The sequence below is a fragment of the Malaya genurostris genome, chromosome 2, assembly GCF_030247185.1.
Source record: "Malaya genurostris strain Urasoe2022 chromosome 2, Malgen_1.1, whole genome shotgun sequence".
In the NCBI taxonomy this organism is placed as follows: domain Eukaryota; kingdom Metazoa; phylum Arthropoda; class Insecta; order Diptera; family Culicidae; genus Malaya; species Malaya genurostris.
In genome coordinates this window covers 95,149-167,237 of record NC_080571.1, presented here as the reverse complement: position 1 = coordinate 167,237, position 72,089 = coordinate 95,149, and the positions used below count along the sequence as shown (strand labels likewise).

General features: G+C 37.1%; 4 protein-coding genes and 1 long non-coding RNA gene across 5 annotated transcripts in view; 2 read left to right on the top strand and 3 right to left on the bottom strand.

The window, feature by feature from the left end:
* Positions 1-11,850, bottom strand: part of LOC131431811 (1-phosphatidylinositol 4,5-bisphosphate phosphodiesterase epsilon-1-like) — an 87,285-nt gene extending 75,435 nt beyond the window's left edge. Inside the window, 1 exon segment of the mRNA XM_058597709.1 lies at positions 11,603-11,850. The gene's annotated coding sequence lies outside the window, so the exon portion shown is untranslated.
* Positions 11,851-38,050: 26,200 nt separating this feature from the next.
* On the bottom strand, positions 38,051-48,001 carry LOC131431548 (probable trafficking protein particle complex subunit 2). Its single transcript, XM_058597331.1, has 2 exons — positions 47,817-48,001; positions 38,051-38,478 (listed from the first exon to the last, which is right to left on the bottom strand). The coding sequence occupies exons 1-2, from the start codon at positions 47,904-47,906 to the stop codon at positions 38,146-38,148; spliced, it is 423 nt and encodes a 140-aa protein (XP_058453314.1). The 5' UTR covers positions 47,907-48,001; the 3' UTR covers positions 38,051-38,145.
* Positions 48,002-51,352: 3,351 nt separating this feature from the next.
* On the top strand, positions 51,353-51,941 carry LOC131427496 (uncharacterized). The gene is made up of 3 exons (XR_009229279.1): positions 51,353-51,430; positions 51,482-51,790; positions 51,873-51,941. It is a non-coding gene; the product is annotated as an uncharacterized LOC131427496 (long non-coding RNA).
* A 5,037-nt stretch (positions 51,942-56,978) lies between these two features.
* On the top strand, positions 56,979-59,631 carry LOC131429932 (eukaryotic translation initiation factor 2A). The gene is made up of 3 exons (XM_058594464.1): positions 56,979-57,073; positions 57,302-57,954; positions 58,012-59,631. Exons 1-3 carry the CDS (start codon positions 57,043-57,045, stop codon positions 59,203-59,205), a joined length of 1,878 nt encoding a protein of 625 aa, XP_058450447.1. The 5' UTR covers positions 56,979-57,042; the 3' UTR covers positions 59,206-59,631.
* An 8,741-nt stretch (positions 59,632-68,372) lies between these two features.
* Positions 68,373-69,299, bottom strand: LOC131428817 (small integral membrane protein 8). The gene is made up of 2 exons (XM_058592857.1): positions 69,120-69,299; positions 68,373-68,563 (listed from the first exon to the last, which is right to left on the bottom strand). The coding sequence occupies exons 1-2, from the start codon at positions 69,237-69,239 to the stop codon at positions 68,408-68,410; spliced, it is 276 nt and encodes a 91-aa protein (XP_058448840.1). The 5' UTR covers positions 69,240-69,299; the 3' UTR covers positions 68,373-68,407.
* Positions 69,300-72,089: the final 2,790 nt, after the last annotated feature.

The window sequence follows — 72,089 nt, the reverse complement described above, 5'->3', positions numbered from 1 at the left end:
TTCGATATTCATTTGGTAATTTTCAACAAAATCTTCCCTATGTTGCCTTGAGACTCTTGGGTAAAATTTTCAACAAGTGTTTTTCATTAGCTTACTTCCCAAAATGATGGAAAAACGCTAAAGTAATTCCTATCCTGAAACCTGATCAAAATCCAGCAGAAACATCAAGTTATCGACCAATTAGCTTACTTTCTTCTATTAGTAAACTTTTTGAAAGAATTATTTTGTTGAGAATGATGTCTCATATAAATGATAATTCAATTTTTTTACCAGAGCAGTTTGGATTTCGTCATGAACATTCAACTACTCATCAACTTGTCAGAGTAACGAACATGATAAAATCAAATAAATCTTTTGGGTTATCCACTGGAGTTGCTCTTCTAGACATAGAAAAAGCATTCGACAGTGTTTGGCACAAAGGTTTAATAGCAAAAACGTTTGATTTCCAGTTACCTATTTATTTTATTAAAATGATTCAAAATTATTAAATTTATCGTACTCTTCAGGTTAGCTATCAGAATTGTAAATCTGAATTGCTACCCGTACGAGCCGGTGATCCGTAGGGTTCGAGCGTAGCTCCAATCTTGTATAATATTTTCACTTCTGATCTTCCAAATCTACCCGTTGGTTGTCAGAAATCGCTATTCTGTGGCGACACAAGTCTGTTAGCCACAGGTAGAAATCTAAGAGTGATCTGCAGTCGCCTACAAAGAAGTTTAAATATTTTCAGTGATTATCTGTCAAAATGGAAAATTAAACCAAATGCAACAAAAACGCAATTAATGATTTTTCCTCATAAGCCAAGAGCATCTTTTCCTAAACCAAACAATTATCACATTCTCAAATTGAATGGCTTAGAATTGACATTGTCTGATCAAGCTAAATACTTAGGTTTAACGTATGACAAAAACTCACTTTCAAGGATCACATTGAAGGAATCCAGGCAAAGCGTAATAAATATATTAAATGTTTATATCCTCTTATAAACAGAAATTCTAAGCTCTGTCTAAAAACAAATTGTTAATTTATAAACGAATTTTCAGACCAGCCATGCTTTATGCAGTACCGATTTGGTCAAGTTGTTGTTCCAAGAGGAAGAAAACGCTTTAAAGGATTCAGAATAAAATTCTGAAAATGATTTTGAAGCGTCCTCCCTGGTTTAGTACAAATGAGTTACACAGACTCAAAAATATAGAACCAATAGATGTAATGTCACATAATATTATAAGCAAATTCCGACAAAAATCGATGCAATCTTCAATTGAATCGATTCGCTCTCTGTATTAGTTAGTAAGTTAGTATATAAGTTCCTTTTCCCCATTACACAATACAAGTAGGTTTAAAATTTTCCCTACACAAAAATCTCAGCTAATGATGTCTTCATGGTAATAACCAAATCATGTATATAATAGCACTGAAAAGTCACCACTTGTGGCTGAACACCTAATTTAAATCTAAATAAATTAATTTTAACTAATATTCCAATAAATAGTTATTTTTAAAAAAAGCTAGTTTGCAGCGAATCGATACAGATCAAATATGAACTTTGGTTTTTGAACGATGAACAAGCATGCCATTTACAATAGATAACAGTAACATCGATTTGAAAACGCATCGACGATGAAAAATACACGCTCATTAAAGAACCGGTTCCCTTTTGGAAATGGGGGATTTTACTCATAAATGAATAGAAATAGATTTGAATTAATTGTGTTCATTTTTAATAATTACTCGCACAGAAATTACATGTATCCGATGCATTAGTTTAAACTTATAACCTCAGGCACATTGGTTGTACAGGGTGATTTTTTAAGAGCTTGAGAACTTTTTTAAACAATAAAACGCATAAAATTTGCAAAATCTCATCGGTTCTTTATTTTAAACGTTAGATTGGTACATGACATTTACCTTTTGAAGATAATTTCATTTAAATGTTGACCGCGGCTGCGTCTTAGGTGGTCCATTCGGAAAGTCCGCTTTTTTATCGACAAATTTTGTTCAGCGATGAGGCTCATTTCTGGTTGAATGGCTACGTAAATAAGCAAAATTGCCGCATTTGGAGTGAAGAGCAACCAGAAGCCGTTCAAGAACTGCCCATGCATCCCGAAAAATGCACTGTTTGGTGTGGTTTGTACGCTGGTGGAATCATTGGACCGTATTTTTTCAAAGATGCTGTTGGACGCAACGTTACAGTGAATGGCGATCGCTATCGTTCGATGCTAACAAACTTTTTGTTGCCAAAAATGGAAGAACTGAACTTGGTTGACATGTGGTTTCAACAAGATGGCGCTACATGCCACACAGCTCGCGATTCTATGGCCATTTTGAGGGAAAACTTCGGAGAACAATTCATCTCAAGAAATGGACCGGTAAGTTGGCCACCAAGATCATGCGATTTGACGCCTTTAGACTATTTTTTGTGGGGCTACGTCAAGTCTAAAGTCTACAGAAATAAGCCAGTAACTATTCCAGCTTTGGAAGACAACATTTCCGAAGAAATTCGGGCTATTCCGGCCGAAATGCTCGAAAAAGTTGCCCAAAATTGGACTTTCCGAATGGACCACCTAAGACGCAGCCGCGGTCAACATTTAAATGAAATTATCTTCAAAAAATAAATGTCATGTACCAATCTAACGTTTAAAATAAAGAACCGATGAGATTTTGCAAATTTTATGCGTTTTATTGTTTAAAAAAGTTCTCAAGCTCTTAAAAAATCACCCTGTATAAAGACGAATTCAACCTGCATATGTGTTATATTGAACTTTAGCTTGTTTTGTTATCAGAAAAATGTTGCTATATTTAATCAATTATATCTAGTGATATTATCTATATGGTTTTGGTTGCACCAAAACACAAAGAACTTAAAATTTGTTGTTTGATAATTTCTGTTATCTAGTTACTTGTTCACTAATACCGTTTGTATCCTCTCTCAAATTTGTAAACAAATTTGAAACTTTCCCGCTCTCTTAATCTCATAAGTATAGAAAACTTTCAGCGGTCGATAATATATAAAGCCAATGTATCGATATTAGAAGCACTTATATAAAACTCAAAGCATTTTCATGTATTATTCGCACAGTTACTGACTATCGATTCCACAAACTACATGCAGCGTAGTACTACTGTTTCACGGTATCCATTATTTGACAAATGACTTCATTTGCCACCAGCTGTTCAAATTTATCACTATACTACTAAGAACATCAATAGATCCACTAATTAATTCCCAGTATATCTCGTTCATAGTTTGATTCCATAATGATAATTGTATAATGATGAAGAACATGAAAAAAAGTCCGTCGAATTTCCATTGTTCTCATTACATCCAAACATTTTGTAAGATAAAAATAATGTTTCACGCCCCAATCGAAAATGAGTCCAACGAACCACTACCGTATCCACCAATGATAAAGAAAGAACTGTGAAGTGAAAATTTCGTGATTTTCACTCAATTCGATATACGAATACGAATTTACTTCGTGTTCCACTCACCAATACATTAACGCCGTTGGGAGGATCATGCATTTTTCAAGGTAACCACCCTGCTTTATTATTCCTAAATACACAAATCCATTCTACAGAAAATGTTTAGTTACCTCAATTTGAATTAATGATTTATAGCCAAATTTTGGTTAATTTGACAATAATCCATAACTATAATCTAAGCGGCTCATACCATTTCCCTATTAATGGAAAAATGTTTTTACAAGGATACACAAAAATGAGTTTGAGATAGATCGGAAAGCATGAGAATAGATTGATTGATTGAATGATTAATGAGGACATGTTGCTACCCAGCTTTCCTTAAAATCACGTTGAACAGTGAAATTTAATCACATATGATAGCTTGTTTATCCATATGAAACTAGATCTTTCCACAGGTCTATAGTATATTTTCGATTGTGTTATTCGCATAAATAATGTTCAATATCACATCATTAAGTTCACAAAATTATTAATTCATGTATCACACCCTAATCGACACATTACCTCTGCTCTGAGCAACGACAAAGAAAGAACTGTGTTGTGAAAATTCCGTGAGTAGGTGAAATTCACTCAATGTTCCATACCTGCAAATTTTTCAGTCTCGTGTTGCACTCACCAATACAATCATAACGAAATGTTCATTCAGTTTTCATACGGCAACAACTCCGTAATAATAATCGTGAATATTCAAACACAGTTCTAGGAAATCGAATGTACTAACTTCCAACTATGAAAACTTGTTAGCTACATGAAATTTTTATAATCTCGATGCTGACTGTCGTTGCTTTCTTCTGTTGTTATATATATATATATATATATATATATATATATATATATATATATATATATATATATATATATATATATATATATATATATATATATATATATATATATATATATATATATATATATATATATATATATATATATATATATATATATATATATATTACCTTATCGAATCTTACCAGTCGAATCGAAATCCCAAGTTCTGCGTACCTGGTCTGTTTCTTTCTTAACTATCCATGTTAAATCTTTACTCATTTCATAATTTAACTGGCGATGTAAGGTGAAGCGGTGAATTTAAGAATATGGGATGAAACGATCACGGACCGTAAATTCCCCTACTTCCTTTCAAAGCAGGTTCCTGATGACAATGCTTTCCATTGAGGTGGTGCTGTTGTTCTCAATATGTTAAACTACGTTCATACAATTTTAATGCGCACAGTAGGGCTATTGTACCAATAGTCATATCATTAGTAGAGTGGCCATAATATTTTGCCAATAACTCGACTTTCAATCAATGAATTGTGATATAAACGGACATCATTCGGCTCTAAGACGCAATACCGCAGAAAAATAGTTCGAAACTTGTTCAATACTGCTGTTATAGCGACACGAAAACTCGAAGCGGCTGCAAAGAGACTCACTCTAACTAATGGTTTTCATATATGAGATGGCTACTGGAGCTGGGATTTTTTTTTATATTATTGTCTTCGACTAGAGATGAACTATCGCACAAGCTATTACTTTATAACTACACACTTATGCTAATTCAAAAATATTATTTTCAATTTGAATTTCTGCACAAATTGAAATCAAATAAATGATACGCGCTATTGAAACAATGACAACAAATACCCATTGGATTGTTCTGGCCGTAGTGTTTGCGATGAAGTGAGCGACGATAAAATTCCGTTCTTCGCTATGGTCTACCCGGAACGCTAAAATAATTAATTAAAATTATTGTACCGTTATCCTATATGATTATGGAAATAAATTCCTGTCTGTAACTGAAAATTTTCGATGCTAGGTAGATTAATACAAAATTCGTTTGGCGCGCAATGAGCTATTTTGCTGGAATTTCTTCTGAACCTGCTTGATCCATGTGCTCTACTATTTCGAACTTCATGCTCAATTAAGTATGGACACCAAATAAACAGCAAGCGTTTTCTAAGTCATTTTCGATGTGTAAATTGTGTTCAATGCCGCCAAGTCAAATTATAAAAAATTGGTGCACACAATATACGAAATTTTACTAATAAATGATTATATATCAGAGGAGCTACAAATGTATACTTAATCCATGGATGCGATTTTCACAACTTTAAATTTGCCTAATTCTCAAGGTAATAAAAACTCACGTAGAATCGATAGAATACTTAATAAATCTCCTTCTTGGGTTGGCCAGTTAGTAGAATTTGAATTCAATAAGCCATTACACTTTCACTAAGTGTAATACTTACAATACGGATACGCATTTTGAACAACTTTTACAGTATTCTTTAGTTCATGGAAACAAACTTAAGAAACTGTGATAGAGACTACATATAGTGTTTGAGAATTGGACAATGGACAATAGAATTCAATAGTGACAGCAAAAAATTGAGATTGGTTATAACGATAATCCCCAAACACTGCGATTGGTTTAAGATAACCCCAAACCGGCATGGTGAATTCTTGAAAAAAATATGCATAGGGCTGCTATCAATGTTTGGAAGGTTAGGTTTAATATAAGGAAGACAAAATAGCACTGATCAAACGATCAGAAAATTATTACTTCAAAAAAATGATATTCGATATAAATATTTTAGAAGAACGTAGACTAAACTTAACAGAAAACAAAAATATCATATCACAAATCAACTTCCACATCCATCGGTTATTCTAACAATTTTCATGACTATATTTGAGTAAAACTAAATGATAGATTGTTTGAGCATTGTAAAATTAGCTATAGACATTGCATTTCGATGCAAAGAAAAAAGTGTTCTGCAAATAGCAGAAACTTCACGTCTGCTTAGTGGTTCAAATTGAACTATCGAGTTTTGCATTAAGCAGTTTAATTTGAACTACTACGCACTGATGAGTCAAAGACGAAACGTAAACATATCAAAGTCGGTTATGTGCCCTAGCACAAAATTTGGCTAACCTCTGAATAAAAGTGTTTGAGATGTATAAAATTAGCTCAAACAAAATACTGAGTTTAATTCATAAAGGCAATCAATTTCGAGTGTAATGCTAATAGCTATGATACTCCTGCAGTCTTAACGTGGTTCATAATGGGAACTCTTGATTACGAGAAATGTGTGTGTGTGTGTGTGTGTGTGTGTGTGTGTGTGTGATGGCTGAACCGATTTTCACAAACTTTGATTCAAATGACACGACTTATGGCCCTTTACAAAGTTCTTCAACTTCATTTGATTCCGACTTCCGGTTTCGGAATTACAAGGAAATATGTGCAAATTTATGAAAACATGCGCACTCAATTTTCTCGGAAATTTCTTAACCAATTTTCACAAACTAAGAAGCAAACAAAGGTCTTGCAATTCTTTAGAATGTTCCTTAAAAGTTGGTCCAGATCCGACTTCCAGTTGTGGTATTACAGTGCGATTAGTGAATATTTTCAATTTTATGAGTAGTTTTTCACAAGCAATGGCGAAACGAGGTGCATATTTTTATAAAACTTACTGCTAAATTCATCTAGTTGGCAGATCTGGTTAGTTAGTGAATATATAAAACTATTTTGGGACTACTAGTCCCCGGTTTCCGCTTCCGAAAGCACCGAAAATAGTGAAGACAAGCTCCAAAAAACAGAACTCACTTTGATTTCTCAGCAACGGTCAAACCGATTTGCACGAATCATGATTTGAAATAAAGCTCTTATTGTTTTTAAATATACTGTGCAATTTCATCCAGATCCGACTTTCGGTTCCGAAATTATAGGGCGATGAGTCTCAAAACATTCATATCGTTATTCAAAATGACGATGCAAAACCGTTCACAGCGTGCTTGGTTCAATTTCTTAAAGCGTGCATGCCACATTTAAGTATACATTTTTCTGTTGTAAAAAATGTAAATGATGTAAATATGTAAATCTTTTATTCAATTTGTACCTACTTTTTAGTGTTATTACAAAATCATGATTACGATGCTTTTCTATAGAAGTACACTTATTGCCTTTCTCATATAGAAAGTTTAAACAATCGCTTGAAAAATTGACTAGTGAAAATTGGCCCGGAGGGCTACCCGATCAGATGCACATAACTAAATCATAACACAAGTATATCAACAGTTGATATGTATAACAATTTGTGTTATTTTGAGATATTTAACAAATAAAAACAGTTCAAAGTTAAAACTTATGATAACAATATAATAACAAAATCAGTTCTGATGTTTTATTTTCATTTGCAAGACTCAAGACTTGATAAAGTTCATTAATTGAAAAAATGAGTTCTTCCGTTGCTTCATATCGAAATATAATGGTAAGAATTTCAAAGAACTAAAATAAGAAACTAGATCACTAAATAAATTATTCATTTAATAAAAAAAATCGTTCAACAATTTTGGATTGAAACGATGCTAAAAGTTGGCTATGATATAGTTTTTCTGTGTTAAATTTTCTATCTAATTTATTACAATTATTGTTATAAATTTCTGCTTTCGAACTTCTGTAGTTATATCAAACTCTATAAATTGTGGTACAAACGTTTCAAAATATGTTACGATTTTGTTCGCACGACACTCGTTTTTGTTATGATTTTTGTTATTTTAACAGCTTACCAGCCAAAAATATTTCAAAATTTGTTACAAAACATTTCTGAAATAAATTACCCCAGTTGTTATAATTCTGTTATTACCATCTGATCGGGTAAGTGTTCTATATCATTCGACACATGTAAAACACATGAAGATGCAAAAAAGGGTAATATTCTTCGACTTCGGCTATACTGGTTCCAACTTCCCTGTTCCAGAAGTACCGGATATAGTGGTCAAAAACTCTAAAACGAAACTCACTCAATTTTCTCGAAGATGATTTGACCGATTTCCACAAACAGGCCCAAATAGGGTAGAGTGTGTTTAATCATTCAGTGCGACGATGCAAAATAAACAAAAATTCTCATTGACTTGACATAACTGTTTACAAATTGAAAAGGTTATGTTAATTTATATCCAAAGAGAGTTTCTTATTTTAAAATTTCAAGATTTAAAAACAAAAAAATACTTCGCAGAATCTTGTAGTGATATTTTTGGAAATATGAGTAAAATGAGAAAGGCATCATGACACCACTAGGTGGATTAAAAAAGGTTTTTACATTTCGTCTTCGACTCATCAGTGTATTAGCATATTGTGCAGTGCAATGTTTGACAGCATACTGACCGCTAACAGATTGTAACAATTCAAATGTTTTGGTATCTAACCAAATCATCAGTGTGCAAATATTTTTACGTTTCGTCCTTATCAGTATATTAGTAGATTATGTTGATGTCAGCAGTATATGTTAAAAAATCGATGGTACGTTCGCGAGTCAAGAAGCTCAAAAATTTTGTAAAAACAGATTATGTGACCAAAATCAAACCTCCGGACCACGTTCGGACTGTCCGGACCTCAGAGCATGTTCGATTCGTACTTGTGAACAGTCCCGCGCGTTCGGGTAAGAGACGTGTGACTGCTCTTCAATTTTCTCGTCGAATTGTCAAGGAAGATTAGTTTTTTTTATACCGTTCTTTTAGACCCGACTTTAACCTAGTTGCGGTCGTTCGCCGGGCTCGATTAGTCATTTCTTAATATAAGAAATGACAGAATGGCAGAAATGGACAGTAATTCATTTCGTTGCTTTTGCCGAACATTCAGTGGAGGTTATGCCAAAGAGGAAGTGAACTTTTTGCTGATGATTCCGGTAATAACTGACGCTTGTCGAATTTGAGATTACCGAGACTCTCAGCAATTTGATCGTTTGCCAAGATGATTACAGAGTACACTTTTTGTACTCATTTTGCGGAAATTCAGCCAAAAGAAATAAGCATGGGTATTTTCAAATGGATTATTACCTAACTGTTTTACGGGTATTACTTGATTGGATATTACTATAATTGAATTTCGATATTATATTTTATATTTCTGATACATTTTTTGTTTTCTGTTTTTTATATTCATGTAGTAGTCAACAGATACCGGAAAGGAGCTCACATCGATTACTCTGATATGGCTTAACCGATTTGTACAAGCTTTAAATCTTGAAAAGCTTTCGATCTCATTGGTTGCTGTTAAGTTTTACGAATGTCTTTCTTTTGTTTCCGGAATTACATAGCGATGATTTTAAAACGTTAAGCTGTTGAAAGACAGTAAAGAAAACTACACGGGTAAAAATCCATTGCCGGTACCATGATTAATAATCATGAAATCATGAACCATGTCTATCATGAACAATAAGTCATGATTTCATGAGCAAAATGATTGATATCATGAACAATAACACATCTTTCATGAATATTTTTATGATATCAATCATTTTGCTTATGAAATTTTATGAGAAGGCATGGTTCATGATTTCATGATTAAAAAATTATGGTACCGGTAATAGATTTTTATCCGTGTAGTCCCAAAACTAATCAAATTTATAGATCCTGTGAACAAACTCACTTTGGTTGATCTACAGCTTCCGGTTCTTGAAACTCCAAATTGGAACTCACATCGATTTCTCTCATTCTTTTTATGAGAAAAAGCAAATTAAAACACATAGAGAATTAAAACAGATTTTTCCGAATATGTTTAAGATTCTGATGTACGTATATCAGGATTATAAGTATAATTTTATTAATGTTATTTGAATCTGTCTTCGTAAGAGACGATAATTACCATTATTACAGACTAGTAAATTGAGCAGCTTCTTTTTTGACGAAACAATACTTAACTTAAGCTATTTCCTAATTTGTATTAAAAAATTAGCTCGATTTGGCTGAGATTAGTTTACTCGCCTACCCAAACAGTAAGCTCTTAAATTGATAAATATTTTGTATAAATAAGAAATACATTCTTGAACAGAGGTATAATTCGAAAATTGGCAGCCCGTATTGTTTTATAATTACCATACCAATGCCATATTGTTCTAAGGTCGTACTTCGAGTTTTGAGATTTTTACTTTTCACCAATCGACGACATTATGTGCATTTAATATGTTCTATGCTATTAATTTATATCTTATTTCATTTATAAAAACTGTGTTGTTTTTTCTACATAAGTATTCCTCTATGCTTAAATTACTAAAACAACTGTATAAAATTGAAAGAGCAATTTTCTGTCATTGGCATGTCAAGTGAAAGTTAAAATGTAAGTTAAGGTGTAAGTAAGAACGGTAATACGGACCACAATCTTGAGCGGATTTTTTTCTACATAGTGTAAAAGCTAAAATTATATATGCTAGGTAATCACCACCGGTTAGAGATTCAGTAAGTATTGTGGCCCGGGTTGGTGGTCCAATGCATAGGGCGCTGGTCTTACAAGCCAGTTGTCGTATGTTCGAGCCCCGACCTGGAAGGATTCTTAGTGTCAGTAGGATCTATAGTACTAGCCATGCAATGATTCTGTACACTAAGAATCGGCTGCGAAGTCTGTTGAAACAGAAAGGCCAAATTCCACGGAAGGAATGTAATGCCAGGACTTTGCTTTTTTTTTTGTCGAACGCAAGGTTTCTAAACAATCCAGGAGTAATCAAAATAAAAATTTATATCATTTTTCTTCAAATCGCAGATATGTACAAAATACAAATCTTCATTTTCCACCTTTATTAAGTCACAGTAAGCAGCATGATTTCATTGAAATAACTATTTTCGAAATAGTTCGTTCATACATTACAACACATTATATTCCTCCTTTTCGATATAGTCCAACATCTCGTAGCATACGTTACTGTACAAAAAATAAGACTTCAAATAAATAACAGTAAACGCTGACTATTGTACTTTTGATAAGACAGCAGGTACGGCGTTTCCCTCCAACACACCAAAATTGTTTGAGTACAATTGAAAAAAAAAAAAACTAATCCTTTATATCAATTGATGTATTAAGAAAACCTTGTTACTAGTCAGTAGAGTTTCATAAATCAAGCATCGGTCTTTTTATAAATCTCTATTATTTTTTTTATAATATCTAGTCATTCAACTTATTTGGTGGAACACAGCTATGTAAAAAAGGAGTTTAATGGATTTAAGTTTTTCTCCCCTGTACTCACTTCATATAAAAGTAGCATTGAAGCGAATGATTAATGTATCAGCGAAAATCACTCACAGTAATATATTTGAGAATGAATTATTTTCGTATTTCACTCACCAATACATCTACATCGTAGTAAGATTCATTCAATTTTGTTCAAGGAAAGCCTGTTACATTATCCTAAAACTAGAAAAAATTTTGGGAGTAAAATTCACGATGAGTATCCACTAAATCTGTTTATTGTCATCAATTGTAAACTTATCAAAACACTCCGATATTTTTAAATAAACTTTTTTTCTGAAAATATTGTCCAATTCACTATGACGACACGTGCAAAATGACAGTTTCTCGCCATCGACATCCTCTTTTCTAGGAAGCATCTCTTATCAATGTTCGGAAGATATTACCGAGGGGAAGTTCTCGGAAAATATTATAAAGGGGTTATTGCTCCCTCTTTTTTGAATACTGGTGCACAGTGATTCATTTTGGTATCAATCGAAAAACATCACATTATCATAGAATGGTCGAAATGTATCTATATTCAGAAATTGAATGATTTATTCTATTTCAGCCTTAAACTCTTTCATAGCAGGCCTGTTTCAATTAACATGCATAATAATACGCCTTGATCTGTCAATAATTGAAATACATACATAACTATAAAGACTGACTGCGTGCTAACATGTTAAGCTGCATCTGAAGTGTAAATGCAAGTAAATCTGAATTGGTATCTAACTATAAACCGATGTTATGTTTGTTTGAATTAAACATTTATTACTGTGATGATTATTGTAAGCATATAAGGTTTTTGGATACGAATTCATCACATGCTTTCAATAATCAATATGTAATATAAAAATCGACGTGCCAATTTTCCGATTATCATGACAAGCAAATTTTGTCCATAAATGTTTACACTATCCGGTATCAATACAATTTTCCTTAGACAGAAACCTGCGCACGCACGCCTCCACATAGAAACGGAAGGTCTGTTTCGACTGTCAGTAAGGGGAAAATACTCGTCAGGCGCGATCGATTGAGTTACTCGAATCGGGAACTCTACCGAATTGTACAACCCATACATTAAATTATCATTTTCGTAGTAGAATTCGATTAGTTAGCGCTATCAACCATCCTATTGTAGCGTCATATATGCACAAACATACAAAACATATATATATATATATATATATATATATATATATATATATATATATATATATATATATATATATATATATATATATATATATATATATATATATATATATATATATATATATATATATATATATATATATATATATTGTTGCTGTCAGACTGAAAGCGATGCGGCAAAAGTGAATCGCATCAAAACGCTTCGCACTGCCTCGCAAATCGTGTTCTCTCTGACAGCAGCCTAAGGCTGTAAACAGAGTGGAAGCCGGAAACCGGAAGCTGAGCTGAGCTGAACTTGGCTCTGACCAAAGCTGAAAATGTACTTCCAGCAAAACAAAGGGACCTTGTCAAAGAGAAAGCTGAACAGATTTATCACTTGCAACATCAGGTCCCTTTGATTTGCTGCAAGTCTGTTTTCCGCTTGTGAAGAACAGGCCCGTACCCAGGATTTCGTTTTGGGAGGGGCCCAAAGATAAAAAAAAAATAATGTTACTGAAGATTGCTTATGTACCTAATTTTCGGAGTGCCTTTTACGGGTGTTTTTAACAGACACTTTAAACTTTTCCACTTGAACTGTTATTGTATTACATTTCTTTACGTTAACTGTCTTGTTATTTCTGTAACAAATGTCTGAGATCTTCTAAATAATAATCACCAGCTCAGTTCAGCTTCTCGCGCTCATTATGTGCAACCTAAACCGATTTTTCTAATGTTCAGATATGTTATGTTTGTATTTAAATAAATGGACAATTTTTCATGGGTTTACCTTCACCCGCACTGACAAATCTATCCATGCAGCATCAATCATATTTCGTTTTTGCTTGATACCAAACCTGATCCAGTTTTCACTCAAACTTCTGTCAAACCGTTTGTTTGAAGCCAGTTTCAACGTTGTTGAACTGAAAATCGAGCCAGTTTCGAACCTGGTTTTGCCTTTCTCATATAGAAAGGTTATGCAATCACTGTGAAAACCGACTTTGGAACCGAGGTCTGGAGGGCCGAGTGTCATATACCATTCGACTCAGTTCGTCGAGTACGCAAAATGTCTGTGTGTGTATGTGTGTGTATGTGCGTATGTGTGTATGTAACGTTTTTTGCATTAACTTTTCTCGGAGATGGCTGAACCGATTTTCACAAACTTAGATTCAAATGAAAGGTCTTGTGATCCCATACAAAATTCCTGAATATTATTTGGATCCGACTTCCGGTTCCGGAGTTATGGGGTAAAATGTGCAAAAAATTGTGAAAATAAGTGCACTAACTTTTCTCAGAAACTTAAATTCAAATGAAAGGTCTTGAGGTTCCGCAAAAGTGTTTGTTTGATGAAACTACCCTGGGTCAGTTTCAGTTTTCTCAAGCAAAAACAGTGAGGGAACTCCTTTCAGAAGTGTGCGCGTTCAAAGAACGGCAACCCTCCACGCCGAAAACGGACACCATACGGCACTTTGTGGACGGCAGATACTCCCGTTCCGGCATCTACACTATATTGACACTATTAGACAACAATCAGAGCATCGAAAGAAAGCTCGGTTCCGGTAGGCCGACGACCCTGAGCGACAGAAAGCTCCAAAGGAAGCTAAAATGGAAGGCCAAGGGTAAATGGCTACATCGTTGCGTGCGCTTGGCCGGAAGGTCAGTGGAACCGGCCAAACAGTGATGAAGTAACTAGCGAACATGCGGAAGTCACATCCACTGATTCGTGACGTGGCGATGGGGATGGACGACAATACCTATCTCACCCTGGATGGCAATGACTGGCAGGGCACTTCGTATCTTACTTCCCCCACGAGGGATGTGAGCTCCGAGGTGAATTTCATTTCACACACCAAGCTCCCCAAGAATGTGCTGCTATAGCTGACAATCAACGAGAAGTGGATGTCAAAGTCGCAGTTCTTCCGATCTGGACTAGCCGTTAACGGGGAAATTTATAGTACGAAATGGCTTCTCAGGATACGACCGAATGCTGCCTGATGAGCTTCAAATCCGCGGCTTCGATATCGTAGCACTGCAGGAACGGGACAGAAGGTGTGGAAAAGTGGGCATCGAGCTGTGGCACAACCAGCGTTCTAAGAACGGGATTTGTAGTGTTGGGCAAGATGCGCCAGCGCGTGATTGGGTGGCAGCCAATCAGTGATAGGATGTGCGTATTGAAGATCAAATGCTGTTTATTCAATTACAGCATCATCAACGTGCACTGCCCACATGAGACGAGAGGCTCACGTAGAGGCTTCACGCCACAGGCCGAAATATGCAGAGATACCAGTGGTAACCTTCTCACGAACGAAAGTGAGGTGATCGATGGGTGGAAGCAGTACTAGACAAGCATCTGAATGGCAGCAGTACTATGACGAGCATCTGAATGACCAGTTACCAGGCGAGCTGCTCAAACATGGAGGAGAGGCACTGGCTAGAGCGCTGCACTCAATGATTTCTGAAATTTGGGAGGAGGAGATTCTACCGCAGGAATGGATGGATGAAGTGGTATGTCCCGTCTACAAAAGGGCGATAAGCTAGATTGTTGCGATTACCGCGCAATCACATTGCTGAACACCGCCTACAAGGTACTCTCCCAAACCCTTTGCCGTCGTCTATCACCAATAGCTAAGGAATTCGTAGGGCCGTACCAAGCGGGATTTACTGGAGCCCGCGCCACTACGGAACACATATTCGCGATAAGACAGGTAGTGCAGAAGTGTCGTGAATACAACGTGCCCACGCATCACCTATTCATTGACTTCTTCTTAATCTGGGACGCTCTCGAGTCCCTTTGAATCTCGGAGAGGGCTTCGGCAAGGTGATGGACTCTCTTGTATCTTGTTAAATATTGCCTTGGAAGGTGTGATTCGAAGAGCGAGAATCGACACGAGAGGCACGATCTTCCGAAAGTCCGTACAACTTTTTGGCTTCGCTGACGATATTGATATTGTGACACGTAACCTTGAGAAGATGACGTAAACCTACATCGGACTGAAAGCTGAAGCTAGGCGTATCGGACTGGCCATAAATGCGTCAAAAACAAAATACATGAGAGGAAGAGGCTCTAGAGAAAAAACACTACGACTCCCACCACGACCAGCAGAGAATTTCAGAGACGTATTTTGGCAGGGAATCGTGCGTACTTTGGACTCAGAAAAACCCTTCAATCGAGAAAAGTACGCCACCGCACGAAATTGACCGTCTACAAAACGCTCATTAATCCGGTTCTTCTCTATGGCCACGAGACCCGACTATGTTGGCAGAGGATCAACGCGCCCTCAGTGTTTTCGAAAGAAAGATACTTAGGACCATCTATGGCGGAGTACAGATGGAAGACGGAACGTGGAGACGGCGTATGAATCACGAATTGTAACAGCTGCTAGATGAACCACTCATCGTACGGACAGCCAAAATCGGACGTCTACGATGGGCTGGGCATGTCATAAGAATGTCAGACGACGAGAAGCGTAGTGAGCAAGGTGGATCCGTGCCTTGAGTGACTGGCGACGAGCAGCCATGGACCGAGTTATGTGGAGACGTATGCTTGATACAGCAAAGGACACCCCAGGACTATAGCTGTTAGACCGGACCGCCTGCCATAAGGGCGAAGACGCGGTGTTCAGACAGGATCTGGCGTCGGCCCACTACTCAAAGCGATCGTTGGAGGAGATGGAGCGTCTGAATATCAATGTGGTACCCAAATCGGCGAATCTGTTCAGCGTCCCCCAGCTGCGTCCCATCGAAATTTCTGGGCCAACCTGAACCTTAAGACCTACTCTAATAATTTTGTCGCGAAAAGTAAGGAGGAATTGATAAATAAAACGAAAAAAAAACTTTTTTTTTCGTCCGCCATGGCGAATGTTCAGGTTAACTGCTGGAAAGTCGTTCGCAAGAGCGTAGAATTTTTTTTGCAAGTTTTTACCTTATTTGCTTGTTTTGAAATCTCTAAATTTGTCACGAAGTGCGGTGTTTACAACTGTGCACTGAACGATAGCCGTTCTTTATGGAAATTCACTGGAACCATCGAAAATTCCACTTCCATTTTCCTTTGCAATTGTGAGCAGAATTAATCCTTGGCTACCATTGGATCATTGATCTAATTCGAATGTTAAATGATTTACACATCTGGTTCCAGAGAAATTATGATAAAAGTGACATATCCGACAAACCACACTTTTTTTCTTAACAATCAATTTTCTCGGACATAGCTAAACCGGATTTTCTTAGTCTCTTTGTAATCATTTTCGCGAGGTAAAAGCTGAAATAGGATAATGATAAACTACAATATCAACAAACTGAATCAAACGATATAATACATTACATGTTCATAGAGTAGCGGATTAAATTGCAAGAAAAGTGTTTCGTTTAAAAAACATGCTTAAGTTCCGATCATTTTCCATTATGAAGCGGTATGTTCACTCTGCTTTGATCATGATCAAACGATTCTATTGAAGCGTAATACGTGGTGTGAATGAATGCATAATTTGCAGATAGAGCGTAAATTATCACATTTACCGGTCGACTGTGCTGCTCACCAGAAACCATTCTTTGCAGTTCTTGGTTTAGATACTTGCTGGCGGATTACGGAGTATATAAAACAGTAGGTTATGATTCAAGAAATTCAGCACTTTTTCTTTTTCGCCTCCTTTTTCTGAGGTTCGATTTGAATCTGGCTAACAAAATAGCGCATATTCAGATTCAGTTTAGGAATGCAACAATGTTGCACTAAATTAAACCTTCCTAGTGTTCTGTAGTATATACCTACATCAAATAAAGAAAAATACATTCCAGATATTTATTAGCATATATTCATACAATTATTTACGTAGGGTTTATAAACTCTATGTTCTAACTTTCATTAGACAAATGTGGTGAATTTGTATTTGAATTGTTCATATACCTTGAGGGTGACTCGGTTAAATTCTACACGTATGTTAAAACACGTGGATCAACTTTATTTAGAAGTAGCAATGGCTACGATTTGGTTCATATACTAATATAACAGCTAATCGGTGCACTCAACGACCTGGAATAATCGCTTTTCCATGCGGTTCGTGCGAAGGTATCTTTTCATGCATGATAAGTAATGGAACGATGGGGATAACCAATAATCACTTTTATAATCGATGTATAAAAAAGACACCTCTTGTAAGCGACTGGGCAGTACTTCTTTGATGATTTTAAATGTGCTAATGAAAACCTATCAAAGGGATAAATATACATGGAACACATGAAACTGTTATCATCCGTTGCATTTGGGTCAGTTACGGTTCTGTTCTTTTCATTTCATGTGTGAACTGTTGCAGAATACCATGCATCGTTAATGTCATAGAGGCAAAATCCGTATAAGAGAGAAAAAAGCTGCAACAAAACATTCGGATAAAGTGCACTAGTTCGAAAAGAAATTGGTGAAGTGTCATCGTAATAGATTGCTCCGCAGACGCAACGTTTTTTAGAACTTTTTGGTGATATTGAAGACAATTCAAAAACTTGTATAAAAACGTAAGTTTACACTGAATAAACCCGCTATGCATAGAAAATCTTCGATAAAAGCAATTGATGCGTAATGCGTTGTTCAGTTAGTTATTTGCCGCATTGTTTAGTTAGTTATTTGCCGAAAAAATTCGAACTGATTTCTCAGATATTGCTTGGCTAATATTCACGAACTTTTATTCAAATGAAACTTGTTATAATCCCGTATGACATTTTGTAAATTTGAAATCGTCATTAGAAGTATCAATTGTTGCAGAACAATCTTCTCCTCTTGCTCAGAACTGTTTCATTTTCAAGGTCTTGGTAGTAGGTTTTTATTCAAACTTGGCATTACTGGTTTTCGATTTTCAGTTCCGGAAGCAGCGGTTAAAAATTCCAAAATAGAACTTGAGATGACTAGGCCGATTTTTTCTAAATGTAGAATGGATTCAAATGAAAGGTTTCATCCGAATCAAACATCTGGTACCACAATTGTTTCTTCATTGTCTTCGATTCGAGTTGAAGAACTTGTCCATTTTGCAGAGTCGGTAGGTTGATGAGGGCAACACGTTTTTCGTAACATGGCAATTGAAAACGATTCAGCCAAGACTTGTGTGAACATGAGCCTGAACTGTCATTATTAGGTATTCAAATAAATGACTGTCAGTGTCGTAGTGAGGGTGAAGCGATCAACTTGGGCACCAACATTCAGGGGGTGCCAAAACATTATGGAATTGGTAAACATTTGTTGCACGATTAGGTTATTATAAACTAAATTGCTCACAATCTTTTTTGGGAAAACTATTTAAATTAGATTAAGTTTAAGATTAGTATTGTACGGTTACATAAATCCGATGAGATGCCACCGTAATCATAATCATTTATGTACATGAAAGTGCAACTCTATAGCCTTTTGGAATACAGAACTGCCGTTTACCGACGACCGTAACAATTATCTTTCGTGACGATTCTCTGTTGGTTGGTAGTGCTGATGCTGGTGTCTACTATCGTGAAATGAGACTAGGTAGTCGAATTTACTTACTCTATGCGATTCTGTGTGGGGTGTCGCGTCGATTACTTCAGCAGATTTTCTGTGTAAGCGAATTTATTTTTGTTCCTACAGTCAGGCAGCTTTAAAGGCACTCAGCTCGAATGATTCACGGTCGAATCTTATGATCGCATGTCGAACTCAAATCGAAGACTTCTGCATTTCAAATACTGTTTACTTCTTATGGGTAATCAGCCCTTCCGGTATTACTGGAAATTAATGGGCTGATGACAAATCTTTTAAACATGTTCACAGACAAAAGCATTTTTATCAGATTCGAGTCTGAAAATGTCAAAATGTCTACTGCACTTTTCCCGTCATCATTCTGATCAGAGCTCGTTGAATATTGTTCGTGTGTTTGTATGAATGCGATTACTGTACTTCATAGCATCTGATATGTAATTGTCCCGCATTGACGCAACTACGTATCCGGGTTTTTTATTCTGCATACATGGTTCAATCTGTGAATGAAGATCTTATATTAGTGGATATTGTATCGTTTCTCACCCAATGTGGTAAGGAGCTATAGTCACAGGGATTCATCATTCTTAAGGACTCTCCGCATTTGGCCGATCCGACCGATCCGAGCTCTCCGGCATCAACCTTTTTCTGCTTCGGCTACGGGCAGCGATGTCAACCCTACGGATTTCTGTCATTTCTACGGATCTAGGGATGAATCATATGAAATCTACGGATTTAGTATTGTTTTACCAGAAATCTCCAGATCTAACATTATATCTCTATGCATCAGTGGAAAATAATTAAATGTTGTTATATCATCTCCATTTTTTTTGCTTGTCTGATTAGAATAGTAATAATGCATCTATTAGCCACCGATCAGTCATTCTTGGAAGCCTGCCTTTGTAGATTGGAGCATAAAGCTGTTCAATTTATGTAAAAGTACGAGTATAAGTGCACTTGAAAATAAATCTGCGGATTTGACCTCAAGGCAAAGTGGCATCACTGGCTATGGCTGATTCATATCTTTGGCAACGATATTTCTTTCATAAAATTCATATCTTTAGCAACGATATTTCTTACCGAGTTTTTCACATCGTAACGACGGCCCGTACAGAAAGAGCGTAAATGAGAGAGCAAGAGCGAAAGAATTATACATCCCTTTTACATTTAATTTTCATATTTTTGTTTTTTATTCATTCGCAAGCTGAACAAGAACCGTTTGTTGAATTGGTTTCGATTCATCTCATGGTGACGATTTTTTTCTAATAATGAGTGATAAACAACGCATATGACTTTAGATTGAATAATTAAAGTATTTTTTTATTTCTTTGTATTTTCATGTATTGATTATGTAACTGACAGATAAATTTGAAATTATTTTCAAATCAATTAAAAGTTTTAAAAATAGCCGCGTAATCTTTTTACGTTATAATTTTGAACGTTAATAACTCAGTTATTTGTTGATAGATTGATATAATTTAATAACCAATCGATTCGGAAACTTTTAACTTAAACATGTATGGCAAAGTCGTTTCAGTATTTCAATAGCATTCAATGGTTAGAATTGACCTATGTTTTCATCCACCAATCCCAGCTGACCAAATTGACGTCATTTTCTTGTTCGGCATTGGAGGCTTTGCGTCATGTTGTTGCTTGACTGTGAATAAAACAAGTAGCTCGTCCGGTGATGACTAGATTGTATATGCGTTCGCTCGTTGGATTGATATGTATATATAATTTAACTACCAATCGTTTCGAAAACATTCAACTTAAACTTATGCGATAACGTCATTTAAGTATTTCAATTGCATTGGATTGAATTGACCTATGTTTTCACGAGCCAATGACTCAGTGAATGATATCAAACTCTCGTCCGATTTGCGCAGTGTGAACTATAGCACAAAAGCAGACCCTGTCAGCTTAAAGCGAAATCAATCTTCAGTTCAGCAACGCCATCGCACAGCATCACATTCAACATATCATGTCAATTGTATGGGTGCGCAGTGCAGCTATTTTGGCGCGCACGAATGTGACATTTCCCTCCCCTACTTCTATGTACGAGATTCGATGCGGACTCGCCTGAGGGCGCCATGTTCGCAAAAAAGGATGTTGCTAATGATTTGTTCGGGAAATGTGAGAGCTGGATATCTTGTTAATATGATGTCTTTATAGCAGGCCAACTTAGAATTATCGGCGATAGATTTTTCGAACCTAATTTGAAGCGCTTGTATCTCTGTGATTTATTGATAAATTTTCCTCATTCAACTTGATTCTAAAAAGTTTAAAAATGTTTTAGACTAACAATGGAAACAACATTTTTTTTGCAACATTTTTTTTATTCATCAACATAATCACCTTTTAGGGTGATACAATGGTTCCAAGTTTTTTTTCGATAAACTGCTTTCTGAATCATCGACTCGTTGCTGTTTTTGTTCCATCGAATGCAATCGCGGCACCCACTTGGAAAAAAAACCTTTTTCATGCTCAATTTTTCATGAAGGATAGTAAATACACTTCCATATGATATCTGTGGCATCTCAGCAATCTCACGGAGCTTCTCTTTACGATCTTTCATAATAATTTTTGTCACTTCACTCACATTTTCCGGTGTAACGGCTTCCACAGGTCTACCCGAGCGTTCCGCGTCATTTGTGTCGGTACGACCACGTTTAAACTCGGCGAACCACCGACAAATCGTTGCTTTTGATGGACAAGAGTCCGGATAACATTTTTCAATCCATTGTTTCGCTTGCACGGTGTTTTACCCATTAAAAAACAATGTTTTATCAAAACACGAAACTCGGTTTTTTCCATTTTTTAAACAAACTACAAAACGACTTTATTCCAACCTCGATAGCTCAGCTGTTTCTGGTCGGATCAACTTAAAATTTTGACACGTTTCAAGCAAAGGTTAGTACTCTAGAAAGACGTGGTTACTGGTTTACTACGAGCGCCATCTCTGCTTTAGTCTCGGGACTTATTGATCCATGTGTTAATTATTATTATTATATCGTTTATTTATACCCGGTTTTTCATGTGTTAATTTGTCAACGGGTAGTTTGTATACTGAAATCTCCATTTACATACGAACAACACGGTGGCGCGCAAATAAATTCAGTATAAAGTTGTGTTATGATGATAATCATAGATAATTCTTTATCATTAAATATGGCTAAATACAAAGAACTATCTCTCAGCATAATCCCTCAAACCCTATTATTAAACCAAACAATAATCGTGTGACCCAATTGAGTAGTTAGAAATTGATAATATTATGGTCTAATCTTGCTTCCAAGAATCTTATAGAAGGGATGCAGACTAAGTGTAGCAAAAATAATCCAATGCAAATCGTTATGCAGTATCGATTTGAACAAATGTTGTCCCACCAGGAATAAAACCCTTCAAAAAATTCGGAACTTAGTACAAATAAGTTTACATATATAGAATTATCAGATGTAATAAAATACAGTATTAGAGATAAACTCAAGACAACCTGATCTGCGATCATTTAAATCCTTACTAAACTCGGGTTACCGTCAGTTTCAGTTAAATTATCATTTACATCAAAACAACAAGTATTTTATCACTACATACGTTGTAACAATGAAAATGTTCGTTCATGTATTAATAAAATCAAGTTACAATATAAACAAAATTGAGGAATTTGGTTACGTATGTGTTGGTTCCTGAAAAATAGTGAAAATCAATTGAAGTTACAAAATATGTTCTACAGACTGTGTCACATATTTTCTTCCTTGTATTGCTGCCATTCTATTTTCCGACACTTTCCGAAGATTATCGACGCTTTTTAACGAAGGATTATTAAAATTACACTATTACTGAGTTTATTGGTTGACGGTTATTCAAATTGTTCACATTCAAATTTTTCGATCAAAATATTTAAAATCTTCTCTAATAGCTGTTTATAAAATGATTAAGTTTGTACGTTCTCTGTCTTGAAAATTATTATGATATATAATCGTTTCATTTGTCCAGATTTATATCTTGAGGTTGTTCGTATCCAAAGTTAGTCTTTTAAGTAACTTTGAAATCATCATAATTGACTTTCATTTAAAGGATATTTTCCAAAAATTTTCAAATGTAAAAATTTGTTAAAAAAAAACAAAAAAACTTCAGGTCAAAAAACTTGTATAGAATACTAGACTAGAGTTATATTTATATTGGGTTTGAATAAATTAACTTTTGACACCAATGTGGTTTGATTGTATGGTACGAACGTAGCTTAACATATTGTTGACAACAACGCCACCAAAACAAAATGTGTCGGTTTCATGAACCAGATTCCATAGCAAGGAGGTGATCTTGCCCAGCACTATAAAACCAGTTCCCAGCTCGTTCGTTGTGTCAGGTCATATTCTGTGTTTTGTTTTCAACGAGTACACAGTTAAACCTTTAATACATACGAGTGAATTGGAGAAGATGTCGCTTAAAGCGACCGATTGTGAGAGAGACAGTTCGGGACGGTCCGTGAAGCGGAAGTTATGCAACTTTGGGACCAAGCTGCTTTACAACTCACAGCACGAGTATGATCTGGTAATGAAACATCTCCAGGAAACGAAAGCTGAATTTTTCACTCATGACAAGCCGAATGAAAAACCATACAAAGTTGTGCTGAGGGGACTTCCTTTAGTCAGCGAAGAGACACTGGGCCGTATGAATAAAATGTAGTAAAGTCTTTTGTTTGTAGTATCTTCTCAAAAACAAAGTCCACAGAGTAAAACGCGTTTGATATGAATAAAAAAAAAAGTTCGAACATGTAGTTAATGCGTAGCGTGTAGCAACCTCTGGAGCTACCTACCGAAAAATTGTAGTAAATACTACATGTTCGAACGTTGTTGTGTAGTAAAATCTCTGCTTTTGACAGTAACGTGATCCACATGTAGCATTTACTACCGAAATTCAAGCATGCTACGTTTTATTCATACGGCCCGCTGATGGACACCTTATCAAAACTTGAAAAAACCGGCTCTGGCAATTCATCGAATGAAACGTCGAGAAGAGGATAAACGCACGTACAGAGACGCATTGTACCTAGGTCACTTCAAGAGAGGTCGTACCGCGTTGAAGCAGCTTAAGGAACTGAAGGCCATAGATCATGTCATCGTGAAATGGGAACCCTACCGCAACAAACGCAGAGATCTAACTCACTGCATGAAATGTCTACACTTCGGGAATGGTGCTCGAAATTGCCACATGATTAGGCGTTGCAACCGCTGCGGATCGAATCATGCTACTAACGAGTGCGCCATGGATGGAGAATCTACCCCCCCCTGTGCAAACTGTGCTGGGCCCCATGAAGCAACCGAACGAGCTTGCCCGAAACGTGCTGAGTTCCTGAAAATAAGGAAACAAGCTACACCTCAGCGATAACCATTGAAAAAGAAGGTTCCACCTGTACCGCCATTGGACCCAGTGAATTTCCCCAGGCTGAATAATCTACCGAATCCAATATTCCCGCCACCTGGTTTCAAAACTACTGATAATGGCCCAACTGTAAACTGTACTCCGCTAACAGATCGGCTGAAAAGTTCGTATCGTTTCTATGAGAGGGCGCCACTAGAATTAAATCCATACCATTTTCAGCTAGTACCAACCTTCAAAAGATACGTGTATAAATTTGACAGCTGTCTGATTATTAGTTTGTGAGATATTGCGTTTTGAGTGAAGCTACTTTTGTTATTGTGAAAAAAAGGAATTTCGTGTGTTGATGAAACACTACTTTGTGATGAAAAAAGTGCCGCGGATACCAAAAAATGGCTTGATGAGTGTTATCCAGACTCTGCACCGGGCGAAGCAACAATTCGTAAGTGGTTTGCAAAATTTCGTACTGGTCATATGAGCACCGAAGACGATGAACGCAGTGGACGTCCAAAAGAGGCTGTTACCGATGAAAACGTGAAAAAAATCCACAAAATGATTTTCAATGACCGTAAAGTGAAGTTGATCGAGATAGCTGACACCCTAAAGATATCAAAGAAACGTGTTGGACATATTATTCACGAATATTTGGATATGAGAAAGCTTTGTGCAAAATGGGTGCCGCGTGAGCTCACAATCGTTCAAAAACAACAACGAATTGATGATTCTGAGCAGTGTTTGGAGCTGTTATATCGAAATAAAACCGATTTTTTCGTCGATATATAACAATGGACGAAACATGGCTCCATCACTTCACTCCGGAGTCCAATCGACAGTCAGCTGAGTGGACTGCACGCGATGAACCGAACCCAAAGCGTGGAAAGACTCAATAATCGGCCGGTAAGGTTATGGCGTCTGTATTTTGGGATTCGCATGGTAAAGTTTTCATCGACTACCTTGAAAAGGGAAAAACCGTCAACAGTGACTATTATATAGCGTTATTAGAGCGTTTGAAGGACGAAATTAAAAAAAAAACGGCCTTATTTGAAGAAGAAAAAAGTTTTGTTTCATCAAGACAATGCACCGTGTCACAAGTCGATGAAAACCATGCTGAAATTGAACGAATTGGGCTTCGAATTGCTCCCTCATCCACCACATTCTCCAGATTTGGCCCCCAGTTACTTTTTCCTGTTCTCAGAACTCAAGAGAATGCTCGTTGGTAAAAAATTTAGAAACAATGAAGAGGTAATCGCTGAAACTGAGGCCTATTTTGAGGCAAAGGACAAATCGTACTACAAAAATGGTATCGAAAAGTTGGAAGATCGCTATAATCGCTGTGTCGCCTCGAAAATGGAGCAGATTCAAATGCTCGGTTCGTTTATTATCCAATACGGTGTGTGAAACATTAAAAGTGATGAATTGGAATGCCTGCTCAGTGCGTCCAAAGCAAGTTGAACTATCGGACTTCGTAAGAACACAGCACGTCGATGTGTGTGTTATCACGGAAGCACATTTGTCACCGAAGATGTCCTTCTCAATACCGAACTACGTCATCATTCGCCTGGATCGAACCCACTCTAGGGGCGGTAGTGTTGCGATTGCAATCAGAAGCGGTGTGAAGTTTGCTGTACTTCTGAGCTTTGGAACGAAATTCATCGAGTCACTAGTAGTTGAATTTGATACGACGATCGGAAGGATTCATCGCAGCAAATTCAATTTGGGGAAATTCCAGAAATAATCGGAATGGAGCAGTGCTGAACGACGACTTTCAAAACGGCTACTACACTATCCTGAGTCCGGATAGTTCAACGTATGTTGCCAGATCAGGGACCTGCTCCATCATCGACCTGTTTATCACCAATCTTGCTGAGAACATCTCTCATCCTGTCATCATTGAAGATCTCTCGATCCGACCATTATCCTGATGTGGTGGAAATTGGGTCCGGTGTTGAAACTCAGCAACGTACTCGACGTGATTAACATCATGTGATTAATTACGATCGCCATCCAGAATCAGCAGAGAACATCGACAGACAACTAAATGAAGTTGAACGTGCCAGAGCTCGTGAACTAAGCATAAGAGAAATACCAATATTCCGTAAATCTATCACCATTGATTCTACCACTAAAACATTAATTAGGTTAAGACATATTTATCGAAGACAGTATCAGAGAACAGGACTCAGGGAAAAGAAAACTTCAGCTAATAATCTAACTAATATCATTAGGCAAAGAATTAACGATATCAAAAACAGGGAATTCTCAAACCATATCAATAAGCTAGATAATTATTCTAAACCTTTCTGGAATTTGTCTAAACCTCTTAGAATCAAGACGAAACCGATACCACGTCTTCGCCTGGATGACTGTTTTTTCATAACACCGGTTGAAAAAGCTACTGCTTTAGGTCAACATATTGTTAGTTCCCAGCGTCTCGGTCAAGACATGGTCAGTCCTCATGAAACTACCGGCAGCCACTGTCGAAACTGTTAATACAATGCCTTTCACAAGAATCCTAGAATCACAGAAGAAGAACTGAAAAAATCCATCAAAAGGTCAAACAATTTGAAAGTTTCGGGTGCTGACTCCATTTTAAACATAGAGCTCAAACACCTTAGCGTTAGATTTTTCCAACATCTTGCATCTATTTTCAACCAATGTTTGGTCCTTAGCTACTTCCCCTCTAGTTGGAAAGTGGCCAAAGTGATCCCAATAAAAAAAAAACCTGGAAAGGGTCCCACCTGTCCGAAGAGCTATCGTTCGATCAGTCTCTTATCTTCACTGTCCAAAATGTTCGAAAAAACAATCCTGTCCCGTTTGTTAGATTTTGCAGACACCAATAACACTTTTCCGGAAGAACAATTTGGGTTCAGAAGAGGTCGTTCTACTATTCACCAGTTGATCAGAGTCAATAACACTCTCTCAAGAAATAAAGCTGTTTCGAAAACATCTGGCATGATTTTGTTAGACGTTGAAAAAGCGTTTGACAATGTCTGGCACGATGGCATAATTCATAAAATGCATCATCTCAACTTCCCAACCTATCTAGTCAAAATAGTAAAAAACTATCTGTCAAACAGAAGTTTCGAAGTCTTTGTTAACAACTTATCATCAGATAAATTTCATGTTCCCTCAAGGTAGTATCCTTGACCCAATATTATTCAATATTTTCACGTCAGATTTTTCGGCACTTCCGGGCGATGGCGTACTTTCGCTGTTTGCCGATGACACCTCCGTCATCTACAAAGACCGCGTAATTCGTTTTTTTTTTTTTTTGTTTCAAATTATAGAGGTTTTAACATTAATGTCATTCGCCTCTTCGGGCCAGAAAAACTTTCTGACCCTATGTGCGGGGTTGGGAATCGAACCCAGGCGGGCTGCGTGAAAGGCATCGACTTACCCATCACGCTATTGTAACCATATGTTACACTGTTTAATTGTTGGCTCCACCACAATACAAATGTAGCGAACACTCACACGCTCGAGTTCCCAAATTCCTTAACCCAACTCAGATCACTACCGTTACCGTGTGAGTGATAGCCTTCCACGTCCATTCTTATGTCTGAGACGGATGGGTCACTCACCACGGAAAGTGTTGCATGTGCTCGACCAGGATGTTTCATCACAACGGTTTGAACATTATGTTGCGTGATATGCTCCCTATGGCTGTTGGAGCTAGGAAAAAGGCTACCAATATTTGAAAACGTAACTGTCAGTTCGGTTGGTATCGAGATAATGGTGACATTTGTCTCAATGCTACCTGAACTTAGTTGACTCGGTAAAGGGCCTGAAACGTTCTTTCGCATGTGAACACTTGAAGAAGTAAGAAGTGCGCGCGGTTTTCTGGTTTCGCTAGTATTATATTTTCTTAATGGTGGAGTGGTGTTCAGTACTAATTATGTTTTATTTCTATAGATAACAGTAGAGAATTAAAAGTTAAATAGTTAATAGTAAAAGAATACAAAGTGTTAGTACGGTTAGTTAATAATTGAAAACATTTGTCAGTAATTATAAAAAAATGTTATATATTTTGTACAGTGTTAAAAATAGTTGATTAAAATACGGAAAACACATTCACACAGATTAAAAACGTTATAAAAGGTAAATTTATAAAATAAAATATGGGTAATGAATTGGTGTTAGGTTAAGTTCCCCATGCGCTTAATGCTAATGACTGTTGGGTAGGTCCCCAGCGGGCCTTTTATTCTTGGGCTTCGGACTTCGTTCGGAGTGTGTTTTCACAGGCCAAAAAGTACCGGATCCAGTAGCGACGAGTTATCCAGAAAACCACTGAAGCGGAAAAGTAATGAACGAAGGGGTTCACTGCGACAAGTAGCACGAGACCACTAGTGCATGGTCGTCATTGTCATCTACGACGCCATTACCATCTCTCACCGCCATAGCATTCCGGACGTCATCACCATCTCAGACGCCATTGCTATATCTGGCGCCATTGTCACCGTTGATGCTATTACGCTCTATGGCGTTAACGTATCCAGGTTGCGAGTGACGCCGATAAAAACCTACTACCACGCTGGAATCATGACCGGCTAGATCGGGAGAACCGGACCTACACCAACAAAAACCCATCAAAAGCGCAAGTAGTTAGAGTATTAAGTGACGTCACTAGCCATAAGTTAAATGTACAGGGAAGGGTACTGAATAAATTATAATAATGTCGAATGTGAAAAATTAGCTTAGTTTCTATAAAATGAACAGATTTAGTACAGACACTCTTCTTTATATCGTTTTCCGGACTCTAAAGGAGTCGTCAGCCCTCGTCTTCGAGTGTTCTCCAGAAGGAGAATTTCTGGTTCCGCTTTTTAGAAATTTCATATTCTAATATTTTATCAACCTTTTGGTTGTCCATCTTGGTTTTCAACAGTCATAGGTGTTTCGGTTTCCTACAGTTCCCGTTCAAGAGTGAGTACCGTGGTGAGTAAATGCAATGCTCAAACAAGTAGTAGTGATTGTAAACATAATTTCCCCTCTAACCACCCACTGAGCAAGTCGAGGGGCTACAAATTGGCGCCCAACATTAAAAATCCACAATACAGTTTTTTTTTCTTAAAATCCCTACGGAGGGAGTATTAAACAGCACGCTGTTAATTAAAATTTGCTTCGTCCTCTGAACGAAAGCTACTAACATTTCGAATATGGAGATTGAATTTGACATGCAATACAAACATTTGCTCGTCCATCACCTGGATAGGGATGAAATCGCGTATGAGCTCGCGATCCGCGGAATCGATTTTACAGAAACGGAAACGCGCGCGGCCCTTGCGAGACACTTGAAGGAGAAATTAAAATCGGGAAATGACCTTGATATTGATTACAATCGTCTTGATTTGACGGTAGATTCTGAAATTCAGATTATCGATACGAAAGTTAAGGAAATTAAAGATTACCTTATTCACCCCAAAAATTATGATGGCAATCGCGAAAGTTTAAAAACGCGATTGGTGCACTACTTTGCACGGGCAAAGCGGGCATCGGAGAATACGGATAACGAGGATGATTTAACAGATTTAGATACGTTAGTGGCATGTATTCGCGGCGCGTATAATATGCATTTTTCTTTATTCTCGACCCTTGGGCAGCAAGAGTTAGTAAACCAAATGAATGAATCGATGACGAATTTGTCAATCGATCCGAAAGACTTGATCGGCGGTCAAAAGTCTACAGGTTCGTCTAGTCAAGACGATAATGATGAGTTCGTTACGCCAGGAAAACATTTAAAACGAAATTTAAAATCAGTTTATAAATTACCCACTGAAGGGAATATGCCTTCAAACAGTTGGCTTCCGTTTATGATGCATCCAGGTGCATACCCTTGGTGGTTTGGTCCCCAACAAATGCCTAATGGGTTGGTTCGAAAAATGCTTCATTTTGGGAAAAAAGATAAGGTGTCCAGTCAAGTAGACCTGGGGAGTGATCCTAAGGATAAAAATAGGAAGAATTTAGGAAAAAATAAAAAGAAGAATGTGTCACAAATTTCGCAACAATCGTCGTCGGAAATTGACTCCGGTAGCTCGTCAGACGAGACACACAAATCTCGTAAATCGAATAGGAATTTAGAATATCGTCGTCAGAACTATCGGTCGAGAAAATCTGAAAAAAGTAGACCAGTTTCGGATTGGCGTTTAAAATACGACGGTTCGGATGATGGACAGTTATTGATGAAGTTTTTACGGGAAGTAGAGTTTTACGCGAAATCGGAAAACATGTCCACCAGAGAATTGTTCCGGTCAGCGATTCATCTGTTTAGTGGACCGGCGAAAACATGGTATATGACGGGTTTCGAAAATGAAGATTTTGCGACTTGGGATGAGCTTAAGGAGGAACTCAAGAAAGAATTTTTGAGTCCTGACCATGATCATACAAATGAAATACGGGCGATCGCGAGAAAGCAGGGTCCCCGCGAAAAATTTCAAGATTATTTTCTGGATATACAGAAAATTTTCAATTCTCTTACCAAGCCGATGACTGAACGAAAAAAGTTCGAAATCGTGTTCCGTAATATGCGCGCGGAGTATAAAGGCCATGCGGTATCGTCGGAAATTGATAATTTGGCCGATTTAAAGAAATTTGGTCGAAAGTTAGATGCCACGTATTGGTATAAATACCAATCACATGCAGCGGAGAACATTCCGCGAGGAAAACAAGTAAACGAAATCGAAACCGGCGCGAAACCGAAACAGAAAGTTGAACCCGAGAACGAACAGTTCAAATCACGTAATTTTTATAACACCAAATCGCGCGCGAATGTCTCAGATGAAGAATCGAAACATGCGAAAAATTCTAAATCGAATCCTCCAAAGGATCAGTCACGGGGATTACAAATACTGGTGGACACTTATCAAGTTCCCAAAGATGGCTTTTGTTTTAACTGTCGCCTCAAGGGCCACCATGCTCGTGAGTGCGTGCGACCACGACATAAATATTGTCTAAAATGTGGTTTTCATGAGGTAGATACCGAATCATGTCCTTACTGCGAAAAAAACGCAAACAAGACTGTCCCCGAGGGCAGGCCAGTCAACTCGTAAAGTCCCTGTCGAAAATGGATTGTGGGGAAAGATTGCAAACCATTGGACTTAATAAAGTTTGTGATCCCGATTACATCCATTCCTCCAACTACGAAATTAATGAATCGATTATACACCTTGAAAATGACGAAAGACCATTCGTCAAAACAACCGTCTTAGGGATGCCACTAGTAGGTCTGCTAGATAGTGGGGCTCACTTGAGCATCCTAGGTATGGGATCGAAAAAACTAATAAAAACGTGCAATTTAAAAGTATTTCCAACCGATGTTAATCTCAAAACTGCCAATGGCGAAGGACTGCCAGTATGTGGGGTAGTATATCTTCCTATCACCTTTAATAATATTACCAAAATCGTCGAAGCGCTCGTAGTTCCCTCTCTAAAGAGGCGACTTCTCCTTGAGATGAATTTCTGGAAAATTTTTGAAATTCGCCCAACCATAGGTCATGCAAAAGTTGAAGAAATCGATCTTAGTGAAAAACCCAAGACAGTCTCTAACGAATTCGGCTTTGACACCGATGATGTTGGAATAAAATTGTCTGTAGATCAGGTACAGAAACTAGAATCAATTAAAAACAAATTTAAATCTGCTGACGACATCCTAGACACGACACACTTGATTAGCCATCGCATAGAGTTATCCGAAGAAGCGAAAAAACTTTCACCCGCACGAGTCAATCCGTTTCCAACTTCGCCGAGAAGACAGGAACAAATCAATGCAGAATTGGACCGAATGCTGCAAAGTAACATTATAGAAAAGTCCTACAGTGACTGGGCTTTACGCCTGGTTCCGGTAGACAAAACTGATGGTTCTGTACGTCTGTGTCTTGACGCGCGAAAGCTTAACGAACGCACGGTCAGGGATTGCTACCCACTCCCACACGCTGACCGCATACTGAGTAGACTCGGCGAAGCAAAATTCATTAGTACTATTGATCTCTCTCAGGCATTTTTACAAGTTCCTTTGCATCCAAGGTCTCGTAAATATACGGCGTTTTCGGTTTTAGGACGGGGTTTATTTCAGTTTACGCGAATGCCTTTTGGTCTCATAAATAGCCCTGCAACACTATCGAGACTAATGGATCGAGTGTTAGGCGGGGGTGAATTAGAACCCAGCGTATTTGTATACCTAGATGACATCATTGTGGTTTCAAATACGTTTGAGGATCATATGTCGTTATTAGAAGAGGTGGCGAAACGATTGAACGCCGCCAATCTCTCGATAAACATAAATAAATCTCGTTTTTGCGTAGCGGAAGTACCGTACCTTGGTTATATCTTAGGCCCAGGAGGCTTAAGACCCAACCCCGATCGAGTTTCCGCTATCGTGAATTACGAAAGACCGACTTCTCTTAAAGCTCTAAGAAGGTTCTTGGGAATGTGTAACTACTATAGAAGGTTCATAGCCGATTATAGTGAAGTTACACAACCTCTCACAGAGCTTCTTAGAAATAAACCTAAAACCGTAGTTTGGAACGATAAGGCAGAATTAGCCTTTGTCAACATTAAGGGTCTCCTGATTAGCGCACCAATCCTCACCAACCCGAATTTCACATTGCCTTTCACCATACACTGCGATGCAAGCGACACCGCAATTGCAGGTGTGCTTACGCAGACGTTAGACGGAGCGGAAAAACCGATAGCATTTTTCTCTCAAAAGTTGAGCACTACTCAGCAAAGGTATTTCGCAACAGAAAAAGAAGGACTTGCAGTGATTAGGGCAATCGAAAAATTTAGATGTTATATCGAAGGATCTAAATTCACCGTTTATACTGACGCTTCTGCGCTAATATATATAATGCGAAGTAGTTGGCGTACGTCATCTCGCTTGTGTCGCTGGAGCATGGACCTTCAACGCCACGATATGACGATTTTGCACAGAAAAGGTTCGGAAAACTATGTCCCGGATGCCTTATCTAGATCCGTAGAGGAAATGGTGGTGTCCGCAGATAATACCGGGTGGTATTCTAACATGTTACGGAAAATCCAAGAAAATCCTGAAAAATATAAAGATTTTAGGTGTGAACGGGGGATATTGCAAAAATTAGTTTCAGTGCGAGATAATTCTATCGATTATCGGTTTGCTTGGAAAACTTGTGTACCAATCGCGGCTAGAGAAAAAATATTCGTTGAAGCACATGATGATAAAATGCATCTGGGTGCCGAGAAAACGCTAGCTTTAATTAGGAAGAAGTACTTCTGGCCAAAAATGGCTGAAGATGTAAGAAAACACATACAGAACTGTTCTCTTTGCAAGCAAAATAAACCCGCGAATCGTTCTCAAATGCCTGAACCCAGTAAACAGCGCATAACGACAAAACCGTTCCAAATCATTGCACTAGATTTCATTCAGTCTCTCCCGCGAAGCAAAAACGGCAACGCACACTTACTCGTAGTGATGGACCTGTTTTCTAAATGGTGTTTGTTGGTCCCAGTTAAAAGAATCTCCGCGCCCCAAATTACCAAAATTCTAGAAGAATCTTGGTTCCGTAGATACTCGGTTCCGGAATACGTAATCACGGACAACGCGTCAACATTTCTATCAGTCGAATTCAAAGCTCTTTTGTCAAAATACGGTATCCAACACTGGGCCAATTCGAGGCACCACAGTCAGGCCAACCCGATCGAAAGGTTAAATCGAACGATAAACTCGTGCATACGCTCTTACGTGAAAGAAAATCAGAAAATCTGGGACACCCGGGTATCCGAGATTGAATTTTGCATTAATAACACTCCCCATAGCGCGACCGGTTATTCTCCATATAAAGTTCTTTTCGGACATGAAATAGTAGAAAGAGCAGACGAACACCGAATAGATAGGGACGAGAGGGATGTGTCGGATGAGGAAAGAATGGAAAGGAAAGTGGAGTTAAACACAAAAATTTACTCTATAGTATCAAAAAATTTACGAAAAGCCCACGAAAAACATATTAGGGATTATAATTTGCGATCGAGGACCTCGGCTCCTGTATACTGTGTAGGCCAGAGGGTATTCCGCCGGAATTTCAAACAATCGTCCGCTCCGGAAGCCTATAACGCCAAACTAGATGCATTATATATTCCTTGTATAGTCCGTGCTAGAGTAGGCACCAGCTCGTATGAATTAGAAAACGAATCGGGTAAGCCGATTGGTGTTTTTTCCGTGGCTGATTTGAAGCCAGAAACCTAAAATGAAACGAAAATAGCATTATTCTTCAAAACTAGTGTTTTGGAAGTAAATAGAAAACCCTTGAGCGGTCCGGACCTCAATGGGTGGCACCTTTGCATGGTAAAACGAGAACGGGATAATATTGTCAGCACTAGCAGACGGTTAAACGATTTAGATTCACTTACCTGAAACAAGAAACAATAACGCGGAAAAATTGTCTTGCCATCGCGAAGCTTTCTCCCAGCAGTATTTCCACAAAACCATCGAATGATACGATAACCGGTAAAAGCTACACAAAATCTCACTGCTTTCGGTGCACCGCGAAAGTTTCCCGACGACGACGCAGTTTTAGCACGCGAATTCGATTCTTGGATAGGAAATCGGAAAAAATATTGTTTTTTCAAGCACACGCGAAATATTTTAGCCAACATCCTCGATCAATGGCTGATAGCTCTCATCAAAACGAAGTAGATGTGGTGAGTTCTTTCCCCACTTCGTTGAGTGAAGTGGGTATTTAGAACACTTTTTGAAAGTGACGTATTCTGTTTTCCTAGAATAGTTTCAGTTTCTGAAATTATTTATTGAGGGAGCAACCTTTTAAATATTAAATATAGATTGTACACTGAATTATTTATTTATTTTGGGAGGGGGACCGTGGGGTATTGTAACCATATGTTACACTGTTTAATTGTTGGCTCCACCACAATACAAATGTAGCGAAGACTCACACGCTCGAGTTCCCAAATTCCTTAACCCAACTCAGATCACTACCGTTACCGTGTGAGTGATAGCCTTCCACGTCCATTCTTATGTCTGAGACGGATGGGTCACTCACCACGGAAAGTGTTGCATGTGCTCGACCAGGATGTTTCATCACAACGGTTTGAACATTATGTTGCGTGATATGCTCCCTATGGCTGTTGGAGCTAGGAAAAAGGCTACCAATATTTGAAAACGTAACTGTCAGTTCGGTTGGTATCGAGATAATGGTGACATTTGTCTCAATGCTACCTGAACTTAGTTGACTCGGTAAAGGGCCTGAAACGTTCTTTCGCATGTGAACACTTGAAGAAGTAAGAAGTGCGCGCGGTTTTCTGGTTTCGCTAGTATTATATTTTCTTAATGGTGGAGTGGTGTTCAGTACTAATTATGTTTTATTTCTATAGATAACAGTAGAGAATTAAAAGTTAAATAGTTAATAGTAAAAGAATACAAAGTGTTAGTACGGTTAGTTAATAATTGAAAACATTTGTCAGTAATTATAAAAAAATGTTATATATTTTGTACAGTGTTAAAAATAGTTGATTAAAATACGGAAAACACATTCACACAGATTAAAAACGTTATAAAAGGTAAATTTATAAAATAAAATATGGGTAATGAATTGGTGTTAGGTTAAGTTCCCCATGCGCTTTATGCTAATGACTGTTGGGTAGGTCCCCAGCGGGCCTTTTATTCTTGGGCTTCGGACTTCGTTCGGAGTGTGTTTTCACAGGCCAAAAAGTACCGGATCCAGTAGCGACGAGTTATCCAGAAAACCACTGAAGCGGAAAAGTAATGAACGAAGGGGTTCACTGCGACAAGTAGCACGAGACCACTAGTGCATGGTCGTCATTGTCATCTACGACGCCATTACCATCTCTCACCGCCATAGCATTCCGGACGTCATCACCATCTCAGACGCCATTGCTATATCTGGCGCCATTGTCACCGTTGATGCTATTACGCTCTATGGCGTTAACGTATCCAGGTTGCGAGTGACGCCGATAAAAACCTACTACCACGCTGGAATCATGACCGGCTAGATCGGGAGAACCGGACCTACACCAACAAAAACCCATCAAAAGCGCAAGTAGTTAGAGTATTAAGTGACGTCACTAGCCATAAGTTAAATGTACAGGGAAGGGTACTGAATAAATTATAATAATGTCGAATGTGAAAAATTAGCTTAGTTTCTATAAAATGAACAGATTTAGTACAGAGACACTCTTCTTTATATCGTTTTCCGGACTCTAAAGGAGTCGTCAGCCCTCGTCTTCGAGTGTTCTCCAGAAGGAGAATTTCTGGTTCCGCTTTTTAGAAATTTCATATTCTAATATTTTATCAACCTTTTGGTTGTCCATCTTGGTTTTCAACAGTCATAGGTGTTTCGGTTTCCTACAGTTCCCGTTCAAGAGTGAGTACCGTGGTGAGTAAATGCAATGCTCAAACAAGTAGTAGTGATTGTAAACATAATTTCCCCTCTAACCACCCACTGAGCAAGTCGAGGGGCTACACTATACCCGTCCCCTTCGCGCGTAATTCGTTCATTAGTAAACAAAATGCAGAGAGGAATGAATGTACTGGTTGATTATTTCAGCAGGAAAATATGCATCAATGGAACTAAAACTCAAGCTGTTATATTTCCCCATTCTAAATCTCCCCGACTTTTCCCACCTGAGAGTAACAAAATTAAAATAAATGGTTCTGAAATAGATTGGTTGAATGAGGCAGTTTATCTAGGACTGACCATGGATAGCAAGTTTCTCTTTAGGTCACATGTTGACAAAATAGTGTCAAAATGCAACATTTTAGTGAGATCTCTCTACCCATTGATTAACAGAAAATCTAAATTATCAACTCAAAACAAACTAGCTGTTTATAGGCAAATAGTTTATCCAGTCTTTGAGTATGCAGTTCCAGTTTGGAAAAATTGCGCAAAATGTCATACAAATAAGCTCCAAGTCGTTCAAAACAAATTTTTAAAACTGATTCTGAATCTACCTCTATGGACTAGAACTTCTTATGTACATACAATTGCTGAACAAGAAACAATCGAGCAGAAATTTGAAAACACACACAATAAATTCAAAACTAAATGTTCAATTTCTGAACATGCCATTATTAGAGCGCTTTACAACTAGAGTTAGGTTAGGTTAGTTTAGGTTAAGTTTCCAAATAATAATAATTAAAATAGACGAGTTTGGCTTGTAAAACTATGGTTAGGGATATGATAGCGCACCGCGCTGATGCAAAAGGCTGTTACGCGGTGTCGCTTTAATCGCTCCTTTAAGATGTGCCACTAGCGTATAGAAAACTAGCTTCTCCCACGCTGCAGTAACATTAATTCCAAAGTCGAGTACTTGCTTATGTCAGTTTCAACCAAACACTCGCTAGTTTAAAACTTGCCCTAAAAGTGGATACAAAGTTGACTGGTTCTGTCCTAGGTATTGAATATCAACAAACTTTTCTTAACTTTTCTATGGTTCATTTCACTGACAAACTCACTTTACCTTCCTGGAGCAATTTCATTAACATACTATCTTTAGCCCAATCGATTCTAAATTTTCATCGCTACTCAAGACATATGGGATTTTTCTTTCGTGAACATGGAGCATCGTTTATTTGGTTTTATATACCTCTCTTGTATATTGGGCAACGCAACATCTACAAACAAATTTAATATAAATCGCTCTGTAACATTGAAGTGTTGTTCTATGATCCGAGGAACTTTCGACCATAGAATTGAGCTTTTTTCTCGAATGCAGCTGATTTTATAAGAGTGTTTTGTGTATAGAATGGGTTCATCAAATGTTTGATATACGTCTCGTGCATCTCATTGAAGAAGTTCTTGATGCCCTCGTCGTTTCGATTATCATGTACCATTACAAAACGTAAATGAGATGCGGTAACAAAACCAGAAACGAACCATTGGTTAAATTTGTCAATTGATTTCAAATAAGTATTATTGGTCTTCCATTTATGCTCATCGATTAGATCAAGAGCAGCGTGTGCGATAAACTGGTTCAAATGTCTATGGTCCTCCTTCTGCAAAAAAAAAAAACAAAAAAATCACTAAACATATGAAATGGCAATGTAGGTTCGATTATTGTAACGATTAATCCTAATATTTTGATTATCGATTAATCCTAATATGATTAACGATTAATCCTAATATTTTGATTGACTTTACTATGAGGCGCCCTGTACAAGAACGGGTAGAACTTAATCGCGAATATCTTTTGTTGTATTTAACGCAGCAACGTGATTTTTTTCTCAATATCATCGGAAATGTGGTCAGCAGTTAATGATAAAGTATTCAGTACTATGAGATAATCACAACTAACTTGAATTAAAGTTTTCTTAATTGTTTCGTATTCAGTGCCTAAACAAGGCACGCAAAGTCCCAATCGCTTAAATTGAACGAATCATCACAAAGCGTATTGCGCAAAACTGACACATAAGCAAAGCAAAGCAAAGTCTTGACATTACATTCCTTTTGTGGAATTTGGCCTTTCTGTTTCAACAGACTTCGCAGCCGATTCTTAGCGTACAGAGTCATTGCATGGCTAGGTACTATGGATTCTACTGACACTAAGAACCTTTCCACCAGATCGGGGCTCGAACAAACGACAACTGGCTTGTGAGACCAGCGTCCTATGCATTGAACCGCCAACCCGGGACAATGAAAAGACGTAAAGTTAACGCTATTTGCGAAACATTTTTTTTATATTGCGCCGAAGAGAGTATTTCGCAAATAGCGTTAACTTTACGCCTGCTTAGCGGTTCAAATTCAGCTGTCTAAGCTTTTGCACTAAGCAGTTCAATTTTCCACTCCGTACTTTTACTGATATGTTATTTTGTTTCTTTAAATGTAAAAGTTAGTTGTATGCAGTGGTTTTTTTTTTCTTACCAATATTCCATTTCGTGTCTTAGGCAGAGCTAATAAAAGTCATTTACATTGACTAAAAAATAGACGAAAATGACAAGAAATTACTGTCCCTCTCAACTTCGCTTGCAAACTATGAGAACGAAATCCATGCCCAGTCAATAACATGAGCGGGACAGGAGTTTCAAAATTGTGTTTTTTCTTTCATTTGTCCTTTTAGTCATTGGCAGTTTTCAGTGAAAATCCCATAGTATGCAGTGTCGATAACTTTTACCTGTTGGTGCTCGAAATTGTAATAGTGTTGGTTTCCAAAAAAGTTCTGGAATGTAATTACTTCGATTTGCCATATTTTAGTCACTTTTTATAGCCAAGCGTCACAGATTTTCAATACGTCGATGAAAGAATGAGAATTGAAATTCTGCTGATGCTCCCTGAAGACGTTAGTTTGGTTTCGTCTTGTCGTAAATCTTCGATGAGAAACGAAAATGCTTCGTCTCTCTTCGTTTGTTCTGGTGTCGGTCATTTACGGATGAGACAGTAAAACATTGAAAATGACTGTTGGTATGGTTTCTTTCATTGAGAATGCCTGACAATTTTAAGCTCTGGCCTTAGGCAGTATTCAAATTATTTCCTAATTTTTCAGCGCCAAATATTTTTTGTATATTTTTTGTTCACCATCCATTTGCACAAGAAAAAAAAGAAAAGGAGACAAAAAAGTATGTGGTTTTTTTTTCAATGACATCTTTGTAAAGCCGCTCATCATGATTTGACGGATAAGAACTGATGACATGCGTTTTTATTTAAATGTATTAACACTATTTTTTAATATTTTTCAAAATAATTTTTAATATTTTTCAAAATAATGTTTGTATTTCTATGAATGTAATAAATTATTAATATTTCTACAGCATGTTCACATTTCGTTATCTTCGGTTGATCCTTAACAGTGTTACCATCCGCTCAGGCACTTTTGCACATCTTGGGTACACCGACTCACAACCGAAATGTATCACGATTAATTTGATACAACGAACCCAAGGGCACGGTATAATGCGCATTGTACATACACACACATACACACACATATACATACATACATGCATACATACATACATACATACATACATACATACATACATACATACATACATACATATATACCCACATGTATTCCACAAGCAAGCATCACAACATTGAGCCAATGTTTTTTTTTCTAATAGTTTCTAACTAAAATTTGAATACCAATAGTCATCTCATTAGTAGTCACCATGTTATTTTACAGATTACTCGAGTTTCGATAAATGAATTGTGATAAAATCGAGTACAAAATCAACGCTTTCGTTTCTAAGAAGCAATAGCGTTTAAAAGTAGTTCGGAAATGCACGCGTTTTTTTTGATAACGGCCAAAAAGCCACCTATCAACTTCCACTTTCGAAACAAATTGCAGGCGAGCTATGAAAAATAGAGTATTAAATTTAACACCAGACGAAAAAGAAAACTTTTCTCTGCCGTTTACTATTATTACTTACTCTCAGCGAGTGCCTAGTCATTCGAAATTACTCTTCAAAGCGAATGTTGATGGATGGCTTATTGGCCGTTATAAAAAAACGCGTGAATTGTTCAATACTGATGTTTTAGCGACGCAAAATGCTCTACATTTAATGTTGCTCTTGAAGTAAATCTATGAAACAGAGATAACAGATCTCACTCTAACCAATGGTCCTCGTATATAAAATGACTAATGGATGGAGATGAATGGGGTACCTTTAACCAATTTCTATCTCCTCTATTGGTAGATCGTTAGTTCTGAGCTGAAACGGTGGCCTTTATTACCATTCTTACATGCACTTACTCTTACATTTCACTCACACATCATCTCACCCATCAGGTCATGAAAAGATTATGTTAGTTTATACCAAGAGAGTTTCTTATTTTATTCAAGATTGAAAAAAAAATTCTTCACAAAATCTTCTGGTGATATTTTTTAAAATATAGTAATACGAAAAAAGCATCATTACACCACTAGGTGGATTAGAAAAGGTTTCTTTCTTCATCTTGGGTTGATAATCATGTTTATTTGCGAAAAAAAACATTAATTTCTAGGATCGATTTCACAAGACCACTTCAGTTAGACACGCCTACTAATATCTTTCTTATCATTATCACCATCCCTGGAATCCAAGAAATATCTATGTTACACACTTAGAAAAGTTCGCAGAATTCGGTAATTTTTTACCGAATTTTCAACAGCTGAACCTTCGATAATCAGTTCGATAAATAAATTGATTACCTATCGTTCGGTAATCGCTGAACTGGCAAACAACTACCGTACACTGTAAAACCAATTGGATCTGATTGTTCAATAATTTATTGTTTGTTTGTTTTCCTTTGGTTAAAATTCTGGATTTTCGGATTTAAAACAAAAATTTACAAAAACGAATGAAGGAAATTCCAACCTGTTGTGGCTATAGTTTTATTCCCCAAAAAAAGGTCAAATGTTCCGGCTGATCGGAATTATGAGCGCTTTCCAAAACACTGCACGTCGACTCCACCAGAAATTTCCCTCGAATTTGTGTAGGCAGCAAGTATACAAGTCAACGATTTTGTTTTAGACTTTGTTAAGACGTAAAGCCGCCTTGAGCTAGTTTTAATATGATCAGTATCTAACGGGGAAACAGATTGGAAAACCGACATGTGAACACAATGATGTAATGAAAACCGCGAAAATGTTACCGCAGAGACGGGACTCGAACCCGTAGCTAACTCCTAACCGGGGAAATTGTTTTACCAATTAAACTACCCTGCATATGAAAACACATGAAGAGAAAGTCCAATTGATTGGACGAAACTAAGCATGCTTCGCTCTACTTAGCCACTACGGTATTCACTTACAGTCCCGTATCGACGGAAACAAATTCAACAGAAACACATACAATGATCACGAGTCTATCTCTACCCATCTGCTTTTGCCGCACGATACTGATTTGAGACTTTTGTTTTTGTCTATTTCGCTATCTACGGGATAACACACGATAGTTTCATCCATCGATTTAATGGATCTCCACTAGTGTGTGGTAGCAGCAGTGACGATTGTGTGATCTCAAACACAATGGTAAAGGTAGACAAACCTTTTATTGTCCTTCAACGATTTTGTTTTAGACTTTGTTAAGACGTAAAGCCGCCTTGAGCTAGTTTTAATATGATCAGTATCTAACGGGGAAACAGATTGGAAAACCGACATGTGAACACAATGATGTAATGAAAACCGCGAAAATGTTACCGCAGAGACGGGACTCGAACCCGTAGCTAACTCCTAACCGGGGAAATTGTTTTACCAATTAAACTACCCTGCATATGAAAACACATGAAGAGAAAGTCCAATTGATTGGACGAAACTAAGCATGCTTCGCTCTACTTAGCCACTACGGTATTCACTTACAGTCCCGTATCGACGGAAACAAATTCAACAGAAACACATACAATGATCACGAGTCTATCTCTACCCATCTGCTTTTGCCGCACGATACTGATTTGAGACTTTTGTTTTTGTCTATTTCGCTATCTACGGGATAACACACGATAGTTTCATCCATCGATTTAATGGATCTCCACTAGTGTGTGGTAGCAGCAGTGACGATTGTGTGATCTCAAACACAATGGTAAAGGTAGACAAACCTTTTATTGTCCTTCAACGATTTTGTTTTAGACTTTGTTAAGACGTAAAGCCGCCTTGAGCTAGTTTTAATATGATCAGTATCTAACGGGGAAACAGATTGGAAAACCGACATGTGAACACAATGATGTAATGAAAACCGCGAAAATGTTACCGCAGAGACGGGACTCGAACCCGTAGCTAACTCCTAACCGGGGAAATTGTTTTACCAATTAAACTACCCTGCATATGAAAACACATGAAGAGAAAGTCCAATTGATTGGACGAAACTAAGCATGCTTCGCTCTACTTAGCCACTACGGTATTCACTTACAGTCCCGTATCGACGGAAACAAATTCAACAGAAACACACAATGATCACGAGTCTATCTCTACCCATCTGCTTTTGCCGCACGATACTGATTTGAGACTTTTGTTTTTGTCTATTTCGCTATCTACGGGATAACACACGATAGTTTCATCCATCGATTTAATGGATCTCCACTAGTGTGTGGTAGCAGCAGTGACGATTGTGTGATCTCAAACACAATGGTAAAGGTAGACAAACCTTTTATTGTCCTTCAACGATTTTGTTTTAGACTTTGTTAAGACGTAAAGCCGCCTTGAGCTAGTTTTAATATGATCAGTATCTAACGGGGAAACAGATTGGAAAACCGACATGTGAACACAATGATGTAATGAAAACCGCGAAAATGTTACCGCAGAGACGGGAAATCTGTTTCCCCGTTAGATACTGATCATATTAAAACTAGCTCAAGGCGGCTTTACGTCTTAACAAAGTCTAAAACAAAATCGTTGAAGGACAATAAAAGGTTTGTCTACCTTTACCATTGTGTTTGAGATCACACAATCGTCACTGCTGCTACCACACACTAGTGGAGATCCATTAAATCGATGGATGAAACTATCGTGTTTTATCCCGTAGATAGCGAAATAGACAAAAACAAAAGTCTCAAATCAGTATCGTGCGGCAAAAGCAGATGGGTAGAGATAGACTCGTGATCATTGTATGTGTTTCTGTTGAATTTGTTTCCGTCGATACGGGACTGTAAGTGAATACCGTAGTGGCTAAGTAGAGCGAAGCATGCTTAGTTTCGTCCAATCAATTGGACTTTCTCTTCATGTGTTTTCATATGCAGGGTAGTTTAATTGGTAAAACAATTTCCCCGGTTAGGAGTTAGCTACGGGTTCGAGTCCCGTCTCTGCGGTAACATTTTCGCGGTTTTCATTACATCATTGTGTTCACATGTCGGTTTTCCAATCTGTTTCCCCGTTAGATACTGATCATATTAAAACTAGCTCAAGGCGGCTTTACGTCTTAACAAAGTCTAAAACAAAATCGTTGAAGGACAATAAAAGGTTTGTCTACCTTTACCATTGTGTTTGAGATCACACAATCGTCACTGCTGCTACCACACACTAGTGGAGATCCATTAAATCGATGGATGAAACTATCGTGTGTTATCCCGTAGATAGCGAAATAGACAAAAACAAAAGTCTCAAATCAGTATCGTGCGGCAAAAGCAGATGGGTAGAGATAGACTCGTGATCATTGTATGTGTTTCTGTTGAATTAGGTTTTTTACCGTCACTGCTAACCTCAATCGGATGAACACATTTTGACAGTTCAGCAGTACTGTTTGTAAACAGAAATTTCTTTTGTTTGTTTATTGACAAATTTGATCAGACCATTTACGGTCCATATCGCCTAAATAAAGTTTTAAAACATTTGTTCACGATTGAATACGGTTCGTTTTTGATATTTATTAAATAAAAGTGACTAGTTGCAAAGTGTAAAGATGATTGTTTTAGATGTGCTCTTCGATTTTTGTTTAAGCTTGTTTGTAAACAGTACCGCTGAACTGTCAAGGATGAATACTTGTTCATTTGTGTCGTCACGATAAAAAACCTAATTTGTTTCCGTCGATACGGGACTGTAAGTGAATACCGTAGTGGCTAAGTAGAGCGAAGCATGCTTAGTTTCGTCCAATCAATTGGACTTTCTCTTCATGTGTTTTCATATGCAGGGTAGTTTAATTGGTAAAACAATTTCCCCGGTTAGGAGTTAGCTACGGGTTCGAGTCCCGTCTCTGCGGTAACATTTTCGCGGTTTTCATTACATCATTGTGTTCACATGTCGGTTTTCCAATCTGTTTCCCCGTTAGATACTGATCATATTAAAACTAGCTCAAGGCGGCTTTACGTCTTAACAAAGTCTAAAACAAAATCGTTGAAGGACAATAAAAGGTTTGTCTACCTTTACCATTGTGTTTGAGATCACACAATCGTCACTGCTGCTACCACACACTAGTGGAGATCCATTAAATCGATGGATGAAACTATCGTGTGTTATCCCGTAGATAGCGAAATAGACAAAAACAAAAGTCTCAAATCAGTATCGTGCGGCAAAAGCAGATGGGTAGAGATAGACTCGTGATCATTGTATGTGTTTCTGTTGAATTTGTTTCCGTCGATACGGGACTGTAAGTGAATACCGTAGTGGCTAAGTAGAGCGAAGCATGCTTAGTTTCGTCCAATCAATTGGACTTTCTCTTCATGTGTTTTCATATGCAGGGTAGTTTAATTGGTAAAACAATTTCCCCGGTTAGGAGTTAGCTACGGGTTCGAGTCCCGTCTCTGCGGTAACATTTTCGCGGTTTTCATTACATCATTGTGTTCACATGTCGGTTTTCCAATCTGTTTCCCCGTTAGATACTGATCATATTAAAACTAGCTCAAGGCGGCTTTACGTCTTAACAAAGTCTAAAACAAAATCGTTGAAGGACAATAAAAGGTTTGTCTACCTTTACCATTGTGTTTGAGATCACACAATCGTCACTGCTGCTACCACACACTAGTGGAGATCCATTAAATCGATGGATGAAACTATCGTGTGTTATCCCGTAGATAGCGAAATAGACAAAAACAAAAGTCTCAAATCAGTATCGTGCGGCAAAAGCAGATGGGTAGAGATAGACTCGTGATCATTGTATGTGTTTCTGTTGAATTTGTTTCCGTCGATACGGGACTGTAAGTGAATACCGTAGTGGCTAAGTAGAGCGAAGCATGCTTAGTTTCGTCCAATCAATTGGACTTTCTCTTCATGTGTTTTCATATGCAGGGTAGTTTAATTGGTAAAACAATTTCCCCGGTTAGGAGTTAGCTACGGGTTCGAGTCCCGTCTCTGCGGTAACATTTTCGCGGTTTTCATTACATCATTGTGTTCACATGTCGGTTTTCCAATCTGTTTCCCCGTTAGATACTGATCATATTAAAGTATACAAGTGATACAAAATTATTTTCTGCCTATAAGTAAACAAAAAGCTTTTAGTGGTTCAAATGTTTTAAAAACTTTTGCACCTGTACCTCAATCCATTCGATGAACTCTTCAAGATTTTTTGTTTGGTTAATAAAAAGACACTTACTAAAAACAGTTTGACAGTTAGTTTCATGACAATCAGTTTTCACATAAGTTCGGTTATTGGAAGATAATTTTATCATACGGGCAGTATGGTTTATACCGTACTCGGCAACTATTCAGATTTACCGCATGAATTGTATATCTATTTACAAAATTCTGTAATGAAAATTTACGTAAGGCTGATCATCCGGTAAAGATTTGATTAATTATTGTAGAAGAACCCTCTCAGCAGGCCGTCCTATTTTGTTGGTCTTTGAGCGCTTGTTGAACGACATATTGCACGAAACATTCGTTCAGTTTGCTGGAACGGTTTGTTGTTTTTTCTCTTGCAAAAATAATGTGAAAATTAAGTGTTACCTTTACATAGAAAGAAAATTTGCTCTTATTCTACGTGAAGTAGAAGTATTGTGCAGATATGTAGTGTTAATTTAAAAAAAAATAGTGGAAAAAACTTCAGAAATTCTGCAGTAAAACTAGTCCAACGCGGCTCCAACTCCTCGTATTAAAAATGGATCAACAATGGACCTCTGTCTTTCGTTCAACAAATCCGGCGTTGAACGAAAAATATGGCATTCGGTACAACGGTCTGTTTAAAAATCGGCAAACGAAGGCCCCGTGTTGGCCTCCCGTTGAACGATTGTTTGGACTTTCATTGGGCCAATGATCCAACGTATTGGACCAATGAAGGACCACCGTTGAACGTTTTTTTTTCCAAGAGGGAAAACTCATGTACCGAAAAATCGGTCATATCTATAGATTACCAAAATTTCTCGTCAAAAATATTACCGGACAAAGGAAATAAATCTTAATGTGTAGTACATCAGATTACGACCAAGCCTAGTTTGACCCTATGTTAGGGACATTTATCCATCTATTTATATATATATATATATATATATATATATATATATATATATATATATATATATATATATATATATATATATATATATATATATATATATATATAAATAGATGGATAAATGTCCCTAACATAGGGTCAAACTAGGCTTGGTCGTAATCTGATGTACTACACATTAAGATTTATTTCCTTTGTATATATATATATTTATATATATATATATATATATATATATATATATATATATATATATATATATATATATATATATATATATATATATATATATATATATATATATATATATATATATATATATATATATATATATATATATATATATATATATATATATATATATATATATATATATATATATATATATATATATATATATATATATATACAAAGGTGATTCGATGTTAAGCATCCGAATCATGGATTTCTCCATGGCTCTACATTATTGACAGTCACTATAGTGTAGGCTAAAGCAGATTTTTGATTAGTTTTGAATAACCGAAATTTCTATTGTCTATACCTACCTTTGCTTCTTTATTGGCGTTAACGAATTCCATTTCAAATATAGGATTATCGTTATGACCAACAATGGCAAAATAATAACTGCTACTCATAGTATCCAGCGGATTTACAATAACAAACAAATGTACACTTCATTAAACCGCTAGAAGAGCATACATAGCTGAACAGCTTTGCAGTCTTCTTCTTCTTCTTCTTCTCCTTTGATGTGACAGCTGTCACATCTGTTTATGGCACATGCTATTTGCTATCACGACGTAAAATACACTGGTGGCGTGATAAGACAGGTTTGGTTGTGTTGGTAATTTTCTCATGAAATTAAGTATGGCGCGCCGGGATTCAAGCATGTAAACATAAACAAATGACCATTTCAGATCGGAATTTTACTTCTAAGTTACTCCAGTTGTCGCGCAGCCTGGCGAATCTTTGGCACTAATTGAAAATTGGAACATTTTTTCTTCAAGGGCTTGCAAGGTAACGTCGAAATATAGAAAATTTTACACACATTCGATTCTGTTCATTTCGTTGGAGGAAGGATTTGGCGGATCGCACTGTGGTATCTATTACAGTTATTATGGATAATGGAGTGATTGTGCTGTGGGTTGCATTTCAAATGTAGGTGATGAAAACAATTGAAACATCCCGGAACAAAACACCGCATTTCACTGTCAATATTTTCGCAAACAGAACCAACTCTAAATATTTTCATAAAAGGAACTCCCGGAACGTCATTTGTTTATGTTTTTTCTTCTTCACGTCTCTCTCTTATTCCAAAATAAAATGACAACTGCACTAACACATAGAAAAACGTGATCACCAGAGTATTTTACATCGTGATTTGCTATAACACCAGCAGAGATGCCATTTATACAGATTTATCTCTATTATACAGATTTTTACATGCTCATACAGATTTAAAACAGAGTACAGATTTCATACAGATTACCTCAATTTAATACAGATTTATACAGATCTCACAAAAAATATCAACTTTTCTGTCTGAGCTATGTTTTAGTATTTGATTTCAGTGATGAGATCAAAGTCTTTCGATCAACGGACAAATAACATTTGTATTATCGATGACCTGTCTGAGAATCAAAGGTTAGCTCGCTGTTGTGGGAATTCTCTCTGAAGCAACAAACGGTAGCTTATTCTCGTCTCCCGATCCGACTCTGTATGGGCAGTGGATAATTGCGATAGAATCATTTTACTATTACCGTTTATTCTAACTATGTGAATATAATTTTTGTATAAGTTTTTCTATGAAAATGTATGTGAATGCTCCACACAAAGGTTTTTAAATATTGCAACATAGTATAAGAATCATCAAGTCGAATCATCGATTCGATTTTCTGCGATAATTGTCAACTTGCGATTCTCTTGGTAAATTCCAGCCAGCAACGATAATATTTTCTATTTAAAAGATATTTTTATTCAGGCTTATTTGCGTACAAGCTTTACGTGGCCGAATTAGCCGATTTTTTAAAAAATGCTTTTTTTGAAGTGGATCTCGTTGTCACTCTTTTTCTAGGAGGAGAAGAGCTTCCATTTCCCTCCTGCGAGGGTTGAGGGGCACTTTGTTCGTGACTCGTCTCGTCATCCATTGCCTCATCGGTTGTATTGTTGTTGGTGTCCGTCTTCGTTTCGTTTTCCTTGTTGTTCGTAGTCTTGAGCTCGTTGCTAGTTGCTTCAGATGCGCCTTGTTGTACATTGGATACAGTTGCTGGTTGGTTTGATGGTGAAACAGGAGTACTGCGCTCACTAGTTTCCATTGTTGAACGGTTTACCTTGTCTTTGGTTGAAGATGTCCTTTTCGCAGTTTCGGTGCAATGTTTACCGTAGTGTGCCGGTTGTTCACAAAACTGACATGTAACCAGCTGATTTTCATAGGTAATCAGTGTTTTACACGGATGTTTCCCACCTTGACCACAAATGATGTAAGATGGAATTGCCTTACGTAGTTGCATACGTACCACTCGCACGCCATTCCGGGGGAAAAAATTCCGCCGTACTTCTCTTTCGATGGAAAGAACTTCACCGTACTGCGACATATTGTCCCGAACGAACTTATCGCTGGCCTGCGGGGGAAGGTCATGCACGCGTACTTCTATGGCATTGTCCACCATGTGCACAGGGATTTTGTATTTAATGTAGTCACACTCAACACTGTGCACCTCGTTGTTAACCGAAGCGAATGCAATTGCATCGCTTTCACGTTTAAACATAATGTACACACAGTTAGATGCCTTGTTGAATTGAATCTCAGTACATTATTAGCGTCTAGATTGCGTTCTTTAAGTAAGATTTCAATTTCATTTGCTGCTGGTCTAACTCTGCAACGCTTGAAATCTATACAAATTGAATTTGGTCTTGTAGGCCAAGAATTCCGGCTTTGTAAAATCGTATTTGACCATTCCGTACACTCTATTGTTCACTGTACTGTATTGTCTTTGTTTCTGTTGTTTCGACCTTAAATGATTTGCGGCCGTAAATGATTTTCAACTGTGTCGTGTGAGATGCGAGCACGAACTGAGCAACGATAATTATCAGACTATAATTAGTGCCGTGAAATACTCAGAGTAAGAAGAAATGAAGCAAAGATATGTAGAAAAATTCTCTCACGGTTCATGCATTGAGAGACACGAGTTTTTGTAGCATCTTCTACCGGATTGAAAATGTTGTATACCATATATTAAAAAAACGAGTAGCTTCTGTAATCACTAACACCGTTTGAAACTAATTTGAACTGATATTCAAGGAAGTCATGGATCATGAAACGTTATTGTCAGACTGAGAGTTGAATGATGTGATTTGACGTTGCATATTTGACGTTGGAAATCCATGTCAACTTATGAAGTCAACATTTTCAAACTTGATAAGTGTATGGAACTATTTCTGTGAGCGCGACAATGGCTTACGAGGTTATAATGAATAAATGCTCATTGAATCTACCATTATATAACCATTAACATTATTATCATTATTAATTTATTGTTGATAAGTGAATACAGATAAATACAGATTTATTATACTGAGAAATACAGATTTTCTATGAAAATATCTAGCATCTCTGAATACCAGTCAGTTTTTATGAGCTTCGCAGTCTTGAAATAATTTGTTTACAGTAAACATTGAACTTTTTTCTTCTTATCTCTCGGTTAATTTTTCAAAAGGGCGTATAAGCAAGTGACAGTTTCTATTTAATCACTCTCTCTTTTGATTATTGTGATGTGATTAAAAAAATTTTCTTTGATATCACTATTCTGTTTTAAAGTTGAAAGTTTTGGGTATCATTTCATGTAAAGAGTTGAGTCGACGACACGACCAGACACTCCGAAGAAAAATCGGAATAAAAAGTGTTCGTGAGCGATTTACCACCAGTTACCATAAATATAGCGACCCCTTGAAAATGACAAAAACTAACTGTTCGAGCAACACTGATTAAGTTGCTATGAGCTAGTTACCAAGGAGCACCAGAATAAATAAACAAACAGTTTGAAACAGTTGTGGAATAATTCCACATTTCATGATTATTCAAAATCATTTACAAAAAACTGCAAAAAATAACAACAATTCATTCGAGGCTAAATTGTGTATAAAGTTTGTCAAACGCTGCTTGGTGAGTGGTTATCTTCATATAAATGGATTTCTAAACGCTTTGTGTTTTTAGTTCGATCTCGAAAAAAGAAATTATGATGGATTGGTTAGTATCATTACTAGTGAAGTTGCCTGGAGCGAGTTATCAAAAAGTCTACATTCAATCGGCTTGGTGGACTAGTTTTAGACCAGGAAGCTCGAGCATTGGCTTCATTCCTTACGGGAGGTAATCCTGGTCCGTTTGCGATAAGCTTGCCAGATTGCAACAAATAGCGACAATTCTGAATCTAGAGAGCGTTTCAGAATTACCTGAGAATTAGGATTCGTCTTCAACAACATGCCGTCTGACACCTAGCGAAGTCCGGACAATTCTTGCGTTGAGGTAAGCATTTACAGGTCATTCAGATCCCCAACGCAAAAGCAAAAATGTTCTAGTACAGATACATTTTTTATTGAATCTGCAGGCTGGACTTCAAAATAGACGACATAAAAAGTTGAAACTTTAAACGAGGAATGTAAGTATTTCTGGGAACGTTATGAATGTGATAAATGCTTAATTAGATGAATATATTCTCTCTGAAGATAACACACGATAAGTTTTTTATTGCCCTAAACAACCGAAATCAATTTTTTTGTGGTGAATAATTTGCGTTGCCGGTACGGTACGCCACTTCAAATTACATTTTCGTTATGAGACAAGTACTCCAGAAGTGTCGCGCCATTGACTTCAAAGCGGCATACGACACAATCGCTATGGCAGATTATGCAGCTATGGCAGATCTCTGAAAGAATAAATTTAATATCTACCAGCCGGCCAACTACACTCAGTGGTTTCGTTTTAAGTGAGAATCTCTTGTTTATGTTTACATTTCATATGTGGTTTCCAAGGATACTGGTAACTGTTTTTCAAAATCAATAATTTACCAACTTGTGTTGCCAGTTCCAACATTTTTTCAAGCGATTCCGTTTTGACATTACCAGTTACTGAGGGGTAGTTAGATTTGCGATACAGTTTTGATAGTCGAGTGGCAGGTCGTGTCGTCGGTTGAGTGATAAACGTGGAAACTGCTTGGTAATTAATAGAAGAGAAAGTAAACAAAGAGAAACTGTCACTTGCTTATACGCCCTTTTGAAAAATTAACCGAGAATCTGTTTTCAGCTGACATCATAGTTGCCATTTTAAAATATGTGTTTCAACTTGAAAAATCTGTGTGGCAAATAGGTAAAAATATTTGTGGTTTTACAGAAAAATCTGTGAATCTGTGAACTCTGGCTGGCATCCGTCTCATTGCTGAATGCGATGCCAGATAGTGGTGGTGCACGCTTAAAAATAGTTACTCATAAATGAGTAAGATCTCACTCATCTACAGAAAAAGTGGAACAACTCTAATTTAGAGTAACTCCGAAGTTACTCAAATTTGAGTTCTTCCACTGGAAACGATATTTGGGTAAAATCTACTCATTTACTGAGTAATACTTTATTCGTACATGTACAAAAACAGAGTAACTATCACTCAAATTTTGTGTGAAATTTTATTTCACATATACCAAATTTGCAAAAAAAATTGCTCCTATTGTATTAAAATGTTTAATAATTGAACTCAATACTATATCAAGTGGTGGTCGCTTGGAGTAGTGTGTTATGCTCAGGCACCAATCATACACTTATTCCTCATAAATGACATTTGAGCATATTCGTTTCCATTCTAAAGCACAACACGAAGCTGATCATTCCGGTTTTTGCAGACACAACACCGTTTGTGTTGATCGACTCACCCTCGAAATACGCGTCTCACTAACAAAAAATACAACCTGTTGCTACAAATGGTTATTACAACCTTTAGACTTATCGCGAATGCGAATAGTAACTATAAAACAAGATTTTGCGTTAAACTCAAATTTAGAGTAGGAGTTACTCAATATCATTGATGATAACTACTCAATTTTTGACCTTTCCATGTATCATTTGAAAATGAGTAACTAGTACTCAAACTTTGAGTAACTTTTTCTAAGCGTGTATGATTGTTTTGGACCAATGTCTCACTTCAACATCAACAATGAAATCTGTTCGATTTAAAATACATTTATGATCTTCGTTAACGATAATATTATTTGTTCCGGCAGATTTTATTGTTTAAATGAATTAATTGTCTATTACATGTTTGTTTATTAAAGTTGAGTTGATGTTATTGACCATGTTGGTTGATTCAATTATACTGCACCTTTATATCAGGGAAAATTTTTGTTTTCATCTATGATTAATTTGTGTAATGATACAACTAAGTTTATTGTTTTTTTTTATTTCTTATAGACCAGACAAGTTTTTTTCTCCAGTGGATAATCAAAAATGTTTGCAAATGTTTCAAACGACAAATTGTACCTTGGGATTTTACAAAACTGATGCATTGTTTTATTTTTAGTCCAGTTGTTAGACTGGGTAAAAAATTTTATAGAAGCTTTAAAAACTATGATATTACTTGTCAAAAGAGACTTTTATTATAGTCGTCATAAAACAGGTAGTGATTGAAAAATCAATTACAAAACTCCTATAAATTACAATCAAAACCATTAGGCATTCGAATTGTTACTTGGGCGTTGTTCATCTAGACTATTTTTTATTGTGTTGGTAGTTTTCACCAGAAATTAAGTGGCGGCAGACCAGAAGCAAGTAAATATTGTAACAGAACGGGTTCGATTTTGTCTTGCGTTGGAGGACGAGAAATAGGCACAATTAGAGTAACAGAGGTATTTTGGCCCACTTTAGGATTGATTTTATTTTGGCCCACTTTGAATAAATATCCACCAAATGTTGTAATATCTTTGAAATCCCCTTCCGCAATAGGTAATTGAATGTGTTTACCTTCAAATTTATGTAACATGAGTTACTTCACATCAATTAAATCCGATAAAATCGATAAAGTTTGTTAGGTGGGCCAAAATATATGAAGTGGCCAAAATACCTCTGTTACCCTATGTATATAGTTTTGGCAATATGTATTAAATCCGTATGCAGGAAATTCTCATGGACGTATACAAATCAATACACTACAGGTAATTCTGTATGAATGGCAACTCTGTTGGTAAATGAAAAAAATAAACACAGTCTAGATGACAGACAGGATGTTTTTGATAGGGTAACGTGGCTCCATCATGACACATATGAGTACTGTCCCAAATAAAGGAATATTCGAAATGACCGTTAAAATGATTGAAGAATCTAATTTGAGTGTCCTGTCTGTTAGTCTGTGATTAAATTTGATTTATGTTAATTTCAAGCTAGAATATGATTGTTTTGGACCAATGTCTCACTTCAACATCAACAATGAAATCTGTTCGATTTAAAATACATTTATGATCTTCGTTAACGATAATATTATTTGTTCCGGCAGATTTTATTGTTTAAATGAATTAATTGTCTATTACATGTTTGTTTATTAAAGTTGAGTTGATGTTATTGACCATGTTGGTTGATTCAATTATACTGCACCTTTATATCAGGGAAAATTTTTGTTTTCATCTATGATTAATTTGTGTAATGATACAACTAAGTTTATTGTTTTTTTTTTATTTCTTATAGACCAGACAAGTTTTTTTCTCCAGTGGATAATCAAAAATGTTTGCAAATGTTTCAAACGACAAATTGTACCTTGGGATTTTACAAAACTGATGCATCAAATTACAAAACTTATGGAGCATTGAATCATTGGAAACTATTAAAATTAAAATACTTGAGCTTATTTATGGTAACTAAACAATTTGTGACGCGATCTAATTGAAAGTTTAGAAAGCTAAAAAAGTAAATTGAAGGCATTTGAGAACTTGAGAATGGATATAAATCGAAATGAAAATAGTTTTAAAATGCTCTTGGATTAGTATGAAAGAAATAATTAAGTTCTCTTGAATCCATACAAAATGTATGGTTTTAACATACCAAAGCGTAAATTTCAACAACAAGTCATTTTAAGTCACTATCTTATCATTTATTTTTTAAATCAAAAGTTTGTAAATATAAAGCACATCAAACCATAACTTTATTACAAGTTCGATCATTTCAACCTATTTTTAAAGTTGAGTTTACTGTGTAATTCTCGATTGTTTATTGCGTGATATCGGTCAATAGGCACATTGTCGCAAAGCTGATTTACCGGTAGCGACACCTGCCATTGAAAAAAGGAACCAAGAAAATGAGGATTCTTTCGGAAATTTTCATATCGGCAGTAGTGATTTGCAACATTTTTATCGTTTATTCAATAGTACAAATAGATATCAGCAATAAAAATACACTCGGAGTAGAAGAAAATCGATTTCAAAGTGATTCCTACAACTTTTTTTAGTGTAAACTACGATTGAACATGGAAAATCTTCAGAAATGTGTGAAATTGGGTAAGGTTAGGTTTTTTCGGATCAACATTTTTTTAAACAGAAACCAGTGTAATGTTGATTTCTCGAGTACTAGAATGTATAGCGATCGAGTACTATTTAATTTGGATACTTTATTTGTTATTTCCAAACATTTGAAAAATGCTATCAAACCAAGTTTAATGCTCTATTCTGAATTACCGCTAGATTTCGCACAATGAACCAAGATCAACATTACCACCTCAGAGTAAAAACTTTTTCTTCAACTTCTACTATGATTTTTCAAATGAATTTGCCCGTTTTCATAAGAAATCGTTGAAAAGGTGGAGTAATTAGAAATTTTCCTACCGATTTGACAGCTCTTGCTGAAAGTATCATCTCTAAACAAGCAGCGCCTCTACATTTCAGTATTGCGACAATATGCCAATAAGCCACCGATCAAAGCTCACATTGAAGAATAGCAAACAATAGAGAAACGTTCTCTCTTCTGGTTCTGGTGTACAAATTAATACTCTAGTTTTTATAGCTCATTAGAGAAAAGTTTTCTTCTTCGTTTTGAGTAAAAAATAATTCTCTATTGTTCATAGCTCTCCTGCAAATTCCTTTCAAAAGTGGATATGAAAAGGTGGCTTATTGACCGTTATCACTTTAAACGCTTAAAAAGTTTGTCAAGAAAATGACAGAAGCGCACATTTGTTGTGCTTATCAAAATATTGATTAAGGCCATCGTCCAAGTACCATGCGCGCGAGTGGTTTTAGGAAATTTTCGATGGAAATTTCGAAAAATTTGACAAAACCAAAAACATACAGACCTTTGAAATACTTTTATCTATCTACAGGGTGAAAATGACTGGAAAATTTGGAGGATTTTACGAGTCTTATCAAAATTTTGTTATGTTTTTGGTTTGGCAAATTTTTCGAAATTTCCATCGAAAATTTCCTAAAAACACCCGCGCGCATGGTACTTGGACGATGGCCTTAAAACATACTAATCCTTGGATAAATTAATTATCTAGTTTTGTAGTTTCAAGCAACAACACTTTCAATATCGAACCGGATTTTCGTTGTCACTATTTTTATAAAATAAATCGCAGTGTAAAACCCAAAGTTGATTATTTTTGCTAATTTTTCGCTGCGTATATAGTTAGATTTTTTGCCGTATTAAATTGCAAAATAGACCTGGCAACTCTGCAGAATCCTTCTCTTTATGTCAAAAAAGCAACGTTTGCAGGTTAGTTGAAAAATCGAAATCGCACTTTAGGAGAACTGTGAACAATGGCAACCGGAATATTTCCTGCTTTGGCTAGTAAGTATTGCATTTTAAGTTGCTTTTCACAAATGCTTTGACATAGATTATTCGATTCGTTTGAGCAAAGATTGCATATGACAAGAAACGACGAATATATTTGCGAAATTATGCTCAAACCCTTGAACAGGTAGCACCAAATACTGGAAGTTCGTTGACGTCATTTTTTTCTGCAAGCATAAATATTTACCAAAATTGAACAAATCACGTTGTTTTTGCTACTTCTAGTACGTTCCTCCACTGGAGTTGAAGTATGGAAATCTGACGGATTTAAAAATCCTTTCGTTCCGGAGCCAAGGTTTGTTCGAGACGAGAGCAAACTTTGCCGTGCTATTGTTTATAGTCCAAATGGTCGATTTCTGGCGTGGGCAAACGGTACTACGGTCCAAATCAGCACAGTTTCTGATTGGAAACTACTGCACTCGTTACCGAGACCAAAGGCATTTTACATCAAATTTTCTCCACGAAGCACTTATTTAATGACATGGGAAGCCTACACAGAAAACCCTAAGGACGAAGTGAAGGAGAAACCTAATCTTTTCCTCTATGAGGTAGCCAGTGGTCGAGAAGTATTTTCAATCATTCAGAAACGCCATGCTGATTGGGAGATGCATTGGACCATCGATGAAAGTCTTTTCGCTTTAATGGTCGGAGGTGAAGTGCTGTTTTACGAAGTGCAACCTAACACTGACTTTCCGATAAAGCCAACGAAACGCATGGGTGGTGCTCGAAACGGAGGAGTTTCAGTTTCTCCTGGACCGAGTCCGCCGTTTGTGGCATTTTATGTGCCAGGCACAAAAGGTGCCCCTTTCATGTGTCGCCTGTTTCGTTATCCGAATCTTGAAGCCAATCAGCCGATTGCTTCCAAGAGTTTTTTTCAGGTGAGTATATATCTTGAATATGGAAGGATACAATTTCGATGTTTGTTTTATATATAGGCAGACAAAGTTGAGATGATATGGAATCAAAAAGGCAATGGACTTTTATTGTTGACTAGCACTGATGTGGATCAAACTGGGGTTTCGTACTATGGTAAACAGGCTCTTCATTTTATGACTACGAAAGGAGATTCATTTGCAGTTCAACTTAACACCGAAGGATCGATCCATGCTGTCGCATGGAGCCCACGTTCAACTGAATTCTGCGTTGTGTATGGTTTCATGCCTTCAAAAGCAACCCTATTCAATTTAAAGTGCGATGCAATTTTCGACTTTGGAACTGGACATCGAAATTCAATCTATTACAACGAATTTGGTAATATGTTAGTGTTTGGCGGTTTTGGTAACCTTCCTGGGTACATTGAGGTTTGGGATCTTAACCTTAAAAAGATAATTACTGAACATAAAGCGCCTGATACAACACTACTTGAATGGAGTCCAATCGGAGATACATTTTTAACTGCAACGACAGCCCCAAGATTAAGGATGTCTAATGGTTTTAAAGTTTGGCATTACACTGGAGCACTTTTGCACGAAACTCATTGGCCAGAAAAACAAGAATTACTTGAAATCATTTGGCAAAAGTATGCTCCAGGTAATTTTAGGGAAAATATGATTTCTCACGATAAAATAGAAGGAATCCCTTCAAAAACTCCTCAGGCAAGTAAACAAAAATATGTACCGCCCGGTATGCGAAACAGTGTAAGTGCTGGAAGCGGAGAAACTTCTTCATCTTCAGGAACGACCCGAGCTCTGATTCCAGGCCTGCCTCCAGGATATCGTTCTTCTGTGCAACTGGCGAAAGACAAACAGAAAAACAAAAAAAATAAAATAAGTCGAGAGATCACTCTTGTTGGAAATAATGGTATAACCAACGGTCAAAACCTCATTCGAACAGGATCAGGTGGAGGTAATAGACTCAATGCTCAAGAGAAAAAAAATCGTCCGCAATCTGCATCTAGTTCTAAAGTAGCTCAAACAGAGAAAACGGAAGGAAATCCAAAACGATCTCAATCAACTAACAGCGGTGACCCAGAGAAAGATAAAAAGATTAAAAATATTAATAGAAAGCTCAAGGACATAAAATTGCTAAAGGAAAAACATGAACGCGGAGAAAAACTCGAGCATACTCAGATAGTCAAAATAAATTCAGAACCCGAATTGATGAAGGAACTAAATGCCCTTAAATTGTAATAATTTGTGGAAATCGCGGAACTGGCAAATTTATGCATACGTCCAAAACAATCATCGATATCACCATCACTTGAAATATAGAATCAGATAAATATGCATGCTAAGAACGCTATTTGCCGATAATGCAAGGCAAAATTCGTGTTTTCAAAATCAATTATGTATTACATTCTTCTAAGGGCAAATGCAAAATTTTTCTGTGCAACACTGTACCTAGTTCCTGTGGGTATGCCAACCTATGCCTGTACAGCATCAAATGAATTTATGGCTGTTTTCTTGAATTTGAGAAGTAATCGTATTCTATGATTGAATCAAACGAAGTATAAAATACAGAGCATGCACAAGCACTTCAAAAGTTGTGGTTTTAACATGGCATATTTGCAACACAGGGTGATTTTGATCAACAATAAAATCGTTGAACATAATAAATGCAAGTGGTTTCAATTTTGACTAATATTTAGCGGAGTGACGTGACCGACAAAATGTAAAAATTGTCTCGAGATGGGCTGAACCGATTCGACCTGCTTAGTCACGCTTAAAAGTTAATATTGAGTTGTGAATCAAGATCAAAGATCAAAACGCTTTCACATTCGGTTCCGGAGATATCATGGTATAAATTAACCGATTTCAATTAGCTTATGGCGTTTGCACTACACCGATGTTGCGAAGGTTGCGTTGAAACTGTTCGTTTTTGCCAATTGCACTGCACCAGTACTACACAAACACCGCTGAATAATTATTAATGCTACTTTTATTTCATTTCATATTTGTTTTCAAATTCTTGAAAAACCAAGCTATCGAATGATACACTGAGGTCTCTTTTTACGGAGGGGATACGTACCGCGTAAAAAAATCGCGCAAAACAAAACCGCGTAACTTCGGAAATTCGCGTAAAAAACCGCGTAACTTCGGAAATCCGCGTAAAAAACCTCAAAATTTTTTTATGCCGAATATCTAGGGACTAGAAATTTGAATATGGAAGAACCTTTTTTTCCAAATGTTTTAGAAATGCATAAAACGTCGAAATCTGGTGTAATCTGTGCATATTTTTTGTGTCAAAACGTTGACTTAAAAAATTCGGGATAACACCAGATCTCGAAGTTTCATGCATTTCAAATACAAAACAACCGCGTAATTTCGGAAATCCGCATAAAAAAACCGTGTGAAAAGAAACCGCATAAAAAACCGCGTAAAAAGAGACTCCGGTGTTGTAAAAATTAAAGTATTGTAAAAATTTAAGACATTTCTATTATGGCTCCGTAATAATCAAAGGAGTAAACAAAGAGTTTCTCATTTGTAGTTAGGCCCTTCTGTCGTGAGACGGTCGAGTTATTCATATACCACAATCAAGCCCTGGTATTTAGATTTTTATATAATCCACTGATTCGGTGTTCTATCAGTTTGATCAAGATAGATATCATACATCAAATTTTTTTTGTAAAGAAAATGTGTTATGTAATGTGCATATTTTTGTTTCATACACACATACATACATACAGACATTTTGCGTACGTGACGAACTGAGTCAAATAATATAGGAAACTCGGCCCTCTGGACTACTGGTTCAAAAGTTCATATTGATTGCATAGCCATATAAATTCAACGTAATCATTTCAAAAGGGCCTACACGAATATTTTGTAAGTAAACGTGGAATCTAGGTAGTTAGTCAACCCGATGCGTTCGAATCGGATTATATCGATCCAATACAAAATTTTGCATTCTGTATCTCAATCGAGTTTGAGTAATTGTAATCTATCAGCTCACAACCTGACAGACAGTGTTCGCCCATCTGTTTGAGTGAGGTTCACTTCAAGCTGATTGTGAGCCTACTAAAGCCTGGCCTTTGATAAGCGCTAGATCACAAAGTGGTCGATATAGACCCCTTGGGGTCGATATCCTTTTTGTGGGGGTCGACGTAAACGAAAACTGACTATGGGGGTCGACGAGGTCTAGAAATCGACCCCCTATTGTTTGATATAAGTTGTTTGGAGTATTCATGCTAAAAAAGTTGTGTTGATTTGACCATCCGCAGAAATTGGTGAGTATTTTACATGAATATTAAAAAATCAAGAAATTTAATTTTCAAAGGAATTTGTTAATGGGGGTCTGAGGCATAAGTTAATTTTATTAAAGGGGTCCATGACCCAAAATAGTTTGGGAACCCCTGCGCTAGACCGTATAGCACACCGGCTTCCTCCAGCAGCAGACGCTGCTTTGAGTCAGTCCCACTGGTTTCAGATACATTAGGTTAGGGATAGTGGAGATAAATAGAGAAATATAGCATTTAGAAGTTTATAGTAGTAAACTAGTTAAGGCGTAGTTTATGGCTGAAAATACAACGATAAACAAAATGAAATGTTCCCTAATGTGACCGAATTGTAACTTCTCATGTGGATATGGCGTTCATCCCATCCGCCATTTTCCGTTTTGTTATTCCGAAATTATATATTGTTATTTCTTGTGTTGCTTACGTTTATTTTATTTTGGTTTTGTTGTCTTTTAATGTTGTACCTACGCAATTTATGCGTCGTCCTCGTAATCACGTCGATCCTTTCTCTGTAGCTGGAGAGGTTCATCATTCCTGTTTCGATACTGCCACAGCACCCTGGATATATGTTCCGTCTGAACTATGTTCAGTATATGTCCCCTATTATTATTTGCATTCATTCTGTTTAAGTTTGGTCGCAACTATTATATTAGACTCCCACTTTATAAGTAAATTATTGATTAATTCCTACTTTTTATTTTGAAAAAATAAGAATGTTATGAGGAAAGAATAACATGATAATAATTAATACATAAATAAATGAAACACAATAAATTGGTAATACGATATTACGTGTTACACGCCTCCCACGTTAAGAATATTAGCAAGAGTTATGTGGGTTGACAATCTAGACACTCGTAGTAAAGTGCCAGTTGTCACATCTGCACTCTGCCCCGCAACTTGTTAATATTCGGCATCTCCTCATTCTACTAAAAATAGGAGTCCCAGTCATCTTTTAACATCGGGTAGACATGTGACATTGTGACGACCAGAGCTAAGTCAAGCAAACTGTCGATACGAGACAGAATGATGTGGTATTTGTTGCTCCATCCGGAATATCATGCACCTTTAACCCACTATCTCAATCGAGTTTGAGTTTTCCATACAATAGCATCACTCGATCGAATGATAACTATGATTTACTATAAAAGTACACTTATTGCCTTTCTCATATAGAAAGTTTATACAATCTCTTGAAAAATTGACTAGGGAAAATCAGCCCAGAGGGCTAAGTGTTCTATATCATTCGACACAACTCATCAAGCTGAGCAATGTATGTCTGTGTGCGTGTATGTGTAAGAGTATGTGTCAAATAATGTCACTCATAAAAAATTTCGTAGTCCCGTAGGTTGCTATTGATTTTCACACCGCGATTTAGAGCGAAGATGCAAAAAAGGGTAAAATTCTTCATGGTTTGGCTTTAAACTGATGACCGGTCGGAATAAAAGATAAAAACTGGTAAGAACAATTTATTTCTAGTGACCGTTTGCTTCGAGCGTCTTAATTAGAATGAATGAAAATTTTCATGTCAGCGATCGCTTCATTATTTCAAGGGTTGCTTCGCTTACACCCCTCTCGATCGTTTACTCCTAGCTTCTTTCTTAGATCTTCGAATCTTCCAGCATCCAAAGTTTTTGTTAAAATGTCCGCCAACTGATTCGTCGTACTTATGGGTTCAATCGACAATCTTCCAGAGAGTACATGGTCTCGAACAAAATGATGATTGTCTTCGTAGATTGTGACTGGTTCGACATTCTTCACGCCGAGATCGTTCAATATTCCAGTCAGCCAGATTGCTTCAGCTGCAGCAGCACTCAGAGCCACATACTCTGCTTTGCTGGATGATGTAGCTACAGTGGTCTGCTTCTTACTACACCATGATACTGTGCAACCGAATACCTGGTACAAATAGTCACTCACCTACTTCCTGTCAACAGTATCCGCAGCCCAATCTGCGTCCACATACCCGAGAAGTGGGCTTGCTTTACTGCTTTTTACAAATTTCAACACCAAGTCCGTGGTACCTCTAAGATAACGGACAATCCGCTTCAACGCGGTCCAATGGGGTTGACCAGGTTTCTGCTGAAATCGTCCCAAATACCCTACCTGGTAGCTGATGTCCGGCCGAGTCGGCATCATAATGTACATGACACTTCCTAGAAGCTCACGGTAAGGTTCCATAGTGTGCTCGGTATACGTTGATTCCAGTTCCAAGTTTTTCTCCATAGGGGTCCTCGACGAGTTACAGTCTACCAAGCCAAACTTAAACAGGAGCGTCTCAATGTGTGATGCATGTATAAGCTTTATAATACCAGCACCTCGATCGTAGCTAATCTTGATGCCCAGAAAATGCTTCATTTCGCCGCAATCCGTCAGATGGTCTACACACAGCACAAGATAAATCGCATCACCTCCATCTTTACTGCACCAAGTGTACAGACAGTAGTCGTGTTTCGATCGCACGAATCCCAGTTTCAAAATAACATTGTTCAACTTATCGTTCCAGTAGCGAGGAGACTGCTTTAGCCCGTATAACGATTTCTGTAAACGACATACCATTCCAGGAGGAGCCTTCACGTTCTCAGGAACATCCATACAGATTTCCTCACGCAGCTCGCCATGCAGAAACGCCGTCTTAACATCCATTTGATGGAATATACAGCGTTGTTGAACTCCAATTGCTAGCACGGTCCAAATGGTAGGCAGTCTCGCAACCAGCACATACGTCTCTTCGTAGTCAATATTGGGCTTTTGAAGGTATCCTTTCACGACCAATCTCGCTTTGCGCTTAATAGCGTTTCCATGCTCATTTTCCTTGATACGGAAAACCCATTTACATTTCAACGGCTTCACTGCTTCAACATAGTACGAATTTCCACACGTTGTTTGCGTTCAGGGACGTTAGCTCATCCCTTAACCTTCATCCTTTACGATCATTGCGGCTTGCAATATCGCTGAATGTACACGGCGCATCTGTATTGTATATCATTTATTTATACCCGGCTTTAACCTATCGTGATCGTTCACCGGGTGCACGGCGCATCTGTTGAAGTAGAAATGAAACTGTAGAGTTGTACTATTATCAAACACCCTGATTACATTCTTGTTAGTTTTCGAATTGAGTAATAAGAGAGAATGAATCGTGAGTATACCTTCGTATACGAGAGCTGATGTGAAACATCAGGCACGGGAGGATTCAATAATTGCGAGAACGGCAACGATACAACTGGTGCAGTCGGTACGATCCCATTTAAGGTAAGAAAAATGCAATTTGCTGTAAAATATGCTTTGAAATTGGTGTGTGCTGAGCAAAAGAAAACAGATTACTGGCGAAAAAAGGCAGTGTATGCAAAACAAAGCACAGGAATTAGTATGCAATGCCAAGAAAAGATGGAGGCAATCCACACAAAAAAGGTCAGATCAGCAATCAAGCTGTAAGACATACACATAGAAATAATACAAAAGCTAGTCCAGCTAGTTAGCTGTAGAGCGCACATACACAACATTGTCAGGCCAGCAAGTGGACGCGAGAAAACAGCCAGTCAGCTGTAGGGCCCGAAAAACCACCAGCTGATTCAGCTGATGCTCAAGATTTACGAAAAGAGTGGGAATAATGGCATCGGTCATTCGAATTATTGTAGGAGCTGAAGCACATCGAATCGCAGCGTGAGAAATGTATGTTGATGTTGACACTAGATGGCCGTGGCCTAAAAAGGATTTTCCACAATCTTGCAGTTGTTCCAGAAGAAATTTATCCACGCCCGGTGAAAGTACCTCTTTGTCCGGCTGAGATACCCGAGTATGATAATGCCGTCAAACGGTTGGAAAAATTCTTTGTCCGAAAGCGGAATGAACGGGTGGAGCTGGAACTATTCAGATCCTTGAAGCAATCGTGTGACGAGTCATTTAATAATTTTATTCTGAAGCTTCGTACACAAGCTTGCCGGTGCGAGTTCAAAGACCGCGAGGAAAAAGAAATTCTTCAACAAATAACCATGGGAGCGCGCGATGAACGGATGCGTGATAAGGGATTCGAAAATATTATGAACTTGAACGAATTAACCAGCTACGCAATTAATCGGGAAATTCTGATGAAGCAGAAAGAAAAATCCAAGGCGTTCAACGATTTTCCAGTGGCAGCTGTCGAGTAACAGTGGCTACGGCGTACGAACGAGCTCCGAATAGAAAGTTCGTTGATCGTGAATCCAGAAATTTCAGTTTTAGAAGACAACAGAATAGGCGATTGGAATTGGAATGTGATCGCTGCGGATCTCGTGCGCATCGTGAGGTTGTCCAGCTCGTGCTTCGAAATGCAATCGATGCGGATGAGACGGACACTTTGCTCGTAAATACAGAAACATGGAAACGTTGAAGAAACCAACTGTGTTCGCACACAAAAAGTTTGGAATGAAGAGCTCCCTCGTCGTCCCACCAGGGATGATATTCCTGAGGTAGAATAATTAGCAAAACTCACTCTTTTGAAACGTTAGCCGAAAATTGATGAAAGCAAATATTACTTTTATTTCCTTTATAAAAGTAAAACTAAAAAAAAACATGTTAAATAAACTTTTCACTTTCATTTCGCCTTGAAGTGTTATTTAAACAAATAAAAAACAATAATCAATGTTATTTTATATTTCCGTGCAAATCACTTGTTACCTTTGATAATCAGATGGCCACATGTCAATATTGCCAAAAATCTGTGCACTACGGTAAGCCATGTGATAAACTGGACAAGGAGACAACCACACCAATGGACAACGGTGCTTCCTTCACACCAACCCCAAGCAACCCCAGTACACCTGTGACAGCCACCAACAACAATGAACCATCCCCTTCAACGAATCCATAATCATCCCCGGTAGAACAAAATACACCAGCTGCAGTTAATAACTTACCCTCTAACCAATCAGCAATTCCAACCAATATACAACAAGGTGCATCTACAGCAACTAGCAACGAAAAGAAGACGGAAATCGACAACAATACCATCGATGCGGCAATGGATGACGAGACGAACCACGAACGAAGTGCCCCTCAATCCTCGCAGGAGAGAAATGGAAGCTCCTCTCCCCCTAGAAAAAAGGGTGACAACGAGATCCAACTAAAAAAAAATATTGAAAAAATCGGCTCAATCGGCCACGTACAGCTTGTAGGCAAATAGGCCTGAATAAAATTATCTTTTAAATAAAAAAAAAAAACAAAGGTAATTATTGCGATACAGACAAACTTCAATTTAAGTAGTCTGAAGCAAAAGAAAAAAAATGAGGATTGACTCAACGAATTCCATGACGAACGGGTGCATTTTCCTCCTGAAAATTCCAGCAAACTGAACGAATATTTCGTGCAGTATGTCGTTCAACAAGCGCTCAACGACCAGCAAAATAGAACCGCATGCTGAGAGGGTGCTGGTAGCAACATCAAAATCAGCCAATCAGAAACTGGCCCAAATTTAGAACAAAAGCAGCAGAATATCGATGCCGGCTTTAAAAATGTATCATGTACGATTCAGACGGTTCGTCTCCTTCCGTCGCCGTCACCGGAACGTCAGCTTCCGTCAAAATTTGTTCAATACTTCCCACTTAACATGCAATTATATTTTGTTGGTCGTTGAGCGTGTGTTTAACGGCATACTGCACGAAATAATCGTTCAGTTTGCTGGAACGGTTTGTTGTTTTGTCGTGAATACGACTTACTTTACTATGGGGTGCCTTTTCATAATTTACCCTCTGAGAGAGTGATAAGTTTTTGATCGTGAATATCTCTTGTTGTATCTAACGAATCAACATAATTTTTGCCACACGCCTTCGGAAATATGATCACAATTTTATGATAAAATTTTCAGTTGTGTGACATAATCTCAAATAATTCAAAATTAAACTTTTCTGAAATGTTTGGTATAAACGAGTATCAAAGGGGATAATATATAAGGCGCGTTTGCCTTGCTCGTATTTTTAAAACCTATAGCTCAGTGATCTGTGAAAGGATTTATATAATCTAACTACCAATAGAATCGAAATTTTTCAACTTTAACGTGTATAGCAAAAGCATTGAAGTATTTCAATAGTACACTATTGAAGAACCTGTCTCATTTGACCCACATGAACACCAGCCAATCAGAACGCGTTCTGAGGAAGAGAACAAAATATCTGCTTCTGTACAACAAATCGTTCGAGAAAAATGTTCCGCAAAGTGTTGAATATCGTAGTGAGTTCCTTAATTTGGTCCTTCTGAATGCTAGAAACTACAGCACATTGATAGTTTCTTTCAATGAATTATGCAAATCCGGAATGAAATAATCGACATTAAAATTCTGTATGCGGCTATTTTTTATAGCCGTTAGGACCGCCCATTAGTGAAAAAGCTACAAACGAAATCACGTAAAAAGAAAGCTCTTAACAAAAATTGAATTAGTTTGTATTCTATCGCCACTGCGAGCAGATGTATTCTGTGTCGTTTGCAAAGCTAGTTTCGCTTCCGACCAGAGCGATTACGTCACAGCTGCCAGTCTTTTGCATTGATTAAAAAACAACGGTGGAGAGCATTACACAAAATCAGCCGTTTTAATGGCTCTAAAAGTTTTCTAAAGAACTATTAGGATTTCTTGCTCGCAAATCGAAGGGAAATATCCTCAGTTTAGTGCAAATCTAAAATTGTTTGTTTTGATTTTTGCACTTTTCGCTGTGTGAAATTCACAGTAATTTAGATCAAGTGAAGCTTTCTTTGTTTTTGCGAAAAATGTGGAAAAGGGGAATGCTCGCATAATAATATAAAAATGGCTTAACAATAGACCTCTGTCTGCCGGGTTTGTTTAACGACAAAAATGATACTGGGTTCAATGGTCTGTTTCAAAATCGGCAAACGAAGGTCCCGTGTTGACCGATTAATTGGACCAACGATACAACGTATTGGACCTACGAAAGACCACCGTTGAACGTTTATTTCTAAGAGGATTTCTTTGCCGTCTAAACGTTCAGTGGCGGTGGCGTTGTGTGTAAATGTCTTCATATGAATGCATGTAACTAATTTTCACGGTGACGGTGACGTACCGTCTGAATCGTACTTTATCTGTGGTATGGTAAGCAAGTACTATTTCGGATAGACGAGTATTATAAACAATAATTTTTATGTCTGCTGAATTATGCATATTCATTTTATTACTCCCACCTAGACTTTCTTTTCAAAAATAACTCTTTTCCGTCATCCTGAACAGCCGTGTAGTATCCGAGTCCATCGTACTTAGATCGCATGTATGCAATGTAACCGAAGGTAATTCCGATTGCTACCACTCCGATTGCCATGATTACAGCATTCTATAGCGTAGATTAAACCAAAATAATTGTTTTAAAATTAATATGACTAACAAAGGTGAAATAATTTCATGTGCAGGTAGGTGCGATATCGATTGCAAATGCGTTCAGAATAAAGTTGTGCGAAACAGTTCATTTTAAAGAGACGTTCACTTATCCTAAGCCGTTCGTTCGGTTTTTTGATAGTCTGTTTGTGTTAGACTAAACGAGAACTTAGTATTGTTAACTTAAGCGAAAAAAAAACAAGGTCGAACGAATTTGAACTGAGGTTTCGTGATGTTGCTTTTTTTTATTAGAGAACTACTGTTCTCGGCAAAAGAACTATTGATCATTCATTCTTTCACAAGAACTTGCTCTATTGAACTCTCCTGAACGGTTAAACTGATTTAAGGAGTTGGATGGAGAGAGATTGTAATCAAATAGGTAAATTTCACGATTCAAACTTTATTTTCTAGTACTACTCATTTTCTTGTATTCACTCTGCACGCTACCTTTGTTGTGTTCAAGGCAGTTGTTACATTTAATTTGACTTGAAACCATCCGAAAAATTGTTTCTTACTGGCTTTGTATACAGTTCGAAGTTTATAGCTCGGAACACATTAGATGAACGTATTGATCGAATACCATCTCCGGGCGTCAATTTAGAAATTGTTTGTTTCTGTCCTTTACCATCCTCCATAGTTGCAACAGAAATAAATACTATTTGCAGAATAAATTCTTCATTATTATTTCCGTCAAAATCTTATACCAGCGTTTTTTCCCAGAAGGGCGAATCTAACATTGACAGCAAATCAGCTATTTTCCAAAGAAAGGCGAATCTTAAAAAAGAAAACGAATCAAGTTTATCTCACCTACCAATAAATGCTTCAAAATCCTACAATTTTGCCTGAAAATTCCGAAACAACAAAAATTTCAATTTCATTAATACAAAGAACTATAAAGGGCGAAACTGTCATTCCATCCCGCCATCCGTGTTCCATGCCAATAAACAGGGCGATACTTCAATTGCTAGTAAGGAAGGGCAAACCGACGACACGACCAGGCACTCCGAATAAAAATTTGTATTAAAATTGTCCGTAAACGATTTACCGCCAGTCACCACAAATATAGCGACCCCCTGATAAAGACAAAAACAATCTTCTCGGGCAACACTGCTTAAGTTGCTATGAACTAGTTACCAAGGATCCCCAGAATAAATAAACAAACATTTTGAGAAAGTTGTGGAATCGTTCAATAGGTTTTTCATTTGGTTCCCTATGCGCCAGTTCAGTGCATTCTTGAGAACAATTCGAGGATGTAGATCAACGAAATGCTAGATCCATCATTAGTACGATTAAAGTGAGCGCTTAAATTTTGTTTCTGTGTTTTGAGAGCATTAATTCTTTTGTATGTAAGCATACTATCATAACGCTCCAAACATTCTCCTGAACAACCTGTTTATTGCATATTTCTACATTTCTTCAGATTCATTTCTATTCTTCGCAGAGCTCCTGAAGTGGAACATTAACAGTCATAACAGAGGCAAAGCTCGGATTTATAAATTAAATATTTTTATAAAAAAGAATACAAAATGAATAAAAAGCAAACAAAAGCTACTTACATTACGTTATTTTCTACAAAAATTGCACATATTTCGTATTCAAAGCAACTGTACTAATCATCATCTAATTCATTGTACCACAGTCGATGCATAATAAAAAAAACAAAACCAATATTTTTGACCACACTTTTAATCACAAGATGAGAGTTACGCAAGAAGTTTTTTTTAAGTTACCAGATATTTTTTTTTGTTTTATGCATATTTTTGCTTTAAGAAAATGTTTCTCCCTCACTTGGTTTCTTCTGACAATAAGTGCAATACACGGATTTTATAATAATAATAATGAATTATTCTTATAAGTTTTAAAAGTATAATTCTTTTCGCTTCTCTATCAGAAATTGTTCGACATTCAAGCACAGACTAACAGACAGGACACTCAAATTAGATTCTTCAATCATTTTAACTGTCATTTCGAATATTCCTTTATTTGGGACAGTACTCACATGTGTCATGATGGCGCCACGTTACCCTATCAAAAACATCCTGTCTGTCATCTAGACTGTGTTTATTTTTTTCATTTACCAACAGAGTTGCCATTCATACAGAATTACCTGTAATGTATTGATATGTATTTGCCTTTGTATGCGAATTTCATGAAGGATACAGATTTAATACATATTGCCAAAACTATATACAAAATTGTGCCTACCTCTCATCCTTTAACGCAATACAAAATCGAACCCGTTTAGTGGCAATATTTACTTGCTTCTGATCTGCCGCCACTTAATTTCGGGTGAAAATTACCAACACCATAAAAAATAGTCTGGATGAACAATGTTGAGAAAAATAAATGGTTACCTTCCAACATCGCTAAAAAGTTTAATATATTATTAACGTAATATAATAATTTACTGTGACGATTCATTTCCAAATATTATGATGAAATCAGGCATCCCTGCAAGCAGCTGATCGGTGTTGACAAACGAGGGGGAACCAACTAGTAAATTAACTTTTACATAACACAAGGGGTGTACCGATAGTAAATAGTTCGCGCAGTACAATATAGGTGGAACTAGTGCATCACGAAAAATTATTTTTATAAGAATTTACTCATACTGTCATGTCTGTTAGTCTGTGATTCAAGCTTCCTAAAGTTCTTTGCGTCGTATTACGATCACAGATTATCGCTTGTAAATAGAAAGTACACTCATAGCTCACATTATGTTTATCCCAATTAATTTTTCGATGGGCTGACTGTAAATTTTTATGTATCAATTCAAATCATTAATAACATTTCCATGATTCAGACTTCAAATGTAGGGTTTTAGATCCGTAGAAAACTGTTTTCGTTCAATCGCAAGTGGATCCTTCTCAGTTTTCACGACAGAAGAATTTTTGTCGTGAATACGACTTACTTTACTATGGGGTGCCTTTTCAAAATTTACCCTCTGAGAGAGTGATAAGTTTTTGATCGTGAATATCTATTGTTGTATCTAATGAATCAACATAATTCTTGCGACATGCCATCGGAAATATGATCACAATTTTATGATAAAATTTTCAGTTTTGTGACATAGTCTCAAGTAATTAAAAATTAAACTTTTCTGAAATGTTTGGTATAAACGAGTATCAAAGAGGATAATTCATAAGGCGCGTTTGCCTTTCTCGTATTTTTAAAGCTCATAGCTCAGTGATCTGTGAAAGGATTTATATAATCTAACTACCAATAGAATCTAAATTTTTCAACTTAAACGTGTATAGCAAAAGCATTGAAGTATTTCAATAGAACACTATTGAAAAACCTGTCTCATTTGATCCATGTCAACACCAGCCAATCAGAACGCGTTCTAAGGAAGAGAACAAAATATCTGCAGCTGTACAAGAAATCGTCCGGGAAAAATGTTCCGAAAAGTGGTGAATATCGCAGTGAGTTCCTCAATTTGGTCCTTGTGAATGTTAGAAAAGAGTCCCTACAACATATTGATAGTT

What these genes read in the sequence shown, in the direction of transcription:
- LOC131429932 (XM_058594464.1), top strand. Translation starts at nt 57,043, where the DNA reads ATGGCAACCGGAATATTTCCTGCTTTGGCTA. An exon ending in AATATTTCCTGCTTTGGCTA is followed by an intron (nt 57,074 to 57,301) that starts GTAAGTATTGCA and finishes TGCTACTTCTAG; the next exon opens with TACGTTCCTCCACTGGAGTT. An exon ending in CTTCCAAGAGTTTTTTTCAG is followed by an intron (nt 57,955 to 58,011) that starts GTGAGTATATAT and finishes TTTTATATATAG; the next exon opens with GCAGACAAAGTTGAGATGAT.
- LOC131428817 (XM_058592857.1), bottom strand. Translation starts at nt 69,239, where the DNA reads ATGGAGGATGGTAAAGGACAGAAACAAACAATTTCTAAATTGACGCCC. An exon ending in TCGAACTGTATACAAAGCCA is followed by an intron (nt 68,564 to 69,119) that starts GTAAGAAACAAT and finishes TCTACGCTATAG; the next exon opens with AATGCTGTAATCATGGCAAT.
- LOC131431548 (XM_058597331.1), bottom strand. Translation starts at nt 47,906, where the DNA reads ATGAGTAGCAGTTATTATTTTGCCATTGTTGGTCATAACGATAATCCT. An exon ending in ACGCCAATAAAGAAGCAAAG is followed by an intron (nt 38,479 to 47,816) that starts GTAGGTATAGAC and finishes TTTTTTTTGCAG; the next exon opens with AAGGAGGACCATAGACATTT.